The sequence below is a fragment of the Procambarus clarkii genome, chromosome 11 (assembly GCF_040958095.1).
Source record: "Procambarus clarkii isolate CNS0578487 chromosome 11, FALCON_Pclarkii_2.0, whole genome shotgun sequence".
Taxonomy (NCBI): domain Eukaryota; kingdom Metazoa; phylum Arthropoda; class Malacostraca; order Decapoda; family Cambaridae; genus Procambarus; species Procambarus clarkii.
In genome coordinates this window covers 32,396,217-32,468,305 of record NC_091160.1, presented here as the reverse complement: position 1 = coordinate 32,468,305, position 72,089 = coordinate 32,396,217, and the positions used below count along the sequence as shown (strand labels likewise).

General features: G+C 41.4%; 2 protein-coding genes across 6 annotated transcripts in view; one reads left to right on the top strand and one right to left on the bottom strand.

Moving 5' to 3' along the window:
• Positions 1–16,027, top strand: part of Tango6 (transport and golgi organization 6) — a 46,910-nt gene extending 30,883 nt beyond the window's left edge. For all 5 annotated transcript variants that reach the window (XM_045742397.2, XM_045742395.2, XM_045742398.2 and 2 more), the window contains 8 exons: positions 2,946–3,149; positions 3,328–3,491; positions 3,937–4,116; positions 5,184–6,387; positions 7,669–7,819; positions 8,551–8,651; positions 12,244–12,357; positions 15,626–16,027. In XM_045742397.2, the coding sequence (XP_045598353.1) occupies positions 2,946–3,149; positions 3,328–3,491; positions 3,937–4,116; positions 5,184–6,387; positions 7,669–7,819; positions 8,551–8,651; positions 12,244–12,357; positions 15,626–15,820 (2,313 nt within the window). In that variant the 3' untranslated portion in view covers positions 15,821–16,027. The remainder of the gene's footprint in view (positions 1–2,945; positions 3,150–3,327; positions 3,492–3,936; positions 4,117–5,183; positions 6,388–7,668; positions 7,820–8,550; positions 8,652–12,243; positions 12,358–15,625) is intronic.
• A 16,680-nt stretch (positions 16,028–32,707) lies between these two features.
• On the bottom strand, positions 32,708–66,305 carry Taf3 (TBP-associated factor 3). The gene is made up of 9 exons (XM_045742393.2): positions 66,019–66,305; positions 64,040–64,282; positions 60,263–60,395; positions 53,454–55,413; positions 48,788–49,068; positions 38,029–38,492; positions 37,482–37,762; positions 36,773–36,873; positions 32,708–33,181 (listed from the first exon to the last, which is right to left on the bottom strand). Exons 1-9 carry the CDS (start codon positions 66,182–66,184, stop codon positions 33,055–33,057), a joined length of 3,756 nt encoding a protein of 1,251 aa, XP_045598349.1. The 5' UTR covers positions 66,185–66,305; the 3' UTR covers positions 32,708–33,054.
• Between the last annotated feature and the right edge of the window lie 5,784 nt (positions 66,306–72,089).

Sequence of the window (72,089 nt, the reverse complement as noted above, 5' to 3'; positions counted from 1 at the left end):
ATGAGCCACTAGTGGGTACCTGAAGGTATCTCACTGAGATGGCTCCCAACTACAGTACTAGGTCACATCATCGATGGCATTCTGTTTGCCCTACTGGGGACCATGAGCCAGAACCTGACCCCTTTATAGAGGCACAGATAGTGGGGGACACTCCACTAACTTACTGAGAAAGTATCCAGAAAGTCAGTGAAACAATACAGACCATTACTGGGTTTAAGAAACTGAAGAATCCAGACTGCCAAACGAACTCCCCAAACAATGTAAACAAATGGCTGAATGTCTCCAAACTAGTGGCCAGGGCTTCAGGTCTTCCCAAGCCTTGGAAGTGTGTTCTGGGGTAGATGTAAAGATTATGAACACCAACCTACAATCCGATTATATTACTTACAACTGAAGGTACGTACACAGAGGACAACAAAGAAATTAATGAAATTCTAAGAAGCCAGTATGAGGCTATATTTAGCACCCCAATAAACAACATGAAAGTTGAAGATCCAGATAACTTCTTTATGAATGACATCCACGCTGCAGATAATATAACAGATATTAACACAAACTCAGAAGACTTTGAAAGAAAAATTGACAACATGCCCATGAAGTCAGCCCCTGGGCCTGACTCATGGAATTCAATATTCATAAAGAAATGTAAAGTACCAGTAGCGCGAGCACTCAGTGTAATATAGAGAAAGAGCTTGGATACAGGGGAGATACCAGCAGCCCTTAAATCTGCTGATATAGCTCCTATGCACAATGGGGTTAGTAAAGCTTTGGCAAAAAATTATAGACCAGTTGCACTAACATCACACATAATAAATGTTTTTGAAAGAGTGATTAAGAATCAGCTTTCTAGTTTTATGGAAAATAATGAGCTACAGCATGGATTTAGAGCGGGAAGATCCTGTCTGTCACAGTTACTCAACCACTATGACAAAATCACAGAAGCTTTAGAAGAAAAGCAAAATGCAGATGTTGTATACACAGACTTTGCAAAAGCATTCGACAAATGTGACCATGGAGTGATAGCACACAAAATGAGGTCAGTGGGAATAACTGGTAAAGTAGGATGGTGGATACTTAATTTCCAGTTGAATTGAATACAGAGAGTAACAGTCAATTAATTAAAATCAAGTCCAAGTGCAGTAAAAAGCTCTATACCTCAGGGTACAGTCCCTGCACCACTGCTTTTCCTTATTCTCATATCAGATATAGACAAAAATACAAGTCACAGCTTCGTGTTATCCTTTGCAGATGACACGAAAATCAGCATGAAAATTACCTCTGCTGAAGACATTGAAAAATTACAAGCAGATATTAATAAAGTTTTTGACTGGGCAGCAGAAAATAACATAATGTTTAACAGTGTTAAATTCCAAGTACTGTACAGTACTGTACTCGGGTATGGTAAAATTGAGTACAGTATTTTAAACATGATACAGGGTACAAAACACAATAAAATCTGCCATAGTAGGAAAATAGCATGTAAAGCATTTGGGAATAATGATGTCAGACGACCTAAAGTTTAGGTAGCATAACCAAGCAAATATTGCGTCAGCCAGAAAATGATCGGATGGATTACGCAGCCCGAGAACTTTCAAATCCAGGGATCCCATCACAATGGTTGTACTATTTAAATCACTTGTGCTGTCCTGTCTTCAGGACTGCTTGGTACTCACTTACCCCTTCAGAGCAGGAGAGATTGCTGAAATAGAGGGAATACAGAGAACATATTCGGCACACATAGACGCGATAAAGCACCTAAATTATTGGGATCGTCTCAAAGCTCTCCAAATGTACTCACTAGAAAGGAAACGAGAGAGATATCAAATAATATACACATGGAAAATACTGGAGGGACAGGTACCAAATCTACACAGTAAAATAACAACATACTGGAGTGAACAATATGGAAGAAAATGCAGAATAGAACCAGTGAACAGCAGGGGTGCCATAGGCACAATCAGAAAACACTCTGTAAACATCAGAGGTCCACGGTTGTTCAATATCCTCATAGCGAGTATAGGAAATATTGTGGGAACAACTGTGGACATCTTCAAGAGAAAACTAGTTGGTTTTCTAAAAGAAGTGCCGGACCAGCCGGGCTGTGTGGGTATGTGGGCCTGCAGGACACTCAAAGCAACAAGGTATCAAGCAAGCAAGGTTTCCTCCCTCCGGCAAGGAAAGGAGGGAGGGAATCAGGGAGTGACTGGGGCTCATCCAGGGAGAGACATTTCATTACATCCTATGCTGGTTTTCTGGAGAAAAACAAGGGACTTACCAGAGAGGAGGGGAAATGGCAGATATTCAAGACTTAGAATAGACAATTGGACGAGAGAGATTACCCAAGGCAATCCAGGCATAATGAGCCCTGGGGACATTAACTGGGCTGCCAAAACCATGTTTGACTACCACAACCCCAGCACCTAATATCACCCCAGGACATTCTTAGAAAAGACTGCAACGATAGCATTCTTATGAACATCATGCACACGAGGGTAGACTCGAGGGTGGCTGGACTTAATAACACTGCGGATGACCTGAGAAACATGACCCTTGGAACAGGGAGCCAAGGAAGAAGGAAGGGCCATTGCTCCCTGCGCCTCTCAGAGGGGGCCATGTTCTGGCTAGTGGTCCCCGGTAGGCAGAACTCCATAGAATAATGCCTTGGTCTAATGATTCACATATTAGCCTGATAGCTCCATGGAAGCCTCCGGGGCTCACCCAGAAAATGGCGTTTCATTACATTCAATGCTGGGTATTTTCCTCTGCTCTGTCTTGTTTAAACAGGGGCACTGCCCAAGGGTTAAGAAAAAGATGTTTCATATAAACAAAAAGTTGATTATATAGAAAAGCTGAAGTAAAGAGAGAAATAAGTACTGGGTGGAGTATAATAAATGTATAATTATAATCACAAATTTCGTATAAATCCTAATTAATAACTTTTTCAGGGTGACATGTGGCTAGGGAAGGTATGCAGATCGCTTTTATTACGCAGGTTCTTGATGAAGCCAGGGGGTGTTGGTGCAGTGGTGAGTGCTGGTCTTGCTATCAGTGACAAGCAGGATTGGCAGCTCCACGACGCAATTGCTGTTCTCATTGCCCAGTGTAAAATTAGGGATGTAGATCTCTTTTTTACTACATTGGGGCCTCAGGTGTGTGTTAATTTGCCCCTCAGAACAAATGTTTTTCCTTTATAAGCATGTCATATTAACAATATATTCATTATTAGTGTAGATTACTTTTACAGTTTTATAATGAGACAGCTTTTGTTTAAGAAAAAATAATGTTTATCTTGTTTGTTGGTGCTTTAATCTTAACAGTTATTTTCAGTTGTTGGAATTGATTGAGCAGGACAGTGTTCAGCCAGATATATTTCGTGTAGTGGTACTAATTGTGGCAAAACTAGCTGAGAGATCTGCGACACTGACAGCCATCCATATCATCAACCCATTGCTGCAGCCACTATTAAACACCACTCTTCCAGATGCACCATGGTAAATTATAAATTTTATAACAAAATTTGTTACATTAGAATAATAAAAATAGTACTGTGGAACCTTGATTGAATGTCCCCAGAGCTATTCAGGCTGATAAGGATATCCCTAACTTTGGCATCAGTTGATGCCAATGGTTGATGCCACCACCATTACTGTCACAACTACCACCACCACCACCAATACTGTCACAACTACCACCACCACCACCACCAATACTGTCACAACTACCACCACAACCACCATTACTGCCACCTCTACCAACTCCATGCCATGTATTGCAGTACCCCTATTATCATTCCACACTTTGTAGTCAACACATTTTCCTTATCTTGAGATGTGATGACCTGGTAAGACCACTTTTGATTGGATGCAATGAAAATTTATTTAGTGATAAATACTAATATAGAGCCTAGAACTTAAAATGAGTTTTATTTCTTTACAGTTTGTGTAAAAACTCAAACCTCACAGCTGGTGTCAGTAGAATTTACAAGATATTTGTGGAGATCCCTTCTTCAAGCACAGTTTTCACTAATCTTCTTCGTCCTGTCCTTAACCCATTGGTAATGATTGCTGCATTGGCCACCACTTACCTTCGTACACTGGCACGACAGATTATCCTTCGGTGAGTGATTCGTATACGTGGTTCGTGGCTAGTACAGTCGAGAATTCAAATTCAAAGTGGCTGAGGCCATGACCATTACAAAATTTAATATCTTTAGATTCTAGATACCTCTTACTCATGCTAGTCTAATACAGTACATAAATTCACTAGTGTATTAATTAATATACATTGGTGACTGGTGTACACAGAACACTAGGTTATCTTGAGGTTATCTTGAGATGATTTCGGGGCTTTAGTGTCCCCGCGGCCCGGTCCTCGACCAGGCCTCCACCCCCAGGAAGCAGCCTGTGACAGCTGACTAACTCCCAGGTACCTATTTACTGCTAGGTAACAGGGGCATTCAGGGTGAAAGAAACTTTGCCCATTTGTTTCTGCCTCGTGCGGGAATCGAACCCGCGCCACAGAATTACGAGTCCTGCGCGCTATCCACCAGGCTACGAGGCCCCATTTTACTAGTGACATAAATTCACCCGTGTTTTGTTATTTACTCAATATGATTTTCTGAGGAGAGCCCCTTGAGGCTCTCTGAAGCTGTTACACTGATACAGTGCCATACTACTAGGTGCCATCAGTTGCAGAGTTGTTATTGGCCTACTGGGGGACCATGAGCCAGAATGTGGTCCCCTCAGAGAGGCGCAGGGAGCGGTGACTTTATGAAAATCTTACATTTAAAGTTTTTCATATCTACAACCACCAGGGAAGCACCTAGAAAGTCAGCAAAACAAAACAGACCACTGCATGGTTACAAACGAGACCGCATCATCAAAACTGCCCAAAGAACTTCCCCAACAATATAAACCACAATAAATTAGTAAAACTAGTGCATGCTAGAATGTGCTACCTTCCCCTCCTTGGGAAAAGAGGGTTAGTGCAGTAGCCCTAGTAGTGCGGTGCAAAGCCTTTAAAAGAGGCTTTGCACCATATATCTGAATCAGGAGTTGGATAAGCAAAATTAAGACTGTGTTGGTGATTTGAATAGATAAATAGGTTTAATTAAGTATATTTGTTTTAACTACTGTGTATCAATTACAGAATATTGTTTATACAGTATTTGTCAAATGTTTCAGGTATTTCTCATCACTGCCAAAGGAGAATGTTGTCGAGGGTCTTCTTGTACTCTCCGGTCTGAAAATTTGTGCCGAGTCTCCACCTGTAAACCCAGCCATAAAATTTTCTGTCGATGATGATGGTGGTGTTAAAATCAATGTTCTTGTAGAATCTCTCCATAACAATAATTTGGAAGATGAAAATATATGCACTTGCCTTATTTCTATTTTGGCGTCGCTAAAACATTCTGAAATCGTGTTGTTGTTTTATGAAAAGTTGGCATCGTGTATAGATTTTACTACACTAAATAAAAATGATGAAACACCATATAGAACTCTCATCACAAATGAAGATGTAAAAGCAAGTCAGATAAAAACAGTGAAACACATTGTTATATGTTGTAATCTTTTAACACATTTGTCTGAGAATGAACAGTTGACAAGTGATCTCTTCATGAACTTGTCTGCTGCTGTGCCAGTTATTGACATGCTTATTAATGTAGGCTGCCAGAAGTGTGAGGAGGAGCACTTGCAAGACATACAAATTTCACTTATTATTAATGTTTTGATGTTAGTTTCATGCTATGTGAGTGATCGTACATTAAGAAAGAAAATGACAAGTGAAGACTGGAGAGGTTTAAAATCTATCTTACCATCCTTAGAAAAAATAGAGCAAAATAGAAGAACTGAAACTGTTCTTATGTTTGTTGAACAATTGAGAAGTCTTGTTTTAACTCATGGGGCTGTTAACAGTTATCCTGGAAATATAGGAAGTGCTAAGAATTCCAGAAATGTATCAAGTGACAATGTTAAGAAGCATTTTGATAGCTCTGCATCACACAACACAGTAGTAAATAGCCAGAATATGAAAATAAATAAAGACTCTGGTATTAATACTGATTCAAAGGCAAATAATGCAGATACTTTTTTAAATTTACAAGTTAATTATGGCAATGAAATTGATCAAGAAATAAATATGAACTGTGCTGGGAAAGAGAGCTCATATAAAGAGACTATGAATGACTTGTTCAGCCCATTGCTTCCAGTACGTGGACATGCTCTGTTGGCTCTGGCCAAGCTGGTTGAGAAGCGAGATGAGGAAACATTGTCTCACAAAGACCAACTCCTCTTAATATTCCAACATAACTTGAAAGAAGAAGACTCTTATTTGTATTTGATGGCTATTGAGGGCTTAGCAGTGATGTGTGATGCTTTCCCAGATAAGGTAAGGCTATTAAACTTTTTTATCATGATTAATTTTTATATTTAACTACTTATTGTATTGTTTATTGTGGGGTAATTATAGAATTTCATGAAAACTGTATGCAACACTTCTTTTATACATTCTATTACTGTAACTCTACATAATCATTGGATATATGTTGGATATATACATTGCTGCATATCAATTTAGCATTTATAGAGAAGATAATTTTACAGGTTGTAACAAAGAATACACCATTTGTTTTGAGTGTAAAAATCATCCTTGAAAGTAATGAAATGACTTTCTAGTACAGCCTTAGTGGGCTCCCTGGAGCCATCTTGTTGGGATGGCATCCCACTAATGGGTCACATCAGTTGCAGGAGTCGTGTTTGGCTTATCCACACCTGGAAAGCATCCAGTAAGTTAGTGCAGCAATACAGGCAAACTGCAAGGTTCATAGAAAATGCAGTATTGAAACAGCAAAATGACTGCAAAATATTCAAACTAGCTCAAACCCTTCAATGCAAGTGGCTACCACCCTCCTGGCCCCAGGTCAGTCCAGAGCCGATACACTATGAACTGACATAACTGATGTGGAGGGAGAGTCGGGGAGCCATCGGGGCTCTTCAAGAAGAGACATTTCATTACTTTCAGTGTTAGTTTCTGTGGGAGTTCCTTGGTGGCATTTTGGCATCGTCTCAAATTATTGGCATCGTCTCAAAGCTCTCCAAATGTACTCATTAGAAATGAGACAAGAGAGATACAAAATAATATACACATGGTAAATACTGGAGGGCCAGGTCCCAAATCTACACAGTAAAATAACAACATACTGGAGTGAACGATATTGAAGAAAATGCAGAATAGAACCAGTGAAGAGTATGGGTACCATAGGCCAAATACCAAAACACTGTATAAACATCAGAGGTCCACGGTTGTTCAATATCCAGCAAGTACAGTACGTATAAGGAAATATTGCCGGAACAACCGTTGACATCTTCAAGAGAAAACTGGATAGTTTTCTTCCGCGAAGTGCTGGACCAACCAGGCTCTAGTGGATATGTGGGCCTGCGGGCCACTCCAAGCAACAGCCTGGTAGACCAAGCTCTCACAAGTCTAGCCTGGCCCCGGGCTGGGCTTGGGGAGTAGAAGAATTCCAAGAACCCCCATCAAGCAAGTATCAAGCAGGTATTTCATTACTCAAATAAGGTAATTGATATATCAACTATCTATTGCAGATAGTGCTACATAGTCATTCTGGCTTGGGGACTTCTTTTTTTTATAATTATTTACTTATTGCAGGTAGTAAAAATGCTCACGCAAGAATTCAGCCTTGGTAATCGTTGTGTGGAAGACCGCGCAAAGTTAGCAGAAGTGCTGACTAGAGCTACAAGACGCCTGGGAACATTGCTTCCACACTACAAAGACTTTTTTATTAATTCCCTCCTTAATGGTGAGTTTTTTTATAGTTCTTTATAGTTTACATGTGCCTGGGAGTGTGCGCTTGCTTTTTGGGAAATTTTTTTTGCCTCCTTCGGGAGTTTTTATCATCCCATTGCCATTTCTCAGTTTTTCTGGGGGGAGCCCCTACGGCTTCCCGGAGCTTACCAGGCTGATATGCTAATGTTAGACTTTGGCATCAGTCATGTGTACAGAGTTCTAGAGTGACTACATCAATTCAGTCCAGTAAACTAAGGCATCCTTGGTTATATCGAGACCTTGTTCCATAAGATATTTGCAGTTTATAGAATCGTGGATAAACATCCATCACTAGTAGTCATTCACAGCAGCATCCATCACTTCATATGACAGGTGTAAAGGTCTTTGTGAATTGTTATACAGTGTACAGTACAAACAATTACACGCACTCCTTACAAGCTGCTTCCACCTAGCCTAGTCCCTTGCTGTATTCCATGTGTGCTTCACAGTTACTACCCACTTTCTTACACATAATCCCTCTTAGCCTTCATTGTTTTTATTGAGAACATTTCTAATTTGATATAATGAACTTTAATATAATAGAGTATTTGTAAATTCCTATGTTCACAGGAATTTACCTAAGGAATTTAGAGGTGATGAAAATGTAAATTGGTTTAATTGATATGTTGATTCCTTAGATTATTTCCTCAGTAAAATTAATAATTTTACAAACTTTTACTTGATATTATTTGTCTTTATTTTCAGGCATTAGAGATGAAGAAGGCATTGTGCGAGCTGCAAGTCTTTCAGGACTGGGTGATGTCTGCAAGTTACTACATTTTAGTCTAGGACCTGTTGTCCATGAGGTTAGATAATTTTATAAGGCAAAGTTCCTTGAGGCTTCCTGAGTCAGAACCCTAGTCTTGCCTATGCTTACCTAGGACTTGTCTCTCTCGCTAGGCTTACCTAAGACTGTTTTTTTTCTCTCTAGACTTACCTAACTTGTGTCTCTTGTTGACTGTTTAGATAATGTGACGGGTTGTGGTATCGCAGCTATACAGAACCAAGGTGGTCTGGCTCTCCCTCACAGAAATAAAAAATATGCTACTATTGGCCTTACAGTGTTTAAGTCGCAGGTGGAAACAAATGAAAATCATCAAATAAATAATTAAACCAATTTACTGAAATATTAATGAACAAAAATGGCACATGACAATACTTGGCTATTATTATATAGCAAATCAAATAAGTAAATGAAAGTTTAACTAATACAAAGCATAAAGATATACTGGTGTACTGAAGACAGCTACCATACCACCATGGCATCAGTCACACGACGTTGGCTGAAGGTGGACGACGGGTGAGAGACACGAAGGTGATCCTAGAGCACTAAGAGAGAGACTGGCTCTCCAGGGAGGCAGCGGTCCTTTATATAGTCCGGTGGTGATGACTTATCCGGTGTCAACGCGAGGTGGACATCTGGTCAACTAGCAAACTGCTCGTTGTGGCTGGCGGTGCCTTTGTGTTGAGCTGCACCACTGTCAGTTGAAGGCAGCTAACTGCTTGTTTGTGGGGGCAAACTACCGGTTAGCAGAGGCACCCAGCTTGCCTCTGAGACGTGCCAGGCCGTGCCAGGCCCTGGGGGGTATGGAGAGGTGGCAGGACTGATGACTCATCTGGGCTGGTGTAGATGTATACTTCCAGTGCAGAGGCATTGAAGGTAAAGGGAAAAGGCAGTTCTACTGCTATGCGGGGAATTCACGTGACAATAGTAGTATCTGGGGGAGCCCCTTCAGCTACCTGAAGCTATCTCACTGATCAAGTGCCTTCTACCTGAGTGGCATCAGTCGCAGAGTTCTTTGTAAGCCTACCAGGGACCATAAGCCAGAACCTGGCTCCCTCTTGGTGGTCTCTCTGCCTTTTTCTTTGTCGGAGTAGAACCATGTTGTTTTGTCTTTACTTTCTTGGCTTTTCCTGGGTTTGCATCTCCTGTCGAATACTGTCGCTTCGTGTTGTGTGGTGTTGGTGGAGCCGCTGCGGTTTGCGTTTGGGGGGTGGATGTCCCTTCCGTTCTGTTCAGCTAGCTTTCGCAGGCATTTTCACCTACGGTTTGCTCTTGTGCTGCCTGAGCCTTCTTGGTTTTTGGACCGTAATCTTTCCTTTCTTCTTCACCTTGGTTTGTGGTGGTCCATCATTTGTGCTTGTTTTTGGTGGGTCATTTTGTTCATTTGCTACCTTCTCCTTCTTTTTCAGCAAAGAATGTGGTGGCGAGCTTCTGGGGAGATGCGTTGGTTGGGGATGCTTGGTTGGTTAGGCCGAGGGAGTATCACGTGTTGTGTCCTGTGGTGGATATATGGCGCTTCTGGTGGATCACCGGTTCTGTGTCAGTAGCCACGCTCTGGATTCCTCAGGCTTCCTTGGTTTTCAGTTCCAGGGCTCTTGTGTCTCAGGTTGTAAGTACAGTAGTGTCTTTAAGTCTAACCATCCTGCGGTCTACCCTCTTGTCCATGTTATTCGAAAGTGTGCCGCTCTTTCAGTTATCTTTAGACGGTTTCGGGCTCGTGGGTTTTGAGGGTCGGTCACGCTCTTGGCTTCCGGGTCTCTCGTGACCGTCCCAAGCCCTGTGCTGCTTTGTGTTGCTTTTGTGTTGTTTATATAGCGACTGGCTGTGTTTGTTGGGCTGCGTTCTGCGGGGCTGCTGCCTCCAGGGTGCAACTGGTACTCTGAGAGAGAACTCTATCAACATCAGAGGTCCGAGACTGTTCAACACGCTTCCACTACACATAAGGGGCATAACTGGCTGACCTCTCACAGTGTTCAAGAGAGAACTGGATAAGCACCTCCAAAGGATACCTGATCAACCAGGCTGTGACTCATACGTCAGGCTGCGAGCAGCCGCGTCCAACAGCCTGGTTGATCAGTCCGGCAACCAGGAGGCCTGGTCGACGACCGGGCCTCCTGGTTGCTTCCGTGGGACGCTAAGCCCCGTGCTTCCGGGACGCTAAGCCCCGGAAGCACTGCAAGGTTTCCGCAAGGGTTCTTCCCTGTTTTCTTTCTCTGTGGGTAGATAGCTTCAGGGAGCCAATGGGGCTGTTCCCCAGTAAACCAGCATTGAATGTAATGAAACTCCAGTTTCTGCATGAACCCTAGAGTCTCCCTAACACCCGCCCTTCCTCCAGTATGCAGTTTTTATTCAAAGAACTGGAGGTTGGCGGCCAGACCTACACAGTCCGGCTCCTTCCCTGGAGTTAACAAGCTGGGTTAGTTGGACAATGTTTTGCTGGTTTGTTTGCTTCTTGGCAGAGTTCTTTTGCACTTGTGAGGAAATAGCTTGCAATTTTTAACCAGACAGTGGTCTGTTTTGCTTCACCTATGTTTCTGGGTCCTTCTCCGGTCGATGGCAAGATGACCTACTTTAATTGTAAAGTGTTCATGGCCATTGCTCTCTTCATCTTCTGAGGGGGGCCAGGTTCTGGACCATGGTCCCCAGTAGGCTTACAAAGAACTCTGCAATTGATGCCACTCAAGTAGAAGGCACTGATCAGCAAGATAGCTTCAGGGAGCCTCCGGGGCTCGCCCAGAAAATGGCGTTTAGTTGCATTCAATGGTGGTTTTCAGTGGGGGGAGCTCCCCGTCAGCTCCTTGAAGCTATCCGAACTGATGTGTGCTATATTAGTTTGTAGTCATCAGTCACAGGAGTCCTTAGAATTTTGCCCTGTGTGGCTGTACCATCTGTGTGTGTGGTCTGGTGGCCAGGTGTCTTAGTGTACTGGAGCAGCATATGCCTAGGGTTATCTTCTCCAGGTGCTCTGTAATTTCTACCCTTGTGTTTCAGGGTTATCTTCCCTGGGGCATTCGGGAATCACTCCCGTTTGAGGACTTTGTCACTTGGCATTGTCTCTGCCCTTGGGGTACATCAGGGGGTCTTGGGCTTTCCATCTTGCCCTGAGTGGGAAGTGTTATTGGCTGGGTGGGGTGCACTGCGACCGGCGCAGCTTACATGCGCACCTGTTGACTAATCTCTCTGGCTGCCAGTTTATTTGTTGTGTGCCTTTGGGGTTTTTATTTTCTTTTCTATCGTTTTTTATTTTGTTAATGGAGGTGGTCGGCCTAGCTGCTTTTTAGGCAAGCCTAGGTTGTGCTGGTGGTCCTCTGTTGCCCCGAGGTTTCATGGCTGTTACTGGTATCATTCTGAAAACCCTTGGATTTTCAAAATGATACACTAGCAAGGGTTTAATTTTCAAATTGCCACTCGCATTTAAACACAGCACAAGCGTAAGCCAAATATTTCATAGTATTTCTTGAACTTGGAAAGAATAATTGATTGCTACATTATTAAATGTGAACTTCAAATTATACTACTACTGCAGTAGTTAGCATGGATTTGATCTACATATGCTATGCCAGAATTAGTCAAGAAATATGTAGTATAACTATTTATATATATTTTATTTTCAGATTTTTGGATTATTGTATAATATTGTCAAGAACGATACTTCTGTCGAGGTCCGGCGTGCAGCAGTATTGGTTGTGACGCTCCTTCTTCAGGGCTTGGGACATGATGCCTTTACAGTATGTTTGTCATTTAATATCTCCATCCACATGTACTTCATAATAGAGATGTTCCGATGTATCAGTATTAGTAGTAAACTCCCCAAGCTAAGGCTTAAGGAGCTATTCCTTTAGCGTGGCATTTAGGGTAATACCAAACCTTGGCTAATCGTAATAGGCTTCGGAGACCAACCCCTTGCCTACCAAAAGCCAGGACTAGAATAAGATACTGTACTGGTATTCATATCTAGAAACAATAACAAAATAACATCCAATGTTATACTTCAGCTTGTTATGCTTTATTTTGATTTTAGAGTTCAGTTTGAGGCTCCTTACTATAGAATGGATATAAAAATAATTTGTACATGTAGAGAAAGATGAGTAAGGGGTTACATAATTGAGTATACAAATGGATTAAATGATATAAAAAAGATGTAAATATGGTGTTAATTACAGTACACACACACACACACACACACACACACACACACACACACACACACACACACACACACACACACACACACACACACACACACACACACTGAGCTGAGCTGAGCATCCAAACTCAGCACTTGGGCGTGGACAGCACCGAACTCGGCACTTGGAGTCTGTTGGATGCAACCCCTGGGTCCCCTCTCACCTTGTGCGAGTTTGAGGGTTGCTCTGTCCCCTTGTCTCAGGGGAATGCTCAGTTTTTGCCCCCATCACGCTGCCTGTTGGGTCGATGACACCTTCGACCCCGAGTCCTGTGAGCATTGTTGCTTGTTTGTGACTCAATTCACCCATTCTACTGATGACGTTATTCGAGTGCAGGCAGCTCACGCGTTGCAGGCTAGGTTAGGTTGCTGCAACATGCTAGGTTGGTTGCTTCCCTGGATGCCCTGAGGCTGCCCCGACGCTGCCTTACTTTGCTTATAGTGACCCGTAATTGAGGGTGTTGGTCATGTCGGCCTTGGTTCAGTCCGCACCCCTCGTTCTTCCCCTGCTGTGTTTCATTCCCCCTCCCCCCTCCCCTGCTTCTGGCTCCTAAGCGTCTGAAGGCTTGGGGGGTTGCCCCTTCCGGGGTGGCGACGGAGGCATTCAAGTCGGTTCCTCCAGCTGTAGCATCGGGGTCTGACCAGTGGGCCCTTTCCCTTCCTGCTTTTCCAGCTGCTCTGGCTTTTTCTTGTGAGGCTGGGGCTTTGGAGGCTGACTCGCCCCCAGGATCTGATGTGGAGGTTCCCAGGGTCAACCCGTTCTCGCAAATTCGTAAAGTCAATATTGACTTATTAACTACGTGCATAGGTGATATACTAAACATAATAGATACCCCTAAAAAGATTCATAGAAAACACCGACCTTACCTAACCTTGTTAGTATCTTAAGATAAGCATCTTATTGCTTCGTAATTACAATTATTACTTAACCTATACCTATTATAGGTTAGGTAATAATTGTAATTACGATGCAATAAGATGCTTATCTTAAGATACTAACAAGGTTAGGTAAGGTCGGTGTTTTCTATGAATCTTTTTAAGGGTATCTATTATGTTAAGTATGTCACCTATGCACATATTTAATAAGTCAATATTGACTTATTAAATTTGCGAGAACGGGTTGCCAAGGTTGGGGAGGGGCTGACTTGGGGGCTTTGGGCCCCGTTGGCCCCCGCCTGGGTTTTCCCAACCCTCTGAGCAGGGCTTTCGGTTACAAGGAGTGGGGATTTCCTTTTTCCTCCTCTGTGTACGAGTTAGTTTGGGCATCGTCCCCTTCCCGGGTTCGGTTTCGTGTCATTTCGAGTCCGTCGGTTCCGTGTATGTTGTGCATCTTAGTATGTGCTTATTAGCTATACTAGTGTTGGTGTTAGGTTGGACTGTGTACATGTTCAGTTCCCTGAAATTGGACAGCCCCGCTGTTCAGTTATAGAACTGAGTTTTTTCATCTGTTTTTTTTTTTTCCAATGCCAACACGGGACTGTGCGGGTCTGAGGTTCATTCTGAACTTGTCCCGTCTGATCCCTGGATTCCTTGCCCCTCTTTTCAAATAACCACTCTGTCTCAGGTCCAGCTTCTAAGGGAGCCAGGTGCCTGGGTGGTATCCCTGGACCTCCAGGGCGTTAGAGTCGATTCAGGCAGCGTCTGGGATGCTCTCGGACGTCGGTTCGAATCCTCATCACGGCCCTTGTGGATTTGTTCATGGGGTTTGTTTTGTTACGCTTACCTTTCTGTGTGCCTAACCCCGGTCGATGGGAGATAAGGAAAAACCCCAACTACATGTATTTTTTTTTCAGGGGCCATTACTCAATGCAACCTTTCTGAAGGGGCCAGGTTCTGGCTCGTGGTCCCTAGTAGGTCGAACTCTATAGCTAATGCCCCGGTCTAATATATCACACATTAACCCGATGGCTCCAGGAAGCCCCCAGGGCTTGCCCAGAAAAAAGGCATTTCATTACATTCAACGCTGGGTTTTTTGTATTATGTCTGTTTTTGAGTATGTCTATTCTTCAATGGAATATTCATGGCTTTTAAGCCTACTTCCATGAACTCCAACTTCTAATCTCTCAATTTTTGCTGCTGTGTTTGTCTCCAGAAGCTGATGCTTGGCACCTATCCTGGTTGCTTTAGTGGTTATTCCTTTCTCTCTTCCCCTCCAGCTTTTGCTGGGGGCTTAACTTTTCTGCTCTCTTAATCAGTAATGATATTCCCTTTACCCCTTCCCCCTACTTTTTCAGTTGTGCATTCATTCTTCTGCTGTCCATATCTTTGTGAATAAATGGTACACAGTCTGTTCCATTTATCTTCCCCCCAAGTGCTCTGTTTTCTCTTCCAGATCTTAAACACATGTTGGACTTTACCTGAGCCTTTGCTCCTTTTGGGAGCAAAGGCTCCCTATGTCCAAACTGTATTGTCCCTCTTACAGTTGTGCATTTCCAGGTTGAATGTCCTGACTTATAGGATGTGCATGTGTCTTGCTTCCCCGCCTGTCTCTCGTGGTCACTTGTCCCTTGATGGAATCCTTAGTGAATCCGATACCTTTGATATTGCCCACCTTGTGCACTTTTGTTCTCATGTTGGCTTCTAAGTGATATTTAGTGCCTTTTGATTATCCTGCAACTTTGATGGTGCTACATAGTCTTCCCAGCTTGGTGCCTTCTTTTGATGATTACTTAGTTAGCCCAAATGACATTACACAATCTTCTTCAGTTTTCCAGATAACAAGAGGTACCAATTGGTCCCAATAATTAGGGTTGGACTATGCTGTAGATTATTATGTCTGTTATATCAACATTTTGTTTTCCTATGCCTAGGTATTGCAGGTGGTGATACGAGACTTGTACAGAACCCTCCGGCTCATCCACGTCACAGATCCAGACGACGTGGTGAGGCTACACGCACAACTTGCTATAGCAGAAATTGATACTATCACAAGAGAGTTCTTGCTCCCAAAACTCAACTTCACTAAAAGAATATATGTGACTGATATACCACCTAGTGCATACTGAGAAATACTTGCCCATCAAATACTAATAATTGAGAGATCTAATCCACTAATCCAAGAATGTAAGCAGCGATTCATCATGTATTGAACAGGTGTGGGTGGCCTCCATTGCTCATGAGTTGTCATGTTTATATCATAAGTGTTCACACAATTTTTTGCACATATGATACCTGAACCATCCAGAAATAAATATTATATTATATCAATAAAATAGAGGTTTTATTTAATCAGTATTAAATTGGCTGCAACACGTCTCAAGGAATTTTATCTTTCAGTTGAACACATCCATAAGGGTTCGAACCTACGCACGGGATTTTCCCAGATGCGCCTTAGTCAACTGTATCATGACATGGTAACTTGACAATGTTTCACACATTTCCATTTCATTTTCTGTGAATCTGTTTCCCATTTTCAACCTCTGAATATTATCCTTTACCTGCAATTTTTTGTTTATGAATTTATAGAATTGGCCTAGGGTGTTATTTGCAAGCGCAAAGAACAAAGAAACAGGAAGCAAAAATCGATCTGTACCTGGTGCATCGAGAATGAAGTCACAGTCTACCATGGACTGTTTCTTTGATTATCACTAACTTATGAAGTACGAGTGTGTAATACAGTGTGCTACTGTGTAAATAGTGTGTGAAACTCTACATAATGTAATATTAGTGAATTTTGAACAAGTAATATTGCGACAATAAACATTTATTGTGGACACATTACTGACACATGTATCACAGTTCATTGGAACATTATGAACATTCTACTATATAAATATTGTAAAGGACACATATATGCATCAGATACGATACAAAAAAATCATTATAAAGTATTGAAAATATATAGAAATATTACTTGTAAATATATTTGTGGCAACTCACAAGGCTTGAATGGCCCTCGCCTGGGAGCTTCATGTATGAGCGACCAGCCCGTGATGACGTTACGCACTACTTTGTCGATGTCCCCACAGCCAAAGTAAGTGGAATTTTATATATTTTTTGTAAATGTTCAGGAAAGGGAATTTATCATTTTACAAAAAAAAAAAAAAAAAAAAATTGCGAACACTTTATTTTCAGTGCACAAGGAGAATGTCACAATAAATGCGGCACATCACAGAGGTTAAAGATATCCCTACATGGCATCACCGCTAATGTAAAGAAGCACCAGCATGTCACTCGACCACTGTAGGATTTGTTATTTAAGGAAAATACCAGTTGTACGAAATGGAGACAAAGGAAATTTTTTTCACATTTATTGTAGTTGATACATAAGAATTTTCTATTCATTACATGTACTGTATTTATACTTTAATTACAAATATCGATAAAGTCATTATAGTAAACAAATTCCAGAAAAGGCAACAATAAACTTCATTAAAGCGCACAAATGCAACACAGGTACTTTATAAAATAAGCCCTTGTCAAAAGGTGCAGCTGAGCTAGTGTAGGCAGGCTAGTCCAACCAGTGGCTTCACCCCTCCATGTGGCATGACACTATCGGCTATCCACAATCTTATATTGCTGCTCAAGATATAAACTTGTGGGTTTTTGAACCAAACAAGAGCATTTATTTTGATCCACCCATGCTGTAACTGTTACTAAAGGCAAAAGTGAAACTCTGAAGAAACTGCAATCAACATCACTGCTTTCAAAGTGACAAAATTATAAACTTGAAATATACCATAAAAATATTCTGCCTTGAGCTTTGAGGTAACTTTAGAAGGACCTACATAATGTGCATAGTAACCAAGTGTTGATGCATAATAAAATTACATTTAGCATTGTCCAAGATGCAAACTTTGCACATTATATTTTACAATTACAGTAACGCCGAAGACTTCCACTAGTTCAGGGAACACAGTAGATGAAGGCATGTGGATGTGCAGCTGCAGCAAACAGTAGAGCTGCACAAGCTTGAATGCAATACACATAGTGACATTTTACAATATGGTAAAACTGATTAACCACTATGCAAATGATTTAAATAAAAGAAACTGGAGATATTTTTAAAAAGTTCTTGCAGTTTGAAAGTAAGGCAAAATAAAAAGGCAAGATAGAAAGGAATATGAAGGGGAACAGGAGGCGTTAGATAATAAAATGCAAAATACCCTGCACTTCCACAAATACAAAAACATGTTTTCTATTTGCCAAAATATAAGGTATGAAAACACACAATACAAATAAAATCCACTTAATAACTAGCATCTTAAATGAGGGAAATTAAATGTATACAGCTTTAACCAAAATTCTCACTAAGGATTATGATGAGATATAGATATTGGAATACAATCTTTTCACATGTGACAGGAAACAGGCTACAGGGTGGGGTCAGCCTGTACATCAAAGGCACACTCGTCTGTACTCGACTGCTACACACCGCAAGCAATATAGTGGAAGTGCTGATAACCAAAATAAAAATTCTAAATGTGATGATTGTCCTTGCATATAACTCACCGAATGCAAATCCTCAGCAGTTTAAAGTAATTATAAAAAAAGAAGGCACCAAGCCGGGAAGACTATGTAGCACCGTGAAAGTTGCGGGATATTCAAAGGCACTAAATGTAACTAAGGATGCCAATACAAGAGCAAATGCACATAAGGAGAGCAATATCAAATGTATCGGATTCACCAAGGATTCTATCGAAGGACAGTCGAGAAGCAAGACACATGCACATTCTGGAAGTCAGGACATTCAACAAGAATATGCACAACCGTAAGAGGGCCCAAGGCAGTTTGGACAATAAGGAGCAGGGTGGTGCTCCATTAAGTCTCTGTGAGTTAAACGTGTATGGCCAATATGTAACCTCGCCAGAGCTTTTGAGCTTTGATGTCCAAAGGGTTTGGAAAGGATGGGGAAGGTTGAGGGATGGGGCCGTTTCCCACTGTTGGTTATGGTGCTAGGAGGAAGGCCAAGGGGACAGGCTACCCTTAAGAGCATGCAGTTAGTTACCAGTAACAGAAGCTCAACAACGCTGCCAACAGGCATGGATTGAAGAATAAATGACTGGGTAGAAGTCGGAATAAGGAACGCCTTTGTGGAAAATAGGACAAGTGTGGATAGTCTCCTTATTTGCAGTGTCCGCACACTCATTTAACAAAACACCAATATGGCTGGGAACCCAGCATCAACAGTTTAAAGACCAACTAATAAAAATAGAATACTGCTTAGAAAACCTCTGAAATCCTGCCCTAAGCATTATCTTCCTTGGCAATTTTAACTTTAGGCATCTAAAATGGGAAAATGTGCCAAATGCCACTATAGTAAAGAAAATACCAGGAAATAGTTTGAATGAACAGTCACACACAAATGACCTCTTGCAGATGTGTGACAGATTTGCTTTAAACCAGCAAGCAGCCTGGAAGAAACACCGTCGCCGACAAACGGCCGATTCTTTTATTTTGTTTCAGAAGGCGAGTGCTGTCTCCCATAAGGCCATCTGTACGGCTGTTTACAAGAGCCCTGAGAAAGCTGATGTAAACCCTGTGTAGGCGCGGGACATTTTAATTGTGCCTGGCACCCTATGGCGTATATGTACGCCATGCGTATTGTGGGACATGTTACTCATGGCGACTATATACGCCATGCGCAGTTTAAGGGTAAAACATGAGTTGGACATGTATATAAGTGGGATTGGGTGGTTATAAATAGGAGCTCTCTCGTATGGCCCAATAGGCCTTCTGCAGTTACCTTTATTTTTATGTTCTTATTTTTCTGGTTGAAGCAATATTTGCTTGGCTATGCTCCCTAAACGTTAGGTCATCAGACATTATTCCCAAATCCTTTACATGTTGTTTTCCTACTATGGGCAGATTTGATTGTACCCTGTATTATGTTTAAGGTTCTCATTTTTACCATACTTGAGTACCTGTAATTTATCACTGTTAAACATCATGTTATTTTCTGCTACCCAGTTGAAAACCTTATTAATATCTGCTTGTAGTTTCTCAATGTCTTCAGCAGAGGTAATTTTCATGCTGATTTTTGTCATCTGCAAAGGATGATACGAAGCTATGCCTTGTATTTGTGTCTATATCTGAATTGAGAATAAGGAAAAGCAGTGGTGCAAGGATTGTACCCTGAGGTACAGAGTGAAGCACTTTTAACTGTGCTTGGACTCAATTTTATATGGTTGACTGTTACTCTTTGTGTTCTGTTCGACAGAAAACTGAGTATCCAGCATCCTACTTTACCAGTTACCTGTATTCCCATTGACCTCATTTTGTGTGCTATCACTCCATGGTCGCATTTATTGAATGCCTTTGCGAAATCCGTGTATACCACATCTGCATTCTGCTTTTCTTCTAAGGCCTCAGTGATTTTGTCGTAGTAATTACCTAAGTGTAGTTACAGAATGAGAGCTATGCTTGTGGTGTCCCGTCTTTGCAGCACTCTTTGTCATATAACGCTTTGAAACTACTGACGGTCTTGGCTTCCACTACCTTCTCACTTAACTTGTGCCAACCGTCTACCACTCTGTTTGCGAAAGTGAATTTTCTTATATTTCTTAGGCATCTCTGTTTAGTTAGTTTAAATCTATGACTTCTTGTTCTTGAAGTTCCGGGTCTCAGGAATTCTTCCCTATCGATTTTATCAATTCCTGTTACTATTTTGTATGTAGTGATCATATCACCTCTTTTTCTTCTGTCTTCTAGATTTTGCATATTTAATGCCTCTAACCTCTCCTCGTAGCTCTTGCCCTTCAGTTCTGGGAGCCACTTAGTAGCATGTCTTTGCACCTTTTGCAGTTTGTTGATGTGCCTCTTAAGATATGGGCACCACACAACTGCTGCATATTCTAGCTTTGGCCTAGCAATAGTTGTGAACAATTTCTTTAGTGATCAACAATCCATGTTGGTCTATAATTCTTTGCCAATGCTTTGCTCCCTCCCTTGTGTAGAGGAGCTATGTCTGCTGTTTTAAGTGCATCTGGTATCTCCCCCTCCACACTATATTGAGTGTCTTTGCTACTGGCATTTTGTATTTCTTTATAAATATTGAATTCCATGAGTCTGGACCCGTGGGCTGAGTACATGGGCATGTTATCAATTTCTCTTTCAAAATCTGTCACATTCGTGTTTATATCAGTTACATTTACAGGAATTTGGATATCATGCATAAAGAAGTTGTCCAGATCTTCCACTTTCATGTTGTTTATCGGAGTGCTGAACATGTCCTCATGCTGATTTTTTTAGGATTTCACTAATTTCTTTGTCATTCTCAGTGCATGAACCTTCACTAGTACGAATAGGTCCAATACTGGCAGTGGTTTTTGCTTTTGATTTTGCATATGTGAAGAAATATTTTGGGTTTTTCTGCATTTCTTGAATTGCTTTCTGTTCTTGTTGCCTTTCTTCAATCTGATATGAATGCTTCAGTCTCTCTTTGATTTCTTCAATCTCTCGGCTTAAATTATTCCGTCTTTAAATGGAAAGTTGTCTGCTTAAGCATTTCTGTTATTTTTTTCCTTCTTTTGTAGTGTCGTCTGCGTTCTCTTTCTACGTTGGACCTCTTTCTGACTTTCCTCAAAGGAACATGTTTCAGACAGACTTCATATGCTTCAGAAGTCAGTTTTTCTATTCCTTGTGTAGGATTTTTATTACTTAGAACATTTTCCCATCAAATGTTTGTAAGTTCCCTGTTTATTTTCTCCCAGTCTATCCTTTTATTATTAAAATTTAATTTATTGAATAACCCTTCTCGCTTGTTGTTTTTCTTGGGCCTACTACCATTATTAATGTTAGTTTGCACTTCAGTGAGCTTGTGGTCTGAGTATGTAGTGTCTGAGACAATAATGTCTCTGATTACCTCATCATTGTTCATGAATATCAGGTCCAGTGTGTATTTGTTCCTAGTTGGTTCTGTAATCTGCTGATTGTCTGCTGTTACATAATCTCAGTAGTTGTCTGACCAGTGGTTGGTTATTTCTAGGTTGATTTGCTGCTATAATGTTATTGTTTATTATTCTCCATTTGAAGTCTCCAAGGAAGATAATATCTGGTACTGGGTTTGCTAGGTTCTCAAGGATATTCTGTATTTTATGTATCTACTCTTTGAGTTTCTCAACTGTTGCATCTGGTGGTTTGTATATTAGAATAATAATTAGATTGATATTTTCTACCTTGATTCAAAGTACCTCTACCACCTCACAGGTCGAGTTCAGGAGCTCTGTGCATGCCAGTTCCTCTTTAATATACAGACCTACTCCTCCACTTGACCTAATTACTGTCACATCCATATAGATTATAATTTGGGATCCAGATTTAATTACCAATGTAGTCTTTCGTGTGGGTTTCTGTAACTGCACCAAATATAGAGTTCGATTCTGTTAGAAGGTCATTTATTAACTTTATTTCTTGATTTTGATCTTAGTCCTTGTATGTTTGCAAATATGAATGATTTCCCTTATTGCATGTCACCTCTGGTGGACCTTGGTAGTTCCCCCTCCCCCCTCTCTCCACCCTGATCCAGGGTGTGCTGTCTTCGTAGTGGTTCGTCCAGTTTTGGTAGTAGTGCGGGTGTTGTGTGGTGAAGTACCTGTGTGCTTGATGATGACTTGTATTCCAGTCTTGTGGCTATCTCCCTTCCCCTGTGTAATCCTGCAGTGGTTCTATCTGCCTGTACCTCTCTCTTATATGTTCTACTCTATTTCCGCCTGTCTCTAAAAAATTTCCAGAAATATCATATTGATCTTCCCATTTAATGCCGTGTACCTCTCACATCCATTGAAAAATTTACCCCTCGCCAACATGTTCCTAAATTTTCGTGGATGCATAAAAATGCATTTTGCGTCTAATTTCCCATATTTGCATATTCCTTGTGTATAAAATTTGCAAATATTCTCAGTTTTTTATTTTTCAGGATATCTATACCTGTGCTTCTCTTGGCCACCTCTTTATTGGAGCCATCTCCAATTTTTGTCATAATTCCTTTGTTTATGGACTCTTTCCCACTGTTGCTCTCATTGTTTATATTACCTGGCTCAGTTGCTACCACGATTGTGAACGCTTGATTGACATGTGACTGACTGTTATGCAGCACCCAGTCAGAACCAGAGGCAGTGAAATGTGTGAAAGGAAAATCTAAATCTGGAACCAGTGATGAAGATATGAAAAGGTTTAAGGTGCACAGAGGATAGTCTCGCCTCCTCATACACCAACACCACTCCTCCCTCCCTCCCTCCTCACTGTCTCCCATATGCCAACAATAGTCCTCAGTAAAGGTAAAGTGCAGTTAAATGTTCACTTATTTTATTTATGGTTTATATTTATACCTGACTGTTTTGTGTATGAAAAATATGAATAGTATTCTGTATAAAATGTATTTTTTATGTTAATATTTTTGGAGTGTGGAACAGATTAATTAAATTTACATTATTTCTTATGGGAAAATTCACATAAGAATTTCGGTAAACCGTTTCGGTTTATGAACTTTCATTTTACGAACCGTCTCTGGGAATGCTTTAAATTTGTAAACGAAGGTACCATTGTACACAGGTACTTCGGTTTTCTAATGCCCCTCTTTCTTTTTTTTCTTTAATGTTTTGGTTTTCGAGCTCAATTTCTTTGTAAAATTCAACTCGGTATTCAAGGTTTGTTGATACACGTATGGTTGAATGAGCGCATGGTTCTGGTGGCGAGGGTGAAGCGTGCCTCAGTCTACCGATGTGTCCCGCCTAGTGACGACCACGCTTGAATTCGTTGTGAAGAATTTAATTGTTTTTGTTCTTTTTTGTTTTCTGAACATAAAATTACAGTGGAACCTCAGTTGCCGAACATCCTTCTTTGCAAAATTTTTGGGTTAAGAGCTCAATTTCTTTGTTAAATTTGAATCGGTTTATGACCAATTTCATCGTTAAATTTTGAATTGGTTTGTGAGTTTGTTGATACACATGTGAGTCGACCGCGCTTCAGTTTACCAGTGCCTCCCGCCTAGTGATGATCGTACTTGAATTCTTTGTAAAGAATTTCATTGTTTTCAGCTTTTTTGGTTTCTAAACATAAAAGTATTATATACCATGCCATGGGTCCCAAGAAAGCCGATGGTAAGATTCAATCTAAGAAAATAGTTGTAAGTAGAGGCAGTAGAGGATGTCCCTTCCTCATTAAGAAAATGTGTGAAGTATGGGAAGAACTACAAAGTTTTGCTAAAAAGACATACCCAGATAAAGCTGTAGCAGGTTGTTGCATTGACCTTTTTAATGAGAATGTGATGTCTAACAACACACAAATGTTAAAATGTAGGGAAAAACAAGTCTCTATGGAAAGGTTCTTAGTGAGACAAACAAGCAGTGAACAATCAGGTCCTAGTGGTATGCCTGCAAAACGTAGGAGAGAGAGAGCAGCCCAGAAAAGTCATCACTGCCGGATGTTATAATGAAGGGGACTTCCCTTCCAAACACTAACACCTCTCCTGCCCCCCCCCCCTCTCACTCCTCACCGTCTTCCATACGCCAACAAGAGTCCTCAAATGTAAGATACACTTGTACATACTGTAGTACAAAATATTAGTGTATATAAACTGTATTTTTAAGGTAATATTTTTGGGGGTGTGGAACAGATTAATTCAATTTACATTACTTCTTATGGGAAAATTTGTTTTGGTATTCGAACCGTCTCTGGGAACGGATTAAATTCGGAAATGAAGGTTCCACTGTAAAACAACATAATATTTGAACAGTATTTGGTTGGCTATTTATTAATTTAAATATTTACAGCAAAATAAAATGGGTTTAACACAACTTAGGATGCATATTATGTTATGTCATCGTACAGCAAGTGTTAACACTCGTGGGGCGAATTGGGAAAGCATAGGGTGAGGGTGAGGGAGGGCGTGGGTTGAACTGGAAGGAGACATGTGATCATCTGTCTGTCCAACATTGTCTTGTCTGGCAGTCTGTGGCACAGATTTTGTGTATCCTGAGAGCCTGTCTTCCCGAAAGAGCTGGGAGGGAAAGGATGAGGTATGGCATGGGGGAGAGAGGAGGAAGACTCGAGTGACAGCGAAGGTTGAGAGGGTGGTGTTTGGAGGGAGGGGAAGCATGGCATGAAGAGGATTGGATGATGGCAAGGGTTGGAAGGGTGATGAGTGGAAGGAGGACAAAGGTAGGGTGTGGGTGTATAGAGGTATGGGTAGGGAGTGTGTCACCTGCCTGCCCGCCCACCCACTTGCCCTGCCCATCTACCAGCCAGGCAGCTAGCCAACCAGTTGATCACCCACCCAGCCCCACACAGATTGTGTAAGGAATCTTTCTGAACTTGTATACCACATATGTCACACCAATCCAGGAGTATGCGGCTCCAGCATGGAGTCCATATCTAGTCAAACATAAGGCTAAACTCGAAAAGGTTAAAAGGTTTGCCACCAGACTATTACCCGAACTGAGGGGTATGAGCTTCAAGGAGAGACTACGGGAATTAAACCTCACGTCACTGGGAGACAGAAGAGTTAGAGGGGACATGATCACCATCTACAAGATTCTCAGAGGAATTGATAGGGTAGATAAAGATAGACTATTTAATACAAAGGGCACAGCACTAGGGGGCGCAGGTGGAAACTGAGTGCCCAAATGAGCCATAGACGTGTTAGAAAGAATTTTTTCAGTGTCTGGGCAGTAGACAAATGGAATGCATTAGGAAGTGATGTGGTGGAGGCTGACTCCATATACAGCTTTAAGTGTAGATATGATAGAGCCCAGTAGGCTCAGGAACCTGTACATTAGTTGATTGACAGTCGAGAGGTGGGACCAAAGAGCCAGAGTTCAACCCCCGCAAGCACAACTAGGTAAGTACTAATTATAGTGCGTGCGGAAATTCAATTACGTTAATTGTGGTACAAAATGATTGTAAATGTTAACTTTTGTACTTCCATGGTAAAAAATTTGCTAATCCAGATGACCGGACTACCCAGATAGGGGTCCTTCCCATAAAGTCCTGATAATCGAGCTTCATCAGTATTACCATACATAGCCGAGAGAGCGGCAAACTTCCTAACATCATGATCACGATGGTAGACCACAGGCTAGCTAGACTTAATGACACTGCAGATGACCTGAAACACGAGCCCTGGAATAGGGAACCGGGGAAACCAGATCAGCCCACAGCACGTCTACCGACACAGAACCGGTGGCTCACAGTTAGTGGCACAAAGCAGCCACCAGATACAACACGTGATGCACCCCAAGCCAAACCAACCAATCATCCACAACCAACAGTCCCCTCCGGAGGCTCGCCATCTTTCTTTGACAGAAAGGGAGAAGGCTGCAAACTAACAAAACGACAACCAGGATCAAATGAACCAAACCCCCTGGCGATGGAGAAGAGCATGAAGCTCCCCCACCCGACCCCCCAGAGGCCAAGGTCAACAAAAACAACACCTTCCAAAAACAATCACGAACCAAGATGAAGACATAAAGGAAAGAATCCGGTCCAAAGACCTAGAAGGCTCAGGTGGTGCATGAGCAGGCTGGAGGCAAAAAAATGCACAAAAAAGCTTGCAGAAGTGACATCCACCCCAAACTCAAGCTGCAGCGGCTCTAGCAAAGGAGCGACAGTATTTGGCGTGAGATGCCGATCCAGCAAAAGCCAAGAAAGGACAAAACAACCTTGTCCGACACCGACGAAACATGACGAAGATAAAGAAAATGGCAAACCCTAGTACTGCCACCGAGAAGACCGCAGGCGAGACATCATCAAAGAAGCCACCTGATCACCATTTAAATGCCAATACACAAGTGTCAGAAAAAACGGATGCGAAGAGTGGAGGAGAAAGTTGAACCAGTGAGGTACCACACCCACCCGACCTGCTAAAAGAGGCAGAGCTGCAGGAAAAATGCCTGTGTTTGAACTGCTGAGCAAGCAGTGCCTGAAACCAAGTCTGAGTCAGCCATCATGGAGCCAGGAGAATCACCCTCCCTCGGAAGGATTCCAGCAGAGGAACCCCCACCGCGACTAGTCCTGCTGAAAGGCATCTACTACAAGAGCCTCGCAGATGGGAAACAGCACCACGTAAGCAAGGAGACACCAAGACCACGCCGACATGAAATGGTCCACCTCCAGCAAAACCAAAGGAATCGCCGCCGTTAACCATTCACTCCGTGGAAAGGGGAACAAAGCAATACAAACCATGTGCCAAGATGTTGGACACACACTGAATGTGAATGGCACAGAGCTAAACACAAAGATCCCAGCAGAAGAGCTACCCGAAGTGACCAGCCCCAAAGAGTCACAGACCAGAGAGATACCCCCCATACTCCCCAGGGTTGAGACAATGAACCACTGGGGAGCTGTCCAAATGGAACCAGATCACCAAGCCCTGAGGCATCTGAATCCTCTGCAGTGCCAGTCACACCACTGCAAACTCCCGCACCGTGTAGTGAGCCCGATAGGTGGACAGCCGCCAATGCCCTTGGCTGGACTGGTGAGCGCAGTCCGCTGGTCACAAAGCCCCAATTGACAGATGAGGTTCCTGTGTAAACATTGAGCGAGGGAAGAGGAAGGCGCCATGGCACCGAACCCCAAAAAAGACAAAGAGAAAGTCGGTGATGCAGTAACAGGAGCAAGGACACCAGTGGCTGAACCCAGCGATCACAAGAGCGGTGAAAGGGGCAGCCTCTGAAGCCAAACCCTGCCCAGCGGGTAAACTAACAAGGCAAAGTTCAGGCTTCTGCACAGCTGTTCGAGCAACCACTATATAACCTAGGGTCCCCCCTTAACAACTGATGGCGAAACTGCAGCTGGAGCAATGCCACGGGAGGAAGAAAAAGGGATGCAGTCCAAGAATCCCACACAAGGCCCAGCCAAGTTCAAACCTGGGACAGAGCCAACTGGGACTTCCTCCAGTTCACCAGGAACCCGAAGAACTGGGAAAGAACCCTGGCTATTAGACAAGCAAACTGGCTGGGAGCCCACACCAACCAGTTGTCGAGATAGGCCAAGACCCGAAGATGTAGCAGATGAAGACGGACCACCACGACTCATGTTAAACATGTGAGGTGCCAGATTCAGCCCAAAGGGAAAACAATGAAAGCTGTATACATCTCCCCCCCACCACCACGAAACCTAACCAATCCCTGAACCCCAGATGGATAGGAATGTGCCAATACGCGTCCCTGAGGTTCAGTAAGATCATCCACACGCCCAGCTCAAGGAGGAGCTAGACCTGGCACAACATAGTCATCCAAAAGGAGGGGCAAGGAATCAACTGGTTCAGGTAAGGCAAGTCCAGAATGTACCAGAGAAGCACAGTCTTGTTTCGGGACTGGAAACAAGCAGGGAACCCACTTGAGAGAAGAGGTCGTTTCAACCGCTGTAATGACTGGTATATAAAGTTTAGCTTTAGTGGTTCTTAATGTAATGTTTCTGTTAGCTAAAATACCAGTTTGTTTTATTTGTGTTAATTTTTGTTTCTGTGTAAAGTTTTCCCACACGTTTCCGTGAGAGGAGCATTCCTGCACTCCACGAGAGGGAGATGGCCGAGACTCTCACACACAGGTTGTGTGGTGTGTGCTTGTTAGGTACTCGCCTCACTGTGTGAGGTTATTGACCTCCATTTATATCCAAGTGATGGGAACTGTAATCATAAATCGGGTGAGTGAGAGTTTACTCTTTGTTAGTGTATTATCCCTTTTCCTGTGTTTAAATAAATGTAATGCACGCACTTTGGTTGTTTCTTGAGTCCCACCAATGCAAAAATATGGTACCGGGTCCCACATGGTCATTCTTGAGTTTTGAATTGTTTATAAATGCACATGGGTTCTACAAACCCTGCTTTTAAAGCAATGTACCTATACTGTGAATAAGAAAGTAAGGACGGGTTTCGTGAGTTCGTACTCTAGGGTACGGCTTACAAGTCTTGTGGCCTTACACCACGCCCAAGCGAACCCACTCCGAGATGACCCGAGAGATAAATAGGGAAGAGGCCCCCACCCCCAAACCCGACCCTTCATAGGGAGGAAGGTCTGCTTATTGTCACTGAAGGTCGCAAGAAATAACTTGAAAATCCCACAAATCATGGGACCAGGCATGGGCAAAAAGATCCAGCCTCCTCCTCATTGCCCCGTCAACGAGGCGACCCATGAAAGGGCCAAGGGCCAAGAGCCGAGAGAAAGGCTCTCTGGCAAACCCCAAGAGCTAACTTCCGTACAGAGTGAACACTGCGCAGATTAGAGCAAGGTAGGCACTGGGGTCACCACTGACTCAAACTGGCACCACAGGCCTACTCCAACCCAAGCAAGCCTGAGTCCTAACCCGACCCTCCTGGGAGGGCTGAGAACAACCCCTTCCTCCCCACTTCCCTGGAGAACCAACAAATGTGAGGGCCGGCAACTAGCTGAAGCCACTGGCAAAAACTGAGACACTGTCCTCAGGAAACAAAAAGAGGACAAAACCGACTAGAGAGCCAGGGCCTAAGCTGAATCCAACGAGAGAGCCAGCACATACTGCCGACAGGAGACAGAGGTGAAAAACATGGAAACTGCCTCCTGGAAGATCGGTGAAAACAGCTTTAGTAAGGCAGGTACCGCAAAGGCAGCAGAGACAAAGACCCCCAGCCAAGGGCTACCACCCAGCGACCCCGCATCTTCTGATAGTCAATCTGAAGACAGCTCCAGAAGGCCAAAGAATCGCAAGACAGAAACCAAATGATTATGAGATCTAAAGTCAATGGCCACCAAATCAGCTGAAAGAGTGGTTACCTGAGCATGAAGCTGCACCAGACCAACATCATGAGGAAGCGCAGGAGCGAAGAGGCACTCATCGAGAAACTCGAGAGAACTTCCCAAGAACACCTGCAACACAGTGGTAACCTCCTGCCACTCAAGCGTGCGGGTATGACAAAAGCTGCACCAAGCCCCCAGGGAAAAGAAAAGACAGTTTGTCAACCAGGAAGACTTCAGAACATCGTAACGCAAAGGGGAATTCAAAAAGAGGAATTAGAATCAAACTCAAACGAAGCCAGATCAATCACCGAGGCATAAACCAGTCCTGCATGAGGTAGGCACTGAGAGCCTCCCGAACCTCCATGGCAAATCCGCCAGGAAGAAAACCTCTAGAAAGATGAATCCGAGGAACCCAAAGACACCCGGAACGGCACCTAGGGGTGAAGAAGCCCTCCCCCAACTCAAACTCATAAAGAGAAGGAGTGTTAAAAGAACCCCCTACCTGGCAGAAGAAGCCCCTGCAAAGAGGGCGCAAGGGCCCAAGTGGGGTCAAATGGAACCCAAGACCTCTCGGACTCCCCCAGAGCCGCAGAAACCATTGGCAAAGTCCCTAGGGCAAAGCTCTCATCCATGCCCACCACCCCAGAAGGAAAGGCGGAATCCAGGGGGAAAAGCTTCAAAGAAAGGCAACGGCTTCTTGAGGTTATCTTGAGATGATTTCGGGGCTTAGCGTCCTTGCAACCCGGTCCTCGACCAGGCCCCATTTTTGTTACACACCCCCAGGAAGCAGACTGTAGCAGCTGTCTAACTCCCAGGTACTGTACCTATTTACTGCTAGGTAAGCAGGGCATCAGGGTGAAAGAAACTGCCCGTTTGTTTCTGCCTTCACCGGGGATCGAACCCGGAACCTCAGGACTACGAATCTGAAGAGCTGTCCACTCAGCTGTCAGGCCCCTTAGCTGTTAGGCCCCAGGCTGGATAGACTCAGAATTCTCGGCAGGAAGAATAGGCTCAACCACCTCCGCATCGGAAGGGGCAGTTCCCAATGCCACCCGACCCTCGTTCCGAGCTAAACTTCGCCCAGACTCCAAAACCCTCCGATGTTTGGGAGGCGGCAGCAGGAGGGGAGGAGAAGAGCGAACCAAGCCCACATGATAAGGAATATGGGGGGGCGAACTGAACCAAGGCCAAAGCGACAAAAGCCCCTAAAGCCCAAGCAGGACAGCTTCAAACGAGCAACAAACCTGGCTATTGTAGTTTTCACTCTGGCCACTGCATCACAGAAAAACACCCATGCAATGCAGCTGCTGCCTGATCCCTCATAGTAGCAGTAGTAGGAAGATGAGTGAATTGCAGCACGAGCAGGAACAAGTCTCACAAGACTCTGGGTCGTAGATGTCGCCGACCCAACAGACAGTATAGTGGAGACGAGCAACCCTCGTATTTGCACAAAGCGACAGTGGACTCGGAAGTAGTGTCCATAGTGTGACTGAATCCACCAGGGTTTTCCAGGGCCTGCAGGGTGAATGAGCCCTACAGGAAGCCCAGGCACTGGGCCAGCTAACTGGTAATCTCTGTCAATGCAGGTAAACTGACTGCAAGTAGCAGCCGAGAAACCTCGGTAGGTAAGAGAGGACCACCACCACCACCACCACATCCTAGGCCAAGCCTAATGAGGAGCTAAGCAGCCCTCCTCTGCAAAACAAGGCAAAAATGCTAGGAACAGGAAAAAAAGGCAATCAGAGAGAGAAACGTCAGTTCGCCTAATGATAGCGTATACCAAGCTGCATCAGCCACTGTGAACCTCATCAGCCGAAAATCACACCCCTACCACGGTCAAGTTGGAAAGCCCACAAGACCCCCAATGCACCCCAAGGGCGAAGATAACCATAAGCAAGTTAGTCCTCAAAAAGGGAGTGAATCCTAACACCCCCAGGGAAGAAATCCCAAAAATGCAAGGGCAGTACTTACGGAGCACCCAGGGAAGATGGGTGCTAGGCATGTGCAGCTCCTGTACACTAAAACACCTGGCTAATGCACAACACACGTGCAGGAACAGCTCACAAGGTAAAAATCCAGAACAGGAAATTGTAGCTAGAGGTGACATTTGACTGCCAATCACATCAGTCAAGAACTGGAGGGTGGGTAGCCCGGCTCCCCCCTTCCCCCGTAGAGGAGTGGCAGTACTAACCAGCAGGAGGGGAAGAGGGGGGGGGGGAGCTAGTTGGACAAAGTATTGCTCATTTGTTTTCTTTCTGAGGGAGTTCTTTTGCACTTTTGACGAACGTAGGTCGCAATTTTCAACCAGACTGTGGTCTGTTTCGTTTCACTTACCTTTCTGGGTGCCTTCCCTGGTTGATGGCACAACCCATCCTCTTGAAGAGTACATTGCATTTTGATGTATAAATCACCTAAGGCCAAAAATGTATGAACTAAAAATCATAGCAATTTAGTACATCAGTTTAGTTACACTGAATGCTCAAGAGGGCAGGTTGAATATATTACAGGTCAACCTCAAAATTCCAGATTACTGTAGACCTTAAGTTCCTTTTAACCTTCAAGACTTTTGATATATGGACACGATTCCTGTCCTTAAAGCAAATCTAATGATAATACCATATGGTCTAATTATGGTCTATGTAATTGGTCTAATTAAGTTACTTTTAATTAACGAAGTGAACAATAAGAATCAGTTAAGCTATTTCTTTTTAATTGTGAGCTTGACCTCTGATGCCTTCCAATTGAAAGACTTTAATCAGTTTGAACATTATAGATCAAACAAGATGTGGGTTGAATTCAATCTACTTCCAAATTTCTTTTGGTGTGGTATTAGAATGTGTGTTTAATTAGTGCCTTGCAGAACATTAACGATTAAGATCTGCTTTAATGATTCTTTAGTTACAAATGTATGCTATCATAGTTTACAACTCTGCAATTATTGTATTGTTTTGATTTTTATAACATTAAACAGAGAAGCCAATTTGGAAAAAGGTCAGCTATTGTGTCAAAAATAGTTAATAATATACAAGTAGTCAAGAGAATGAATCAAACTAAAAATATAATTGTTTTTTGTACTTGAGCATCTAAAATATTTTTTAGATTTATATCCATAAACCGCACTAGTAAACAAAACTAATACACTGAAGTAAATGAGAAATTAGTCCATGTAATTAAAAGCAGGAGAAATGGATAAAAATAATTACAGGAATTGGTATAGGACAATCCTGAATGAATCCCAAGTAACAAGAATATCAAATATATTTGAATAATATAACCATGTCAATTAAAAACAATACTTTCAGGCCATAAGAAGAGAGCATACAGCACACTGAAATACAGTTAAAAGCACTTTGCTGCTAATTTTGAAACTTGTACAGTGGCAGCATGGAAAAGATGCACATTATGTAAAACCATTTACAACATGAAAAGGCAATAATACAGCACAGATCTTTTTATGATAACAATATCTTATTAAGTTCTACTGCTGACTTTTTGCATTAGTTAGGTAGACTCTGAATAATGCTAATGCTACACAGATAACTATGAAGTCCAACAAATTTACTCAATTATTTAAGAAAATGTTACTCTCATTTCTTTTTACGACCCCGCTTCTTCTTTTCTGGAGGAGCACCACGCTGTTTGTGTTGTGATAAGCAACGTGGACAGTACCAATTCACATCATCATTAGGTGGGACTTGAATACCTACACAAACCCTGAAAGAATAAACTTAATTTTTATTAATATACAGTTAAGAAATTAATATTATTTCTACATAAACCTGAACCTCTTAGTCTTATTTAATCATCAAGTATAGTAAGTACTAATGGTAATGTAATGTCTTCTCACAGATATATTAACATAGGATAAAAACCCACACTTATGTATTTGTAAAATTTATGTAAAGATTTACACAAGTCGTTTGTACTCTCCTGAGTGCTTTGTCAAGGTTTGAGTGTGTGGTTAGGATGAGACCTACATCTCAATGACTAACGCCATTATACGTTGAGATGCAAGTCTCATCCTAACCACACACTCAGACCTTGACAAAGCACTCAGGAGAGTGTAAATGACTTATGTAAATCTTTACATAAATTTTACAAATACATAAGTGAGGGTTTTTATCCTATTAAGTACAGTGGAACCTCGATTACGAATTTAATCCATTCTGGCACTGAGCTCGTCAGGTGAAATGTTCATCTTTCAAAACGAATTTCCTCATTTAAAATATTGGAATTAAAATAATCTGTTCCACCACCGAAAAACATCAATATGATATTCAATTTTTTAAATAATGGAGCAGCCTACCTGACATACAATGAACGAACCTTTATGACATTTGTCCTTTTTTCAAATTTGTTCAATTTTTTTTTCATTTTTTATAGCAAAAGGTTCATTCGTTGTTCGTCAGGTAGACTGCTCCAAATAAAAAAGACAAAAAAAATTAAACAAATTTGAAAAACAGATAAACGTCATAAAGGTTCGTTCAGTGTTTGTCAGGTAGGATGCTCCATTATGACAATCTTTCTTTGTTTCAAATGTGTTCAATTTGTTTTGTATGTTTTATTTGCTAATTAATAATGGAGCAGCCTATCTGCACACACACACTGAACAAACCTTTATGACATTTGTTCTTTTTTTTTCAAATTATTTTTTTTTTAAGAAACATAGAGCAGCCTAACCTGACAAACACTGAACGAACCTTTTTGACATTTGTTCTTTTCAAATTTTTTTTTTAATTTTTTTTTTTATTCCACAAAAAAAAATAGGAATGCTTTGCAACATCACAGCAGTCACCCCTTTACATCCCAGCATCATTAGCATCTTTAAACAAAAAAAATGTATTTGCATCGTCGGAGGCGTCCGAGAATTTGCGAGAAGCAGTGGGAACACACCATGTGGTTTTCTCGTTATTCAAACGAGTGCTCGTTTGGCGTTCGGCAAACTCGTTACTCAAAATGCTCATAAATTGGGCTGCTCGTCACTCGAGGTTCCACTGTATAGTATGGAGAATCTATGATTCTCATCTCCATTTTTTTTTATTTACCTTAACCTAGGAGTGTCACTTAGAATTATAGCTTTGAAACTTAAAATACATTATAATTTATTAAGGCTTCTTATTTAACCCTTAGACAACAGCTATGGAGGAATGGTCATACCTGCCTATGCACAAAAATAAAAAAATTCCAACAAATAATTTTTCATTATAGAATTATTAATTTGTATGCAGAGGTTATCTTGAGATGATTTCGGGGCTCAGCGTCCCCACGGCCCGGTTCTCTACCAGGCCTTCTTTTTGTTACACACCCCCAGGAAGCAGCCTATAGCAGCTGTCTAACTCCCAGGTACAGTATCTATTTACTGCTTGGTGAACAGGGGCATCAAGGTGAAAGAAACTCTGCCCATTTGTTTCCGCCCCCACCGGGAATCGAACCCAGAACCTCAGGACTACAAATCCGAAGTGCTGCCCACTCAACTGTCAGACCCCTCTGTAAGAATTGCAGAATGTAAGAAAAACATGAAAATAAGTGATTATTTATTGTTTCACTGGTTGGAGGCACTCTAAGTCTGGGTCTGGCACTTGTCAACGTCTAGTGCTCGACTATACAGACTTCCTGTTTTATCTTCCAATGTTTCACTGATTGTTTTAACACTTTTTTTCTTTATTTACATCCACAGAGAACTTTTATATTCATATTTGCATCAAACATGTTAAACCTAGACAATAATTGTTTAAATCATCATATGATGATGACCGCATTCCCTTAGTAACATTCATGACGATAAATGCATCTGTACCATGAAATGGTAGCAGAATTTTTTTCATGGGTCAAGGTAAACTCCATTACATCCACATAGACCTATAATATCCATATTTGCATCATACATGTACTTCCCAGACAAAAATGTTTAAAATCTTCATGTGATGATAACCACATTACCTTGTGAATCAACAACTGACAATAACCACTGTCTATACGGATTAAAATAGGCAGTGCAACCCTCATGTTGGCTGTTGGTGTTTTATTTTGCAAATAATACAGTATGACTATCTCAATCACAGTACAGTATACCGTAATGTAATTACCTCAAATTTGGTATACATGTGCCTAAGTCAATATACTACATTATTTCAATATTAATACTGTAATAAATTGTCATCCACACTTCCATGGATATAAAACATTTCGTTCACCTGGACTCTAGGAGACTCAAACCGCGGACCCCACGCGTGTGAGGCCGAAGCTCTATCCACTTTAGGAAAGTACATATTGTCATACAAAATGGGATACAAGAAGAATGTTGGATATCTAGGTACAGCAAGTATATATTAAACCTAAAGCCACTAATACAGTCAATGTTTTGGGCATTTTAGGCATTTTAACACCATGGTACCTGGCAATTCTTTAGCTAAAGTATCTTAAAATATTTATAGCTAAAATATTTTATACTCTGTTTCAGCCCTTGAAACTTTACATCAAACTGACCTGTATAGTATTATGTTAAAGATCTTAACCCTTTTGCTTTGATTCCAATTTCTGGTTGTATTTTACAACCCCAAACTGTGTTCAGATGACACTCCTGGATGTTTAACATGTGCGGAAACTTGAAAGCAATTTAACAGATGTTAGGTTGTGTCTTGGACTGTAAGATGTCCTTTGGGACAGATTAGCCATGTTACAAAAAAAAATATTTCAGCCATATGTGCATACAGAAGCTGTGTGGCATGACCATTTCACCTGCTTTGCTGCTTCCCCACAGACTAATTAATGTTATTAGTTATTTCTTAATTATTTTAATTATTTGTGATGACAATGCAGACTTCCTGAATTAACATATAGCGGATATAATGACTCTGAATGCCAGCACATAGGTACCTTGAGTTTGTGACACGGGACAGGACTAACATATGTATTTGTTACAAAACCTAGAACATAGCACATAGATTTTGTTATTATATACCTGTTAGTTTATCAGAATAAAAAAACTACCCCTAGGTAGGTTGCAGTGTGAAGGCAAGCCTTGAAAAGTGCAGCAGGCTTCTCAGACCTATAAACACCTTAAGAGTCACCACCACATCTGGCTCCCTATCTAATTATACTTAGAATTTAGATAATACCAGTTTCATTACCTGTAATCATTATCAATAACCATTACTAATATGCATTATATTTTAATCATTATATCTTTGAGTCTTCATATTTATTCTTACAATATAAGGAAAATAAGAAAATTAAATATTTTTTATTTATAAGAAATTATAAATATATATATAGGTTAATAAAAATAAATTACGGTTTACTAACCAGTGGTACCAATCATCACATGTATCGCAGCCGATCATGGGAGAACCATCATCTTGCTTACCACACGTGGGGCAGATCCACACTTCATTACCCTGGTCATCCTGTGTGTAGATATTATTTATTTATATTTATTTATATTATATATATATATGCGAACAAGCCTGAATGGTCCCCAGGACTATATGCAACTGAAAACTCACAACCCAGAAGTGACTCAAACCCATACTGCCAGGAGCACTCTGCTGGCGTACAGGATCCCTTAACCGCTCGACCAACACGACCGGACAAAAGAGGATGGTAGCCGAGGCTATTTCCATCCCCCCGCCGGCACTCGGTTGGTAATCTTGGGCATGGTATTTTATCAAATCACCTCATTTAGTTGGGGCACACGTGAGGGAACACAAATTCGAACAAGCCTGAATGGTCCCCAGGACTAGTTTTCAGTTGCATATAGTCCTGGGGACCATTTAGGCTTACTCCTCTCATATTCAACATGGAAAATCAATAGGAGCCATGGGGAAGATTCGAACATGCATCCTCTTTGTGCATTCTACAGTCAAATGAACCGTTCTTTACTTTCTGAGAACTGTGCATTTGTGGGCCCTAAACCTAAGGAAATTTTTAGCCTTTGGCACTGCAAAATAAACAAGTACCAAAAAATTCAAACCTACTGATTGGCTTTGTAAATAAAACTTAGCTGCGTACTTACCACAAAGTGACCAATAGGACCAACTGTCTCCGTGAGAAGCCCTGTGCTCTTCTGTTCTTGCTTTTTGCTGGACTTGGGTGTGTCTAGGGGAGGGGACACTACAGGCACAGGTGTAGGCACCACTTGAGGTGGGAAGGATAGATCAGTACTACTCACTCCCCCAGTGCCTGGTGCTGGGCTGCTGAGACTTGGTGATGCAGGAACAGACATGGGAGTGGGCTGCATCTGCTCTTTTGGCTTTTTCTCTTTTTTTTCTTTCTTTTCACGTACCTTTTTGCTTCCTGAAAAATCCAATTTATTTAAGACGGGACACCACGAGCATAGCTCTCATCCTGTAACTACACTTAGGTAATTACACTTAGGTAATTACACATACACACACACTCATTTACACCTGTATATTCAATGTTAGACATTGTACCTTTATACATAGACAGTATTGGTCACAGAGCCTAAGGAAGGCAGAAGGAATGTTGATGTAAAAAACAGGATAAAAACTACTGGTGTTAGTACTGTACAACAATGTATGATATAAAACAAGTAATACCTGGAGACTTTTTTTCCTCAGGAGGTTTAGGCATGGAGGAAGGCTTTGGCATGCTAAGTGGCTTCGGTGTAGTGGGCAGCTTAGGTGTGGGTGACTGCTTTGGTATACTTGGAGGTTTTGTCACAGGTTTTGGTGTGGGTGGTGGTTTAGATGGAGTTGCTGAAGCTGTCTTTATTTTGAGCGGAGGCACCTCCTTAGTGTCCTTGGTTTTGATCGGCGAGTGACTGGGTTCCTTGCCCTCTTTTTGCTTGATAGTTGTATTTTGGACGTCCTTGATTTTCAAAACAGGAACAACAGGTGGGGATTCTCCCTTTTTCTGTTGGCTTCGTGGAGGTCTCGTTATTAGTGCCGAGAATTTGGCAATCTCGGGAGAACCTGGTTGGTCCTCGTGAGTGGTTGATGGGACAGATGTGGGCTTGGTTACTGGTATTTCTTCTTCTTGTTTCACCACAGGCTTGATTACTCTGCAGGAAGAAAAATAAATCAAGATTATTTTTTTTAACTATTCATAGGCATGTTAACAATTGTCTGTCAATGCATCTCCATACAAGTTAATCACTTTTATAAATAAATAATGCATTAATTTAGAGCAATATTATAATCAGTATGTTAAATCTGCAGTACGTTTCTAATTATGATACTGTAGTTCAATGCAAATAACACAGTACTGTATATTGTATTTCTCCGTCTCAAATGTTCTTTATACATGCTACTGTTTTACTTTTATGAACTGTATTTTATTTACCATAGAAAAATCCAAGACCAATAACTATACTGTAATTATTTATTACATAAAATAAGTCAATAAGCTTTATGCAAACCATATTCTATTATACTGCAGAATTCATTAAAAACATTATGTATAAGATACAACAACTTTACAGTATTTGGAAGTAATATACTGTATTCACAGTTTAAACAAAAATAAAATACTTATAAGGTTGAATTTGCGAAGAATCTTGCTGGAGCTTATATTACTAATAAACAAATTTGAAAAATTCATTAAGAGGATCATGCTATTTCTAAGAAATTTATAAAATAAATAAATATAAATATATATATATATATATATATATATATATATATATATATATATATATATATATGTCGTACCTAGTAGCCAGAACGCACTTCTCAGCCTACTATGCAAGGCCCAATTTGCCTAATAAGCCAAGTTTTCATGAACTAATCATTTTTCGACTACCTAACCTACCTAACCTAACCTAACCTAACTTTTTCGGCTACCTAACCTAACCTAACCTATAAAGATAGGTTAGGTTAGGTTAGGTAGGGTTGGTTAGGTTCGGTCATATATCTACATTAATTTTAACTGCAATTAAAAAAAATTGACCTCATACATAATGAAATGGGTAGCTTTATCATTTCATAAGAAAAAAATTATAGAAAATATATTAATTCAGGAAAACTTGGCTTATTAGGCAAATTGGGCCTTGCATAGTAGGCTGAGAAGTGCATTCTGGCTATTAGGTATATATATATATATATATATATATATATATATATATAATATATATATATATATATATATATATATATATATATATTATATATATATATATATATATATATATATATATATATATATATATATATATATATATATATATATATATATAAAGTAGATTCAGTATACAGAATATAGTGTATAAAAATGAAAACATGACAAGGCCAAGAAGAGAATTAACTGTAGGTTTCAAGAAGATGAAAACCAACTTTCTAAATTCTATATAAAACAAAAATTAATGTCAAAACCTGCAACTACTACTGTAGAAGCCTCTCACCAACACTACAAGAGGAACCAGCCAACTTTATGCCTGATGCCAGCCACTACACTACAGAGAACACTTGCACGTCCAGGGGATGCCTCACAAGAAGCTATAATAGTAGAAAGCTCCCACAACAAAGATTTATACATACTTGACATTTAAAAAATGAGAAGCTCCAACTACTGGTAATATTCCAATACCAGCTGTTGTGTGACTTGTAATACAAAGCAAGAAAATTATTTATAAGTATACAGTATTTAATAAAAAGCCAGACAAAAAAAGATGCTCAATAAATAAAGATATCCCTAAGCATAGCAAGCACACAGTATCAGATTATTTAAAGCTATGAACTTGCTTGTTCTGGATCTTCTTATTTTTATGGCAAGGTTGTCAAAATGCCTTGGCTAGATACCACTGGCTCTGGTAAAATGATATGCTTAACAATTTCACACAAATAGGAAAAATAATTACAATTATACACCAGTTTAAAATTCAACAGCAGCTGATTGTTATTCTTCAATGGCAACAGGGACATTTAAAGTGGAAAGGTAACAGGAAATACTGGATATCAGAACAGTACGGGAGATGATGGGAGTTTTGAAAGTTAGTGGGAAGATGGATGAATAATTGAGTTTAGACAAAGAATGAGAAACAAATTAAGAAGAATTTCATAATGTCAACACAGTTGTAAGAAACAGGATGAAGATGACAAATCATGTCCAGAGTTATGTTATGGTGTTGAGACTTTCATTGAGGCTTGTTAGGCAAAAGTTAATAAGAAGGAAATGTTTCCTGGCCTGCCATAGGCCAACTTTATAAAAAAAAAAAAAAAAAAAATGTTAAACTATGATAAATTTAAGAGCGATCTGACTCAAAAGATGGTACTGCGAGTACAAATTCGTCTGTCCTCATTCTAACTTAAGATGCCCTATTTTACTGGCCACACTTTATCACTAACCTCCAGTTATTTTCACTTCCATTATCACGAAGAGTCCTACTCAGACCCCATGATATATGATGCGTATGTAAATCTTCAACAGAAAAAAACAAAACAAAGAGAAACCCCCAAAACAGTTACAAAAGTTGATGAAACCCGAGGCCAAACCCCTGGAGCGTGAGGCATATTTAACTACTAATTTACAAATGAAGTGCAAAACAAACTGGTGGTGTTACCGAGGTGTCTAGTGTGGCAATTCCAGGTCCTGTAGGGTTTACTCTGCCTGGGTATTATCCTGAAGTTTTTTCTGATGCCTCTCCTGCTACCTCTTTACTGCAAACTACAGCAGCTTCTCTCTCACTCTCACTCCCTTTCACTCTACTCTGACGAACACTTGCTCCTCCTTTGACAATAAGTCCTCTCTCTCAGTGCTCTTCAGATTTTTTATTTAAAAACAAAATTTGTGTATAAAATTTAAAAATGCTTTTCCATGTAAATGCACAGAAGTCCCAAGTTAAATGAGATCAGGTACACATAACTAATATAACATTTACTTCACACATTTTCAGCACCATATTTTCACTTTTACATATGGGATATTTCTTGTCCAGAGACACATTCTCCACTTTTCCCCTGCTTCACTACTTGACAGCCGAATGTTTTTTTCTGTTCTTACGTGCCAAGACACTGGAACAAGACGATGTGAAGGAGGTGAGAAGGTGATGTGGTCAACAGAACAAACAGAACACATTGGTGCCATTTATTGTAAGTCAGTCACTACCCCTGGCACCAGCCTAAATTTAATCATTATACAGTAACCTGCTAAAGTCATCAAGAGAAAACATATGCTTCAACATAAAACAAAAAGTAATTTGGGATAGGACTAATAAATAATTCTGTCACAATTTCTAGTGCAAGTGACAATGACATCATTACAGCACAAGTCCACGTATTGGATGCTGCAACATGAGAACCGTTTATGAATTTATACACACCTATGCATTACTATACTACAGTATTTATATAAAACTATGTATCACAGGGAAAATAAATTGTCATCCACACTTCTGTGAAAATAAACATTTCATTCACATTAGGTTCTAGGAGACTTGACCCACGGACCCCACTCATGTGAGGCAGAAGCTCTATCCACTTGGCTATGAGTAGTCTTAATAAGTGACTACTACTGAAGCTCAGAGGAATTAGTGAGCCACGCCCTCAATTTATATGACAGTGAGCGTGGATCACTAATTCCTCCGAGCTTCAGTAGTATTCGGGAAAAGTCGAAAATCCCAGTTTGGCATCAGGATGTTGCTTTTGAAATCTTTCCTTAAGACTGCTCATAACTGAGTGGATAGAGCTTCTGCCTCACACACGTGGGGGTCCGTGGTTTGAGTCTCCTACAGCCCAGGTGAATGGTATCCATCACAGGAAATTTGTTGCAGTAACCTTAAACAAATACTGATGAGAAAAATAGCAACATATGGAAGGAGAGATGTGTATTTACTATGAAAGTTTTTTATGAAACATTTCTACTTATGTGATACCAAAATAAATTATAATAATAATAATAATAATAATAATAATAATAATAATAATAATAATAATTTATGAGCTGCATTTAACAAAGTGCATACAAAAATAATGAAGATTTTTGTGCACTAAAATATATGACAAGGTAACTAAAATTTCAACTAATCAAATTTATCATCAATGGAAAATATATACCATATCTGCCAGCATATAAGATGCTTTTTTTTGTACAGAGTATTTTTAAATTAATAAAAAACCAGCATTGAAATGCCATTATTTGGCTGAGCCCAGGAGGCTCCCTGGAGCTATCAGGCGAATATGTGATATATTAGACCAGGGCAATAAGTTAATGGAGTTCAGGCTATCAGGGACCACGAGCCAGAACCTTGCCCCCTCAGAGAGGCACTGGGAGGAATGACCCTCTGGAAAAACCGCTGTGGTTGGCGGCTTTCCTAATCTGCCATCGACCAGGGTTAGGCACCCAGATAGGTAGACATAACAAAACAGACCCCACTTGGTAAGAAAATTACAACAGAAAATGAACAGAGGCAGAACTCCTCCAATTCCCAAGTAAGCAATAAAATAAGCAAATGCTCGTCCGGGACTCCCCTCTCCCCCTTCAAGGAGGGGGGGGGGGGACCCTGGACCATCTGCGTCGGCTACTCAGCAATCCCAGTACAAAGGCTAGGCGTCAAAACAACGCAAAAACTGCCGACCGGAGGGAGGGAAGGAGGGAGGGAAGGAGGGTGCCAGGGAGCCTCAGGGGCTCATCCAGAAAATGGTGTTTTATTACATTCAATGCTGGTTTTCTGTGGAACTTGTTCTGTCTCTCCTTATTCTTCACTCCCACTCTAATGCTTTTGTTGGTTTGCCTTTATGTACCACTTTACTGGTTTGCCACTTTACTGGTACCCCTATCACTTTGTAGAAAAAAGAATTTATTCTTCATTCCTGCTCTCATTTAAACGTTTTTGCCTCGGCGAGGTTCAGTTTCAGCTTCTCTCTGTCTTATTGAAAGATCTCGTCTTAATGACCATACATTTCCTACCTCATCACTTTGTAATTTTCTAGCATTCCTTAGTACTTCTTCCATCTGTTTGGCACCGTTCAGGGTGATCCTCAGAGGTCGATCTTTCCCTTTTATGTACTTTTCCAATCCTCCTGTAGTCGCAGACATTCTCGATGGTAACAAGACCTTCCACGAGGCCAACAATTTTATCTTCTACTTCCTCTTCTTCTACAGCTCTTTCTGACCTAGATGTTGTCTCCTTTTCTTTGCAACCAAAAATTATCAGAGACTTCGATCAACTGTGTTTTGCACCAATTTAGGATTTAATGCCAGTTCTTTTCTGACTTCCAGCCTAATGTTTGCTTTATCCTTGTTGCTGCAGTGTTTGGCTTCCTTTACTGCTTCTTCAATTTTTTCCTCCTTGGCAACTGGTGCATAGGTGAGTTGCATATCTTTCTTCCACTGTTCTATTCCCTGTGTAACTTCCTCCATCTGTACTGACAAAAGTTGTTTTTCCTGTTGAATTTCCTTACCTAACTTATCGTAGTCATTAAGTTTAAATTTGCTTTAACTTCTTCCAAAGCTATTTTAAATAATTTATTTTCCTCTTCCATGGCTTTGCAATTTGTTTCCAGTTGATTCTTGTCCTTGCATAAAGTCTTTCACTGACCCCTCAAGACCTAAAACCTTGCCACTCAAGTGCTCATTACTTTCTTTCAATTTACTGATTATTTCTACATGATAGTTCTCTATAATATCTAATTTTGCCAGTTTGTTGTGTAGACTGCTTATATCAATGTTTTCTTCATTAAAACCTCCAAAATCTAGCTCTGTTTTGGGTGTTTTCTTGCTGGTGGCCATCTTGAATGTTTTTGTCTGCACTGTAAATACCAGGGTCACTTTTTCTCATCCAATTTTTCACTACACTTTGTACATTCGTATTATCTCGCCTATTTTTCCAAAGCACTACACTTTTACGTTCCTTGGGACACCACTCACTATCATCAATCTGTACTACAATTCAGTGCTTCCTCAGTCTAACAAACCCCGCTCTATCGAATTCCCGGAAGAGCAGAACAAATTGAATTCGGTACCAAATGTTTACTGGAACATACAAATGTTCGATTAAGCGAGGAATGTTCGTCCAAGCGGTCACCGAAGCCGAGCGTTGGAGCTGGCTGTCATCGACTATGATTTGCTAAAGTGTAAACTGTTATACAGTGTTTTATTATCCTTACCCATTGTTTCTAGGGAGAAATGGCGATAAAAATGCTGATAAAATGGTGTCAGGGGCATTGGTGAGAGAGTTGTTGTCAAGGGACAAGTGGTGTCAGAAGTTAGGGTTTATTTTGGGGGGCAAGTGGTGTAAGTTACGTATTCTCATGGGAGGCAGGTTGTCAGCCACACAGCTGACAATGAGCTGAAATGGTGAGGGGGGCATTGGTGAGAGAGTTGTTGTCAAGGGACAAGCGGTGTCAGTAGTTAGGGTTTATTTTTGGGGGCAAGTGGTGTAAGTTATGTATTCTCATAAGAGGTAAGTTGTCAGTGGTAGAAGTTGTCAAGATAAGCTGAAGTAATAGTGGTGTTAGTAGAGGCTGTAGAGGCAACACGTGGCTAGCGTGGCATGCTCATCTCCAGCCCCCCCCCCACCCTCACTTCTCCACCTGACCTGGTCTCTAACTAATTTAATGATAATTATTGCATTATCTACACTGAAAATAATCTTTTTATTAGAAAAACGTCATATTGAAGCAATAATAATGGTGAAAATTGTGATATATACAGTATTTTAAACAGTTGGAACACATTTCCTTTTCATAGAATTTTTAAAACAATTGGGGTGTAAAAACAACAGCCGAGGGAGGCATTGTGTGGCTGGGGTACCAGGGTGTCGCTGGGAGGTGGGTGGGGGTGGGGGGTTCCTGGATGGTGTGAGCCGAGACCTGTCAACCCATCTATTATGGCGACCGCTCACTCTCACGCCACATAGCTGCTTCCAGGTTTTTCACAGAATTAAGAGACAAAATTTTACCATTTCAGTGGCTTGTAACACATCGCTCTATCATATTCCTTATTCAAAATGAAGAATACATAATAAATGGGTGTGTGTCAGTGGTAAGGGGGATGTATTAGGGGGGTTAGGTTTTTTTTTTGTCGGGCATGTTGAATGAGCACCTGGTGTCAATGGTGAGGGGTGAGGGGGGGGGGGGGGGATGGTGTGGGTGGTGTGGGGGATGGTGTGAGTGGTCCCTCCCACCATCCATCCATCCAGTCCCCATCCACCATCCATCCATCCATCCAGTCCCCATCCACCATCCATCCATCCAGTCCCCCTTCCCATCCATCCAGTTTCTCCATCCATCCAGTCCCCCCTTCCTATCCATTCAGTCCCCCTCCAACATCCATCCATCCAGTCCCCCTCCACCCCACATCCATCCATACAGTTCACCCCTCCATATATTGATCCAGTTCCCCCACCATCCATCCATCCAGTCCCCCTCACCATCCTGGGACTCATGGTGTGATATATAATAAGAACTTTACTGTTCAGAAAACAAAAAGCAGAAAAACAATGAAATTCTTAACGAAGAATTCAAGGTAAACAAACTGATAACACCTTGCTCCGCGCCCCCAGCACCACGCGCTCAATTCCACCCATATGCATATGAACAGACATCGTCTTCCAAGTAAACCGTCGTGTACCAATTCAAATTTTACAACGAAATTGACGTTGTGTTCCAAAAAATGTCTTCTAGGGCAGTTGTCAACCGAGGTTCCACTGTATACTTACTCAGTCTGGGGAGGACACACACTGCATCCCAAATTAAAATATTTGTTAAAAATCCATTTTTTTGCTGATTATGGGACTTGTTTTAATAAGTTCACCAACGTCTTCCCATTTTCTGTGATGGCCCATGTGGCATCATGGCACCCACACGGTAGGCCTATTGTTGCGTGTTCATGTTCCTGACCGCTGCGGCCTCCCCTCGTGCAAAAACATGTGCCCGTTCTGGATATTTTTACACAGCTTTATTTGTTAGTGCCTTTATAAACACACTACATTTACTCCAAGATGGACAGTGATCAAGAACAGAGCCAGTACATGATGAAAGCAGAGGAAATAAACAAGTCTTGTGAGGGAAAAGCTAAGTAGTGTTTGCCAAAAGTAGAGAAAAGTGAAACTCACACCAACAAAATTACAAGCTTTAGTTGAAAAATTTTCTGATCATGATCTTGAAAGTGCTGAAAGTGACAGTGATGTAGATAGTGAGGTGAATGAAACTGAAACGGCAGGTGAGGATGATGATGATGTTGATACCGCCACCCGTGCAGGCCCTGCTATTAGAACTCATACCGCACGTACCCCATGCACCAGTTCTGGTGAGGCCTGGTCTACTGACAACACTGCACATTTTGTAGAGTTTTACTGGAACACCAGGCATGACTGTGCCAGTGCCAAGCACCCTTCTGGGATTTTTACAGTTATTTATTACGAGAGACTGGCTGAAAGATATGGTATATGAAACCAACTTGTCTGTATCACAAAGCATTTCCAAAACTTCTAACAGCACAAACAATGAGTGGGATAAAGTGAGTGTAAAGGAGCTTGCCAGATATTTGGGACCGACAATACTGATGGGCATTGAGAAGATGCCAAACATGTCTATGTACTGGCAAACAGCTAAATTACAGCATGTACCTTCGTTCAACACATTTATGATGGCAAAACGATATGTAACAATTGCAAAGTATTGCAAACTCAAAACAATAATGCCAATAATGCAACATTAGAGCTATTGGTCTATAATTTTTTTACATCACCTTTACTACCTCCTTTGTGAAGTGGTGCAATCTCTCTCTTTAAGAATGTCAGGGATAACACCAGTATCTACACTTCATCCCCAAAGGATGTTTAGGACCTGTGAAAGTATCCTCTAAACAGGGGAACCGATAGTAATTTTTTGCAATTCCTGATGAACAAAGAATGAACAATGAATACAGTCCGAGCCTGGTGCAGAGTATATGGGATGCTGTCTATGGCTACTTCAAAGTCCAGTGGGGTTAGGTTATCTTGAGATGATTTTGGGGCTTAGCGTCCCCGCAGCCCGGTCCTCGGCCAGGCCTCCTTTGTGTTACACATCTCTAGGCCTAGGAAGCAGCCTGTAGCAGCTGTCTAACTCCCAGGTACCTATTTACTGCTAGGTGAACAGGGGCATCAGGATGATAGAAACTCTACCCATTTGTCTCCGCCTCCGCCGGGGATCGAACCCGAAACCACAGGACTACGAATTCCGAGCAATGTCCACTCAGCCGTTAAGACAACCCCCCCTTCCCACAGGGTTAGGGTAACATCTGATATATTGCTAGTTGGTGGTGTCATATTCATAAAGAATCTGTTTCAGATCATTGATATGCCATGTATTCAAAGGTTTACTGAAAACAGAACACATTGCAGTAACAACACGATCATCGCTGTAATGAGATGATCGCAGGGCAAACGATACAGCTGTATCAGAAAACACCCAACTGTCCCTCGATCAACACCCGGAAGAGCGATACACAAACCAATCTTGAAACAGTTTCCTAGAATAACTGTATAGCCAAGATGAATCTTGAACCCCTGCAGCAACTAACAATATCTGTGCTACCCAATTTAGCACCAAGTAAATGTTGTAGTTTGCCAATCACATATGTTTATAGGGTGGGTGGTTATATATCTCCCCAGCAAAGGTGTGTGTGTTCATGTAATTACTTAGATTGAGAAGTTGAAAGGTTATTGAATATGTATATTACTAGTTATTGAAGGCAAAGAGTGATAGACCTTCATGCTTGTTTTTCACAAACATTAAAGCAAGCAAATTTTATCTAGAGATATGAGTAGGGGAGAACTAATGCTCATCTACAGCTTCAGCTCTAAACATGCCCCACAATTGTACAACACTTTCTTCAAAACATACATACTTCAACTAGCCTTCTCACATCTGAATATTTGTTTATATTATATTAATTCTAAAATTACATGAAACTAATATATTTCTACGGTATTTGATTTAGGAATCCTTAGAACTTTGTCTTAATGTATGTACAAGATAAAAATAACACAACTTCAAGCAAAACTCTTATATACTAACCACATCTTTTTACCAACCAAGACCATTAGACTGTATTATTGGAATCATTATTATTATTATTATTATTATTATTATTACCATAATACTGCTAACATGATCCTTGTTTAATCTATTGTTGTAAAAATAAAACTTGAACACTAAAGTATATAATCTAACAATAATAACAATTGCAACAACAATTAAAGTAACACTAATAATAATAATGTGGTATGGTACAGTAACGCATTGAATTTATAATATTAATCTTAAGGAGGCATCTCTCAGGTTTAAAAACCAAGACAAGAATTAGGTTTTTATTCATGTTGGTTTTTATTCATAAGACTAGTGCATAATGCAACAAGAGAACTAACACACCACTCACAGTTTGGGTGCGGGGGCAGTGTCCAGTGGCCGGAGGGTGGAAGGACCCGGGGGAGAGCTTCCCGAAGTTGATGCTATCTTCATTGTGATTCTTGGAACGCTGGTACCCTCATCCTTCTCCTTTTTTACTTTCTTCTCCTTTTTCTCCAACTTTGTCTTCTCCTTCTCTTTCTTTTTATCAGATTTCTCCTTTTCTTTATCTTTCTTGTCTTTCTTTTTCTTAACTTTTTCCTTTTCCTTCTCCTTTTCCTTTTCTTTTTTCTCCTTTTTGTGTTCTTTCTTCTGAAAAGCCAAAATTAATTAAATGTATATGATAGACAAGCTCTGTGAACATTGCACAGTACCACCTAACTATCTGGACATCTCACTACCACCTAACTGAACACTGCACAGTACTATCAAAGAAGATTGCTAATCCTATGGTTTGCACTTTATATAATTATATACAATGGATATGTCAACGTAACTTTAATAAAGAATTACATAACTCTTTGCAATTGAAGTTCTATAAGGTTACAAAGGTACGGTTTATAGCCACTCCTAGCTTTTTATTTCAACGTACTTGATCAACCATGTTATGTCCAAATATGGTGTTGTGAATCCACTCCAAAGGAATCTCATTCACCGCAATATCAAATGCGATGAATGATTTCCTACCTGTTTAGTAATTGATGCAATGGAAATGGTATTTGACTAATCGAGAAATTCTTGCATCTCTCTGTGCTCTAAAGAAAAAGGATAGAGGGATCAGACCAATAGCTGTGGGGAATTCCCTCCGGCGTCTCATCACAAAGACTGCTGCAAGAACAGTTAGCGAGGCAATAGCAAATTTGTTAAAGCCAAAACAGCTTGGGTTCGTCATTCCACAACGGTGCGAGGCGGCAGCTCATGCAGCTAAAGCATTTGTTGCTAACATCACAGACGAAAAGGCCCTGATCAAGCTGGATTTAAAAAATGCCTTCAATTTGGTGTGGAGGGATGCTGTACTCCGTGAGGTTCATTGTCATTTCCCTTCCCTCTACCCTTTTGTACACTCATGCTACAGTATGAATCTAAAGTCACTTTTTGGTGAATATGAAATTGACTCGCGAGAAGGCGTCCAACAGGGTGGACGCCCTTGCATCTACTCAAGGGAATGACCCCCTTGCTCCTCTCCTTTTCTACTTAGTCATCAAACAAGTCACAGAAGTCCTGTCCAGCAAGCCTAACATTTGGTTCTTGGATGATGGTACCCTAGCTGGTTTCCAAGACTCCCTCCTGGAGGACATCAGAAAAATCAAAGAGCAAGGTGCAATTTTAGGCCTCACCCTGAACCCTTCTAAATGTGAAATAATATGTTCCAATCAGGGCATCATAGAGAGAATAGAGGATGTTCTGCCAAATATCCATATAATTAAACCTGAAGACGGCACAATCCTAGGAGCCCCCGTCTGGGGTTAAAAGCCATCGCTGAGGTCCTTGATAAGAAAATCGCCGACCTTAAGAGGATGGATGGAAAGATTGAGGATATTGATATCCATGATGCACTTTACCTCATCACCAGATGTCTGTCCCTTCCCAGGTTAAACTACTTTCCAAGGTGTTCACTATCCTACAGTAGCCGAAAACTTGGAGCGTATGACATGCTACTGAAATCAATGTGAGAAAAAGCCCTCAAACCTCTCTTGATGACCTACAGTGGAAACAAGCCTCTCATCCCATAAGACTTGGGGGGGGGGGCCTCAGAGTTCGAACAGGAACACAAATCGCTGTGCGAGCCTTCCTGTCCTCCTCCTCGGCATCCAATGATCTTGAGAAGGAAATTCTACCTGCCTACTTACATCAGCTGGCAGGTGTACACGATCCCAATTTTATATGCCGTGCCACCGAATGGGCCTCTTGTGCAAGCCCATCACCTCAACCACCACCCTCAAAACCCCACAAGCAATCCAGCTGGGATAGCCCCCATTGTAAACCAATTTGCTGCAGAGTGCCTGGATGCTGCAACAACACAACACGACATTGCTCGCCTCACAGCAGTAGCAGCCCCACATTCAGGGGATTTTCTGTTAGCAACCCCAATGTCGGCAACTGGCACACGACTCACACCAAACACCCTCCGAATTTCTGTGACCCTTCGCCTTGCTACCCCAATCCACACCAAATATAGGTGTATTTGCAGCGAGATGGTGGCCAACAGGTACGGGCACCATGGCCTACTCTGCCAAAGCACAGGGAGGATGGCACTCGAGGCACAGTGAAGTTAACGACATCATCCCTGGAAGAATGGCAAGCAGTTGGTATGGGACTACACATGCCTCTCAACCTCTCAACCTCTCAACCCTGGCTAACACCTCCATTGACTTCAGTGTTGCACAACCGGGTGGCGCTGCCACTCACAGGGAATCAGCCAAATCCCTTAAGTACAGAGAACTGATCACCACTACAATTTTGTCCCCATTACTTTCTGAGACACTCAGTACCTGGGGTAAGAGTGACACCAGTTGTTTTAAGGAACTGGGTTCCAGGCTCATTGAAACAACTAGAGACCCCTAGAGCTGCCAGCTTCCTTTTCCAGTGCCTCAGCGTGGCGATACAGAGGGGAAATGCCCACTGCATTCAGGGTTCCTGCCCGCCATCTGAGGAGCTGGAGGAACTCGACAACTTATGATACTCGTCTTTCTACCATATGTGTAACTCCTTTTTTGTAACAAACTTTAAATAAAACAAATACACTATATATGTATATATGTAAATAAAACAAATATATATATATATATATATATATGTCGTACCTAGTAGCCAGAACGCACTTCTCTGCCTACTATGCAAGGCCCGATTTGCCTAATAAGCCAAGTTTTCCTGAATTAAAATATTTTATCTAATTTTTTTCTTATGAAATGATAAAGCTACCTATTCCATTATGTATGAGGTCATTTTTTTTATTGTAGTTAAAATTAACGAAGATATATGACCGAACCTAACCAACCCTACCTAACCTAACCTAACCAATCTTTAAAGGTTAGGTTAGGTTAGGTAGCAGAAAAGTTAGGTAGGTTAGGTAGGTTAGGTAGTCAAAAAAACTTTAATTCATGAAAACTTGGCTTATTAGGCAAATCGGGCCTTGCATAGTAGGCTGAGAAGTGCGTTCTGGCTACTAGGTACGACATATATATATATATATATATAATTATTAAATATGACCGAAAAAGTAAGATTAATAATTCTAACACGAATTTTCTCAATCTTTCGTACATTACGCTTCACTGTTGGAGGTAAATCAAATATCAATTCTCCAAAATTCATTTTTATTTCTAGTCTGACGCGACACGGGCGCGTTTCATAAAACTTATTACATTTTCAAAGACTTTTTAGTTCACAAATACACAACTGATTAGAACTTACGTATCTCCGATTTTATATCTACATTTGAGTGAGGTGGGAGGGGTGATATGGCATTAACACAAGACAGAACAAGAGGGGATATTAATAGGGTATTAAAAGTATCAACACAAGACAGAACACAAACAATGGGTATTGAATAGAAGTGTTTGTAGAAAGCCTATTGGTCCATATTTCTTGATGCTTCTATATTGGAGCGGAGTCTTGAGGTGGGTAGAATATAGTTGTGCAATAATTGGCTGTTGATTGCTGGTGTTGACTTCTTGATGTGTAGTGCCTCGCAAACGTCAAGCCGCCTGCTATCGCTGTATCTATCGATGATTTCTGTGTTGTTTATCATCGATAGATACAGCGATATATACAGCGATAGCAGGCGGCTTGACGTTTGCGAGGCACTACACATCAAGAAGTCAACACCAGCAATCAACAGCCAATTATTGCACAACTATATTCTACCCACCTCAAGACTCCGCTCCAATATAGAAGCATCAAGAAATATGGACCAATAGGCTTTCTACAAACACTTCTATTCAATACCCATTGTTTGTGTTCTGTCTTGTGTTGATACTTTTAATACCCTATTAATATCCCCTCTTGTTCTGTCTTGTGTTAATGCCATATCACCCCTCCCACCTCACTCAAATGTAGATATAAAATCGGAGATACGTAAGTTCTAATCAGTTGTGTATTTGTGAACTAAAAAGTCTTTGAAAATGTAATAAGTTTTACGAAACGCGCCCGTGTCGCGTCAGACTAGAAATAAAAATGAATTTTGGAGAATTGATATTTGATTTACCTCCAACAGTGAAGCGTAATGTACGAAAGATTGAGAAAATTCGTGTTAGAATTATTAATCTTACTTTTTCGGTCATATTTAATAATATATGTCTACAGGAAAGACTGCTACCAAAATATACTAATATATATAATTATATATATATATATATATATATATATATATATATATATATATATATATATATATATATATATATATATATATATATATATATATATATATATATATATATATATATATATATATATATATATATATATATATATATATATATATATATATATATATATATATATATATATATATATATATATATATATATATATATATATATATATAATATAATATATATATATAATATATATATATATATATATAATATATATATATATATATATATATATATATATATATATATATATATATATATATATATATATATATATATATATATATATATATATATATATATATATAAAATTATTACCTTTTCTTTGTCAATTTTTTCTAATTTCTCCATTTTCATTTTAGGCATAGGTGGAGGAGAGTGATGAGCAGGTGTCCGAGGGCGAGGAGGAGTTACTGGCAGTTGAGTGGGAGATGGTGACCGCAAAGGGGATGGATGACTGGTCACCGGAAGGGGGCTGGAGTCACGGGCATGTCTTGGGGTTAAAGGCCTTTCTAGATTTTCAGCTTCATCTAAGGACATTAAATGGTCATCATCCAGCTGACGTTTCATGGGGGGTCTTGGAAGAAAAGGGTTTGGGGGTAAGCGAAGGTCAGGCATGGGTGGATGGGACAAGCCTGGGCGAGGTGGGGGACCACCAAATGGTGGAATAAAGGGAAACCTAGAAAATGGAGGAATAAACCCTGGGGCAGAAGGGAAAGGTGGAAGTGAGAAGGGGATAGTAGAACCTCCTACAAGATTCCCTATGGGCAAACCAACTTCTGGAGTTTTTGGACGCTCAGGAGTATCAAATTCACAAACTTCTCGATGAGAAGGGCTGAACCCACATTTTGGTGATTTTGAACGGTCCTTCTTTGGTCTCTTTTCCTTTGTCCTTTCTTTCCCCTTGCGCTTTTCTGAAGATTTACGAATGGGAATATGTGGTATTTCAGGAGTTCTAGGAGTTGAAGGGGTTCCGGGAGGTGACATGTCATCCTGGTATGAAGAGAAATCGGCAGGTGATCTAACCATATCATCCATTGATGTCTCCAGTCGATGACCTGGGGTGTCCATTACAGTTAGTTCCTCTGGGGGTCGACGCTGCACTAATCTAGTAGGAGTTTCATCTATCATAAGATCTGGAGAACTATCACGAGACTGCTGGGCATCACGCTCCCCTGGCCGATCCTGGTCTTTAGTATCTTTAGGTTTGTTGATTTTCTTGAAAATACTCAATTTTGATTTACCTTCAGCCTTGTCTTGCATTGACATATCTTGTGCTTTAGTAGGCGCTGGTATTGATGTCACTGTGACAGCCGAGGATGATGCCAAAGCCAAGATCAATTCTCGTTCTCGCTCTCTCTCTTTTTTGTTTTCTTTTTCCTTTTTAATTTCCTTGTCTTTTTTAGACTCTTTCTCTTTTTTGCCATCCTTGTCCTTTTTGGGCTCCTTGGGTTTCTTTGTGGGATCTTTCTCTTTTTTACTTTCCTTGGGTTTTTTCCCTGGTTCCTTCTCTTTCTTTACCTTCTTTGATTCACCATCCTTTCCTGGGTCTTTGGCCTTTAGGTTAGAGGACTTCTTGGCTTCTGATTTTGGAGTTTTAGGTGGTTTTGGAACCTTAATCTTAGAGGTTGAAGTCTTAGGGGTTGATGTCTTGGGGGTTGATGTTTTGAGGGTTGATGTCTTGGGGGTTGATGTCTTGGGGGTTGAAATCTTAGGGGTTGAAGTCTTGGGGGTTGACGTCTTGGGGGTTGGGAGCTTAGGTGTAGGAATCTTTGGAGGAGATAATTTGGGAGTAGATGTTTTGGATGTAGGAATCTTAGGAGTGGAAGGTGGCTTTGGGCTAGGAAACTTAGGAACAGCAAGCTTGGGAGTAGGCATTTTCAACTTGGGTGGGACAGGCAGTGCTCCTGGAGTACTAGGATTTCCTGTTGGAGGGTGTGATGGTGGTCTGACTAGTGGCACCTTTGGTATCTTCAATCCTTTGCTGCTAGATTTGTCTTTAACTTTGACCTTGAGTGGCCGTGGAGGCTTGTTTGGCATTGGTCGTCCCGTTCCTCCCTGGTTATTTTTTTGCCTAATCAATTTCTCCACTGTCAGCTTTTTCTTCCCAGCTGCGCCAGCTACAGAAGGAGACGAGCTACGGGGCATTGCCATGGGAATATTTGGGCAGCGTGCCTCTGGTAACTTTCCTTCCCGAGCAGAGGAGATAAAACCAGAAGTGGTCATCATCACACTCACTATCTCTCTTACTGGCTGGCCTTCATCTTCTAAAGAAAACCTGAAACAAAATGAATTCAGTTTACACTTGTAAAGAATTTATTATATAAATATTTTAAAGTTCAAAGTCTCTCGGAGATAAGATATGAACAGAAGAAATATTTAAAAATTTTAGTACTGTACAATATTGTATTACTTTATAAACTGATCTGTTTCCTTAAGGCATAAAAAAAATTAAAATAATTAGAACAAACATGTGAGAAAAATATTTTCACACACAGTAAAATATAAAATAAGTTTAACCCTTAAACTGCACAACATGTCACATGACGTGTTGAGTAACTTACCCAAACTTGCGCATCACGTCATGTGACGTATTGGAGTACTACGCAAGATTTAAACGGCCCGCGGATACACAGGGTTCACCTCACCTTCACCAGGGCTCTTGTAAGCAGACACCATTTTAAAAACAAATCGTGGGTCCATTCCCGGGTGTGAGAGCCTCAGTACCGAGTGAGCCACCAAGGCTGACGCATGCAGCATGAGCTCACAGCACTGCTGTTCAGTGTGTGACCACAGCATCGCCTAAAAATGCCATAATATATATGTACATGCTATTATTTAGCGATGATAGTATTACCGAAGACCCCTGACTGTGATAAAAATGACCAGGATTCTGATAATAGCAGGATTGTTGTGATAATTAGCGCTGTAGTGGGAGGAGTAATCTTGGTGGGGAGGGAAGTAGCGTTGTCTGCGGACTCTGTGTGACCACCTTTTACTGTCTGGACTCACTATACCAGCTTAGTTGTTCGCTATGGTGAACGAAACATGCAGATACTTATATATAACGTCTGTATATAGTGAATAAAAGCAAAAACAGTATGGTGGGAGGAGAATGGTGGTGAGTCAGGTGAGGTGAGGGAGGGAGGGAGGGAGGGGAGGGAGGGAGGAAGTAACGGCCAATGGCAGGCTGCCACTGGGTGCCACTGCCACTCAGCATACCAACTTAGTGGTTCGTTATGGTGAACACAAATGTAGATACTTATATATAACTTGCATATATAGTGTAATAACAGCAAAGAGTGTGGGAAGAAGCCATTTTGGAGAGGGAGGTGGCAACATCTACATGATTTGTCATACTGGGTTGGGGTGGCCACTATGCTCTTTGTGCACTATACCAGCTTAGTTGAACAGTTATGGTGAACAGAACATGTAGATACTTATATATAACGTCTGTATATAGTGAATAAAAGCAAAAACAGCATGGTGGGAGGAGGATGTTGGCGAGTGAGGAGTCATTGAGGGAGGGAGTGGCAGCGAGCGGCTGGCTTGCAGATGTGGTGGTCACTCCTCGCTGCTCTTTGACTTGCAATATCAACTTAGTGGTTTGTTACGGTGAACAAAATATGCAGATACCTATATATAACCTGTGTATATAGTGTAATAACTGACAAAGTATTTGTTTATTGTTTTATGAACACAATAATTGAATCGATAATATGCACACCATAATTTTGAGTACAGCGATGATTCACACATTTTATTATATAAATATATCACACTACACACTATTGAATAATATTACAGCAAAAAAATGAAGAAAAATCAATCAGACACATTGAAATAATTAGGTAATTATCTCTTTGTGATCACTCCTGCCTGACAGCTGGGGCTGAGCAGATCACCTCCTGATGCATGCCGAGTCAGCTCATCTTTTTTGCTAGACTCCCCCCTCCCCCTAGCGGGCAAAATATGCCACTTACGATTTTTTTATTATTTTTCCTGTGATCAGGGAACACAAATTAAAAGGTTTAGAAGAAAAAAAAAATTTTTTTTTGTTATGTGACTGTGGGTGACAATGGCCAAATAGCCCTTAGCAACAAAAGGGTTAAATATTTAGCACATGGTATAACTTTTTGAAAAACCTGGAAATGGATTGAAAATCATGAATAGTATGCATATATTTACTGTTAAGAATGTATATACAATTCATGCTTCAAAATCTGGAGTTCCATATAATGGATCCCTCTAAACAATAGGGCAATGGGTCTACCCTCCATATCAAATTTATCAGAAAAAGTTTGAATTCTATAAAAAAAATTCTGTCAAGTAAAGTAATTTGCTGCATATCACAATGGTTCGCAGTTTATTTTTTATTCTTGCACCTTTTATTGCTCAATGGTAGTCAGAGTTTAGGTTAGTGCAGGTGCAGTGCCAAAAACCCAGCAATGTAATGAAACAGCTCTTTCTGGATGAGCCCTGGTGGCACCCTGAAGCTATTTCACCAAGTCACATCAGATGCAAGAGTTCTGTCTGGCCTACTGGGGACCATAGTCAAAACTTGCCCCCCCCCCCCCCCACCATCCCTCACAAGAGGCACAGTGTGATAATTCCCAACACACTGGGAAAATATCCAGGAAGTGAAGCCTTACAGACAATTGGAGGGTTAACAAGACACAGTCAACCTAGGAAACTGCCCTAAGAACACGCAGGGACTCTGAGGTCCAGGAACAGTGACCAAAAGCCAGTCTGCCAGAATCTTGGTTAGTCTTCAAAAAAAACCTCACTCTAATATAAGCTACCCAGGAAATACTAGCAAAACAGCTGAAAGAGTGGCATAATTTTGGATGTCACAAGCATGAGGGAAAGGCACAGGTTGGCAAGCCTTAATGACACTGCAGACAACCTGAGAAAGACGAGCCTTGGAGCAGAATGAACAACATCGACCAACAAGGCGCCAACCAATACAGAAGCAGTGGCAAGAAGGTAGTGACACAGAGCCATTACCAGGAACAAAACATGATGAACCTTCAGCCAAACCAATCAAGCAGCAACCACTAACAGACCCCTCTAAAACCAACCTACTCAACCTTCACCAGAAGAGAAAGAACCGGCTGGAACCGTACAAATAGACCCCCAGATGTAGAAGACCGAACCGAAAGAATAAAAATCCCAGCGCTGAAATAGAATATGAAGCTCACCAACATGGCAACCTGAAGGAGAGAGACCAGGAAAAAGAGCCTTGAGAAAACAATCCTGGACCAAAGGGAACACAAGTAAACCTCGCTGAAGAAAAAAAACGGAGCACCAAGACCAGAGACCTCGCTGCAGTCTCCAGCGGCGCATGAGCAGGCCAGAGGTGAAACGACACACCAGACAGACTGTCAAATGGAGCCGGGGAAATATCTCCCGTGACAGCTGACTAACTCCCAGATACCTATTTACTGCTAGGCATTAGGGTGAAAGAAACTCTGCCCATTGTTTCTCGCCAGCACCCGGGATCGAACCCGGGACCACAGGATCATGCGTCCAGCGTGCTGTCCGCTCAGCCTCCAGCCCCCTGGGTGCCTGAATGTCTCGCAGCGCCAGAGGAGGGAGGCGTCACTGACAGTCCACTCCATGGAGACGGGACATAACTGGGACAGGAAAGAACGTTGGACACTCCCAGAACATGAATGGCACAGAGACTCCAAAGTGAATGTCCAGCTCCAAAGAAGCAGGGACTACAGCAACCCCCTCCCCAGCACAGTGGAGACAATGAACCACAGGAGAACAGTCCAAATGGAGCCAGACTAAGGAGCATGGAGGAATCCGAATCTTCTGCAGTACTTGTCACACGGCCGCAAACTTCTGCACTGTACTGTGCACCAGACAAAGGAGTACAGACCAATGCTCCCGACCAGCTTGATGATCGCTGGCGACAAAGCCCCAGCTGAGAGCCGAGGCGTCTGTAAATACATTTAATGTGTGCAGAGAAAGGTACCGAACCCTGAAAAGCCTAAATAGAAAGCTGGCAAAGCAGTAACCAACAAAGGGCCAACAGAGTCTGCACCCTGAGGTCGCTGCAGTAGTGAAAGGGAGGTGCCTTGGAGGAACCAGTACATTCATTCATTGAAGCCAAACTCTGCACAGGTGAAACCCAAAGAGGGCATAGTTGAAGCTCCCACATAGCCGTCGAGCAACTGCCAAGGCACCTGGCCCAACTCAACACCAACAAAGGCAGCACTGCAAGAAGGACAAGGCCGCTGGAGGCAGGGAGAGCAATGCCAACCGAGTGTCCCAAACAAGACCTAACCAAGTCCGAACCTAGGCATGAACAAACTGGGACTTCTGCCAACCCACCAGGAACCCAAATCAGGCAGCTGGGAAAAAACAGATTCCTGACTAGCAGACACATTGACCTGCTGGGAGCTCACACGAGCTAGTCAACGAGGTAGGCCAGAACCCGAACACCCAAGAGACGAAGACTAATCACAATCGGAGCTAAGTGCATGAAAATGCACAGAGCCAGACTGAGGCCAAATGGGAGGCCTCATTTGTCAGACCAATACTGGAATATGTGGCTCCAGCCTGGAGTCCACGTCTAGTCAAACAAAAAACGAAGTTAAAAAAGGTTCAGAAGTATGCCACCAGGCTAGTCCCTGTGCTGAGAGGTATGAACAATGAGGAAAAACTGTTGGAACCAAACCTCATGACACTGGAAGACAGAAGAGTTAGGGAAGACATGATCACTACAATTCTCAGAGGAATTGATAGGGTAGATAAAGATAAACAGTTTAGCACAAGTGGGATGCAAACAAGGGGACACTTGTGGAAACTTAGTACCCAAATAAGCCACAGAAATGCTAGAAAGAACTTTTTCAGTGTCAGAGTAGGTAACATGGAATGCTATCTACTTTACCTACCTCATTAGGCAGTGAAATGGTGGAGGCGTACTCCATACACAGTTTCAAATGTAGATATGATAGAGCCCAGTAGGCTCAGGAATCTGTACAAAGAGCCAAAGCTCAACCCCCAAAAGCACAACTAGATGAGTGCAACTAGGTAAGTACAGCAGGACTAGGTATGTATTTTTGAAGACAAATAAATACATCTACAAATCCTAGTGATACAGTAAGTGCACTTACTTAGTCTTCTTAGCAGGAGACGTGTCACTATCCGAGGATCGCTTGACAGCTGGTTGAGGGGAATGTGCAGGAGAGGAGCTCTCACCCATTGCCTCTTCAAGGTTAGAATTCACTTTTACATCCAGTTCCTCTTCTGCACCCATGTAAGAAATAATGTACAGTATATATGCATACAAACATATACAATATAATAATAATATAATTATCTTTAGCAACTATCAGTGTATTGGGTCAAGTGAATCAAGTATTATTAGAATATTTTGAATGTTTCCAGTAATTGTGTTCTTTATCCGCTACATTGCGCACCTGGTTTTGGCAAAAACTTCTTAGTGCAATTGTCAAGGACATTTTTGTTGTTTTTATAAATATTCAGGTAAAGTTAATGTCAATGTTGCCAAACTTAACTATTTCCATTTCAAAACACAGAGTAAAGAAAACATTAAAAAACATTAAAATATAACCTCCACCAAACTTTCAAACCTCCTCTCTCTTCATACCCACATCATCTTCCAGAATTTCACCTCCCCATCCCTCTACCTCCCTCATCCATTCCAAACCCTTTGGACATCAAATCCAAATATAGCCTAATTAAAAAAAAAAAAAGCACAACTCTCAGAGCGCCTAAAGGCATTTTGCGCAGTGCAGTGGTTAACCCTTAAACCGAGCAAATCATATATATATGATTTCAGTGACAAAACCGAAACCGTGCATGTCATATATATATGATTTTGTGTCTAGCGCTATAATTTAAACGCCCCGCCTGGGATAGGGGCAGCTATAGTGCCGCCAGGACCGATAGTTGCCAGATGCCACCTAGAAAAAAATCCAGGCCAACATTCTTGGGTGCGAGAGCTTCAGTATTGAGCGAGCCACCAAAGCTGACGCACGCAGCACGAGCTCACAGCACACAGCACTTTGCTGTGTACTAACCCTATTCTTGCCTCTCCAGATGCGAACCAACCCTTCATCCTTAATGTTGATGCCAGCAGCACCGGCATTGGAGGTGTCCTGAAGCAGCAAAGAGAGGGAAAAGTCCTTCCAGTCAGCTTCTACAGCTACAAGCTGAAACCTCACCAACAAAACTACAGCACTATAGAGAAGGAGCTACTCGCCATCGTCCTATGCTTGCAACGATATGAACCATACCTTCAAGGACACCAACCCATCACCATCTATTCTGATCATAATCCTCTTCGTTTTCTACAGCAAGCACAATTCTCCAACCAGCGTCTACTTCGTTGGGCCTTGTACCTACAAAACTACAATGTCCAGATCTTCTACATCAAAGGATTAGACAACATAGTTGCGGACACACTATCACGTGTTCATGAAGTGGAACCTTCTGCTTCCACACTCCTTCCAGCATCGACATATCAGGCATTAGGAAAAGGCTTTGGGGAGGAGCTGTCACGTGAATCCCCCGCATAGCAGTGGAACTGCCTTTTCCCTTCACCTTCAATGCCTCTGTACTGGAAGTCTACATCTACACCAGCCCAGATGAGTCATCAGTCCTGCCACCTCTCCATACCCCCCAGGGCCTGGCACGGCCTGGACCGGCTCAGAGGCAAGCCGGGTGCCTCTGCTAACCAGTAGTTTGTTCCCACAAACAAGCAGTTACCCGCCTTCAACTGACAGTGGTGCAGCTCAACACAAAGGCACCGCCAGCCACAACGACCAGTTTGCTAGTTGACCTTGCGTTGACACTGGAGGAGTCATCACCACCGGACTATATAAAGGGCGCTGCCTCCCTGGAGAGCCAGTCTCTCTCTTAGTGCTCTAGGATCACCTTTGTGTCTCTCACCCGTCGTCCGCCTTCAGCCAACTTCATGTGATTGATGCCATGGTGGTATGGTAGCTGTCTTCAGTACACCAGTATATCTTTATGCTTTTCTTCATTGCTTATACTGTAGTTTATTTTTACATTTAAGATCATACTAACTTGTTCACTTTTGCATTGCATGAGAGCCAAGTATTTTCAGGGGCATTTATGTTCATTAAGATTACAGTAAATTGTTTAATTATTTATTTGATGATTTTTATTTGTTTCCACCTGCGACTTACACACTGCAGGGCCAATAGCAGCATTTTTGTTTTATTATGTGCGGGAGAACCATACCATCTTGGTTCAGTATAGCTGCGATACCACAACCCGTCACAGGATCATCAATGTCATATTCCATAAGTTTAAGTTTCTTGTCCATTTCTTCCATTGTGAGTGATATAGTGTCAAGCGAGCAGCATGAAGCCACCATGAGCCAGAGCTATATACATCACTCATAGTTGCTCTCTCCAAACTGAGGCCCACCCGCTCACATGTAGGAGCCTGCAATTTTTTGCGGGCAGCAGTTTACAGGAGGCCTGAGGTATCGAATGGGTGCCCCATTTACCAAGCAGGAGTTTCAAATTTTATGATACTTATTAAAACGACACTGGTTGCAATGTGCACCACCATGACACAACACGTCGCATCTGGCCCCGGCGCCAACGTCGCATCCGGCCCCGGCGCCAACGTCGCATCCGGCCCCGGCGCCAACGTCGCATCCGGCCCCGGCGCCAACGTCGCATCCGGCCCCGGCGCCAACGTCGCATCCGGCCCCGGCGCCAACGTCGCATCCGGCCCCGGCGCCAACGTCGCATCCGGCCCCGACGCCAATCCGGATCCCGGCATGCTGAGATGTAGCTCCAATTCTAGCTCTGCCTGGGTGTCCTTGACAATTTGTTTGAAAACATTGGAGATTTCCGTGCAGGCAGTTAGAAGTGATTCTCTGTGCTCTGCTGGGGTTTCATAAAATATTGTGATCATTTTCAGTACAGTAATATTATCCTTTTCACAGAACCAGTACACCGAGTGGTTTCTGGGACCAATTTTCCTGGCATTATTTGACATGTTGGCACATTTACTGTGAATGGCTGCCGAACATAGCTGGCACTCGAAGCTCTGGTGATAATCTGCTTCCTTGTTGCATTCTGTGCACATCTTTACTAAAGGCATTCTGACCATAATGCTTCTGGTCAGTGGGGGTGGTAAGGCAGTGGACCGGTGGTTTCTGACCAGTGGTAAAGGAAGGGGGGGGGGGGAAGCCGACCCTTCAATGCCTACCGAGTGTGTACACAAACCTCGTGGCCCCTGTACACAGAGTCTGGTGTGTGTGTGTTGCCGCACTATTCACTGAATTATATGTTCTAAATTTTCCACTTGGCAATTTTCCTACACTTTCAAGCCTTTATGCCTGTTTTGTTACCATTCACTATTCACCGTATCACTGTTCACTATTGTCTAAGTATACCGAGGTAAGTATATGTAGACTTGGGCCTCGTGTAGAGCCTCGTGTGGGCACTCGTTCCCACGTGGGCAGGTGAGAGGTGGTTTTTCTCTATTAAACACAAAGTTCTAATGGCATCACTGTATTTGTTCTTTCCTAAACGTGGTTTTACACTTTGTGATAACTGTGATCCGTGTTATATCACTGTAATTCTAATATGGGCAAATATATTGAAATTTATTCAAGGAGCATGCGACCCACACCCCTCCCACGCACAGAAAACTGGACAGCCCTCCCTAGTACTGTATACACGTTAAGTACAAGAACAGCACTACTGTATATATATGTATATGTCCCTTGGACTTTATAATGCATCTCAAAGTAATGAATGACATTAAGTGCATCTAAAAGTAATCAATACCATTCCATTTAAGTGCATCTCAATGTAATTAATATCATATCTTTAAGTACCTTTAAAATAATTATTATATTATTTAAAGTAAAAAATACTCACCCTCTTTCTCTGGATACATGGGTGGCAAGTGCTCGTGAATATGGATTGGCCGAGATAATATCTCCCGGGAGCCTGGCTTCAAGAAATTAAGGTTGGAAGTCCGTGGTACAGGTAGAGATGGCAGCGAGTGGGGAAATGGTGGGCAGTCAACGTTGTTGATGTATTCTTCAAGTTCCGGCACAGATATCCCCATGTCGTGGAATGCCAGACCCAGGTCGTCTAGGTTGGGTTCAGTACGACCAACTGCAAATGAAAAACCTTATAACAGTACTGGCATATTGAATTTTATATCTGCAAACTTATTAACCTGCTAAAAATGCATAAAAAACCAGCACTGAACGTAATGAAATGCCATTTACTGGGCGAGACTCGGAGGCTCCCCCAGAAATATCCAGGTGATATGAATGTATTAGACCCTGGCATCATTCAAAGCGAATAGAGTTCTCAGGCTACCGGGGACCACGAGCCAGAATCTGGCCCCCTCAGAGTGGCACAAGGAGCAACCGCCTATAGAAACCCCATGTGGTTGGGAGCATTCCATGTCTGCTATCAACCGGGTCAGGCACCCAGAAAAGTAGGCACCCCAAAACAAACTATCTAGTTAAAATATTGCTACTGAAAGCCGAACTGTTGGACAGAACCTCCCCAAAGAAAAACGAGCAAATGAGCATGATGTCACAGCCATCACCCCGCCGCTGTCTGCACAGCTCCCCCCTCCCCGAGACGGGAAAGGGGAAGCCCCAGACCCCTGTGCCAGCTATGCACACCTTCAGTTGAGGCTGGATAAAAAAAGAAAAAGAAAAGACCGGAGGAAGGGAGGGAGGGTTGCCAGGGAGCCTCCAGGTCTCACCCTGAAATTGGAGTTTCATTACATTCAACACTGGTTTTCTGGGGGAGCCCCTTTGGCTCCCTGGAGCTTTGGAGTAACCAAAGATAAAACAAGATGGATTTACCCAGGAGGTCCTACTCGATCCTCAAATCGAAGTCGAGATAACTGGCTGCAACCGTTGACCCAATGCGACACATGCCCGATTAGGGCCAGTAACAATGACTAGGTAGCGAGCGGCCTAGACACTGTTCGACCTACAAAAACCCTGTACCCGAATGTCAGCCCAACCAAACCCAATGTCAGCCCAATAACCAAAGATGGCAGCCAGCGCAGCAAACTTACGAATGTCATGGGCACGAGGATAGACCACAGGCGGGCTGGACCGAATAATCCTGCAGACGACCTGGAAGACCCGAACCATGGAGCAGGGAAGAAAGGGAAACCGGGTCAACCCAAAGCGCGTCCCCGGCCACTGAGGCCGTGGCACGCAAGGAACGGAGAAGAGCCGCAACAGATGCATGCACCTCCAGCCTATCCAATCAAGCATCAACAACCCAACGACCCCTCTGGAAAGCAGCAGTCTCATTCTTCACCAGAAAAGGAGATGCTGCAACTGAACAAACCTATCACCAGGACCAAAAGAGCAGAAACCTGTGCACCGGAGAAGAGCATGAAGCGCCTAACCCCGACCCCTCCAGAGGCCAATGCCAACAGAAAGAGCCTTAGAGAAACATATATAAATATATACACACACACACTATATATAGTCTGTCCATTATTTTGGAGAAACAGATGGGCACTAAAACACAATAGCAATATATATTTTATATATATTGTCAACTAGTAACAAATAACTTGTGAAACAGTAAGGATACTAGAGGAAAGGATTTTCCAGGTGAGGCGGGTGGTAATGACAGTAACTGGAGCAGAGAGGCTTATCGTGGTAAGGTGGGTAGTTATCATGTTATCAACTGGCCACAGCTCACCTTACCAGGCCAGGGCTGGCATCAGCCTAGGGTAGTTAGCAGCATGCTGTGCCGTGACTAACCACAGTGCCTATCATGCACCAGTGAGGCAGGACACATCTCATATACTCTAGTAGACCATATGAGAGAGGAGAGAGGAGGTGGGGTAGAGAGGGTATACTCACAGTGCTCAGTGTAGCGGTGAGTGAGGCGACACACCTCACTCATGTAGCGGTGAAGAAGGTCACACACAACATCTAGGGGCGTGGAATATACACCCTGGAAACCTATCGTCTGACAGATCTGCCCGACAGATATTTTTAAGATCTCATTTCTAAATTGGCTTGCCATGATTGGCTGTGGAATATTTGCATCACTCGGATTATTAAGGTTATCTAGTAGGGGAGAGCCAGCATCAGTGTAACTCTGGAGACGACCCGTCGGCTCCGCCGTCTGCCATATTGCATTGATCCCAACTGATGGTAAATACACCTCTCTTTACCTTATACATCAACTGTAACTAATTCACCACAAATTATAAATATTGTCAATTTATAAAATCTAGATATATTTATCATAGACAATTAATTAAGTTTAAATTACAATGAAAATACGAGAACAAATAGTAAAAGTAAGTTACTTTTATTAAATCTTAAAGGAACAACACTTTTTTATTAACAAGCTTTGGTACTCACCTAGTTGTGCTTGCGGGGGGTTACGCTTTGGCTCTTTATTTATTTATTTATTTACAAGAAGGTACATTGAAATTGAATATAGATTCAGGTTTGAGTAGCAACATCTGCAAATTTGCAAATGATACAAAAATCGGTAGTGAAATTAACACGGAAGAAGACTCACTATCACTTCAATTAAGTTGATATTCCATCTTCCAGTACAGACATTAAGGACTATCTTTCAGGTAACTATCCACAGTCTCTGTACCTAAAGCCTATTAATTCCACTGACGTCAATGAGATAATCCTTTCCCTTAAAACCAAGTCTGGTGCCCTTGAGGAGATACCAACTTTAATTTACAAAAAAGCCTCCAGATCTTTAGCCCCTGCTATTGCTTTGCTCTTCAACAAGTCACTTGAACTCCAAACCTTCCCAGATATTCTAAAAAAAAGCGAGAGTAACGCCTGTCCACAAATGTGGTAATCTCACAGATGTTAACAACTACAGACCTATATCTATCCTGCCAAACTTGTCAAAAAATTTTGAAAAACTAATCTATAAGCAGCTTTACTCATATCTAGCCAAACTCAATATACTTAGCCCTTGCCAATATGGCTTCAGACCCAAAAAAAGCACTAACGATGCACTTATTAGTATGCTTAACTCGATTCATACAGCTCTTGATAAAAATGAGTTCCCTGTTGGGTTGTTTGTGGACCTGCGTAAAGCTTTTGATACTGTCAACCACCAAAACCTTCTTCTTAAATTACATCATTATGGAGTCAGAGGACACTCCCTACAATACCTCAAATCCTACCTTACTGACAGGCTCCAATATGTTTCTGTGAATAATACAATTTCTCCCACCCTACCCATCAACATTGGTGTTCCCCAGGGCAGCATACTTGGCCCTCTCCTCTTTCTCATCTACATTAATGACCTTCCAAATGCCTCACAACACCTCAAACCAATTCTATTTGCTGACGACACAACCTTCATTTACTCCAGTCCTGATCCCCTTGCTCTAAATGCCACAGTAAATACTGAGCTAAATAAAGTCCATCTGTGGCTAACTGCCAACAAACTCACCCTTAACATTGACAAAACCTTCTATATTCTGTTTGGCAATAAATCCTCTAATCAAATAAATCTCAAAATAAACAATACCCAAATTTGTAACAAATTAGATGGCAAATTCCTTGGCATTCTCATTGACCACAAGCTGAATTTCCAGGGACACATACTAAACATATCAAAAAAAGTTTCAAAAACTGTGGGCATTCTTTCTAAGATCAGATATTATGTACCACGCCCTGCCCTGGTGACTCTCTATTACTCCCTTATCTATCCATATCTCAACTATGGTATTTGTGCTTGGGGCTCTACTACCCAAAATCACTTACGTCCTCTAATTACTCAACACAAAGCTGCTATTAGGACAATATCCAATTCTGGCCCCAGACATCACTCGGTACCCCTACTCAAATCTTTGAATATGTTAGACATTAAGTCACTGCACATTCTCTCATGTGTAGTATACATATATAAAACGCTAAACTATAATGCCAATCCTGATCTCAAAAGCGTCATAGAAGGTTGTAACAGAACCCATGAGCATCACACCAGAAATAAATACAGTTTTGATATTCCTAGAGTACGTCTTAATCAAACTAGAAATGCTCTACAAATCAAGGGGCCCAGAATGTGGAATGACCTTCCCAACCATGCTAAAGACTGTACCTCTCTCAACCAGTTTAAGTTAAAAGCGAAGCTATACCTAATAAATTCCCTGTAACCTACCTTACCCTTCTATTGTCAACCAATGTCTGTTTTTTTCTTTAAAGAGCGCTGTTTGTCGACATAATTGTATTTGTGCTGCTTTTTCATCTATGTTTTCATTTCTTGTTTTCATTCTACTCATTATGTTCAATTAGTATTAAACTTGTCATTTAAGTTTATCATGCCCGAAACGCTTTGCGTAATAGTGGCTTTAGGCATTGTATGTACTAGCTCTACCTATAAGTCTACCAATCCTTGTAAAAATTTATTGTATGTATGTACCTTACCTAAATAAAATTGTATTGTATTGTATTGTATTGTATTGATCTAAATAGGGTTTTGAAATGGTCAAAAGATTAGCAGATGCAGTTTAATGCAGATAAATATAAAGTTCTGAGGCTGGGTAATGATGATAGAGTTACAAGATACGAGCTAGATGGTGTTGAGATTGCGAAGTCGAATTGCGAAAGGGATCTGGGAGTTATGATTAGTAAGAATTTAAAACAAATAGATCAATGCATGAATGTTCGTAATAAGGCAAATAGGACACTGGGATTTATTAATCGAAGCGTTAGTAACAAGACACCTGGTGTGGTTCTTCAGCTATATCTTGCTCTGGTTAGGCCCCATTTAGATAATGCAGTTCAGTTTTGGTCGCTGTACTATAGAATGGATATAAATTTACTTGAACGTGTCCAGCGTAGGTAAGTTAATTCCCCAAATTAGAAATCTTTCATATGAAGAAAGATTAACAAAGCTTAAATTGCATTCACTGGAAAGGCGAATAGTTAGGGGTGACATATGATAGAGGTTTACAAGTGGATGAATGGACACAACAAAGGGGATATTAATAGGGTATTATAATGTCTACATGTCTACACAAGACAAAACACGAAACAATGGGTATAAATTGGATAAATTTAGATTTAGGAAAGACTTACTAGTGGCTTTACAAGATTGTAAATACTGTACTATTCAATGTATTCTCACAAACCCAATGTACCTTCTTGTATACAAATAAATAAATAAATAAATAAACTTGGGTAAATACTGGTTCAGTAACAGGGTTGTTGATTTGTGGAACCAATTACCGCGTAACGTGGTGGAGGTGGGGTCCCTCGATTGTTTCAAGCGCGGGTTGGACATGTATATGAGTGGGATTGGGTGGTTATAAATAGGAGCTACCTCGTATGGACCAATAGGCCTTCTGCAGTTGCCTTTGTTCTTATGTTCTTATGTTCTAACCTTGTCCATGGAGGACAGAAGAAAATGTATATATGTTGGTTAGCATTGTAAATGTGTGGCCACGTCTGTGGTAGAAAAAAAACGCCCACGGGATGGGTATGGGGTGCATAATAAAGAAAGAAATTGTAAAATTGTAACCTTTGTTCGATATAAATGAAAAAAAACTTTAGGATTTGTCTTTGCAAATTCCAAAAATAGGATTTTTTTTTTGTTATTAACAAGCAGTCAGTCAGGCGCAGTCACAGTGAGAGGTTGTGTTAGCTGGAGCTCCGATTGTATTAACATTATTATAGCAATAATGGAAGGATTAGTGGAGGAATTGATGAATCTAGTTGGAACTCTGAGAGCAGAGATGGATTCCCTACGAGAGGAGGTACGACAGCTGAAACATCGGGAAGAAACGAAGGAGGAGACCAATATTAATAAGACCTCGTCGTGGAAAGTCGTTAAGGACAGGGGTCTTAAGAAGACCTTGACAAGGCCGCCTACAGACGCCCTAAGGACAGCAAATTCATTTGCCGTGTTGGAGGACGAGTGCTGTGGTGAGCTTGCAGTTCACTCGGAACGGAAATCAGCGAGGAGCGGAGGAGCGCGGGCCCCTCAGGGTGCTCAGAAAGTTAAGGAGGTACCGAAGCGAATTTTGGTTGTGGGAGATTCCCAGGTGAGGTATTTAGACAGGACGTTTTGTGCTAGAGATAGGGGGAACAGGTTAAGGGTCTGCTATCCGGGAGCTGGAATTGGAGATATTGTTGACAACATGAAAGATATTATGACGGGAAATGGGAACAAACCCATTATTTGTATTAGTGCAGGGGGTAATGATGTTAGACGAGTTAGGAGTGAGGAACTGATAAAGAAATTTAACAAAGTCATAGAATTAGTTAGGAGCAAGGGAGGAATCCCGATCATATGTGGCATTCTTCCAAGAAAGAGCGTTGGGAATGAATGGTTGTCGAAGGCACTTAGTGTCAATTGCCGGCTGGAAAGATATTGCAAATCAAATGCAATAACTTTCATAGACAACTGGGAACACTTCTATTGAAGAAATGAAATGTATGCTCGTGATGGGGTGCATCTATCGAGGGCTGGGGTTGTTGTTGTTGCGAACTCGTTGGAACCAGTGGTTAGAGGCATTTGTTTGGGTTTAAACTGTTAGTAGATAGTGGTATGGGAATTGATAGGGAGAAAGGAGGTAATAAAAATATGTGTTTGTTGGAGAAACAACATTGGCAAAATGATCAGGGAAAGAGAAGGGCCTCAAAATAACAATTCACTTATGGTATATTTCACTAACAGTAGAAGTCTAAGAAACAAAATAAACGAGTTAGATGCTCTTATCTGAACAGAAGAAATTGATATTATTGCACTTACTGAAACGTGGATGAATGTAGAAAATAGAGAACTATTAGCTGAATATCAAATAAATGGATTTAAACTATTTCACACAGATAGATATATTAGACGAGGAGGGGGAGTAGCCATATATGTTAGGGACAATTTGAAATGTAGTCTCAAAGAGGGAATCAAAACTGAGCCACACACAGAAACTATTTGGATAGAATTAAACGAAAAAGCAAATATTATTATAATAGGAGTTATATATAGGCCACCAAATTTAGACAGAATGGAAGCAAAGTATCTACGGGATGAAATATCTAGAGCATCTAGATCTAACAGTATTTATGTCATGGGTGACTTTAATGTTAGTGGAATAAACTGGGTGAACAAAACAGGGAATAATGAAGCAGAAGACTTTCTAGAATTAATTGACGATTGCTTTCTTACGCAACATATTAAGGAACCAACGCGGGGAAATAATATTTTAGATTTAGTGTTAACTAACAGGGAAACACAAATTAAGGATATGGAAATAGGGAGTGAGCTAGGGAACAGTGATTATAAATAAATCAGATTTAGCATAGAATGGAATAGATCTGTAGGAGAAAATTCTGTTAAAGTGCCTGATTTTCGAAAAGCTGATTTCAATAGCCTAAGAAATTTTTTGGGTCAAATAGATTGGAATGTCTTGGGGATGGGGCAGAGTTGCCAGATTCAAATTGCTAAAAGTAGCGAGCTGACGTTCTAAAAGTAGCGAATTTGTAATAAGAGTAGCCCAATTTTTTGTTTAGTGACTGATACGGGTTTCAAAGTAATCTATTATGATATATAGAGTACATTAAACAATTTTAATCGTTTTATTAACATTATCTCTGCATATATATATTTAACCAATATGATAATAGGATAACTTACCAATATTTACTGTTTGAATACAATACAATACAATACAATTTTATTTAGGTAAGGTACATACATACAATAAATATTTACAAGGATTGTTTAACTTATAGGTATAGCTAGTACATACAATGCCTAAAGCCACTATTACGCAAAGCGTTTCGGGCATGATAAACTTAAATGACAAGCTTAATACTAATTGAGCATAATGAGTAGAATGAATAGAATGAAGCTTAATGGGTGTGGAGTCCTTCCACGTCTTTACAGTTGAAGATTACCAAGATCTTGATCTGCATCCACAACCTCGTTCTTGTATATT

Excerpts from the sequence above, each read along its gene's own strand:
- Taf3 (XM_045742393.2), bottom strand. The coding sequence starts at position 66,184 with ATGGCAAGCCAATTTAGAAATGAGATCTTAAAAATATCTGTCGGGCAG. Across the intron at positions 64,283-66,018 it reads TCACCGCTACACTGAGCACT|TTGGTCGTACTGAACCCAAC; the intron begins GTGAGTATACCC and ends TTTCATTTGCAG. Across the intron at positions 38,493-48,787 it reads ACTGCCCCCGCACCCAAACT|AGTAATCAAGCCTGTGGTGA; the intron begins GTGAGTGGTGTG and ends TTCTTCCTGCAG.